Below are 72,089 nucleotides of genomic sequence, written 5' to 3'. Positions count from 1 at the left end.
GGACACTCTCTGCCTGACATCTGATACATGCTTACTTGAGAGTAAGCCTCACTGAACTGAATATTTAGGGTTCCAGTCTCATACATCTCAAGCATGTTTGAATCTAATTTGTGCATGAAGGTATTAAACCAGGCATAGGCAAACTCGGCCCTCCAGATGTTTTGGGTCTACAACTCCCATCATCCCTGACCACTGGTCCTGTTAGCTAGGGATGATGGGAGTTGTAGTCCCAAAACATCTGGAGGGCTGAGGTTCCTATGCCTGTATTATACCATAAATTGTCCTGCTGGGCTTAACCTATGTCAACATTTCCCACCTTGAGAGCTAATGGGTCACCAAGCCTTTGTCGCCATTCATTCTCCATGTGGGCTTCAGTATGTAAGGAATTGATTGCTCTAGCACATGGCTTTAACAAGCCTCTTTTGTTTCAGACCAGTCTGAAACTAGAATTTTTCTCTACCAATGATTAAAAACTTTTACCTTTTGTAACTAAGCAACATTTTAACTGCCAGCGCATCTTTCCTGACTGCTACATGGAAAAGCACATGAATCTGACCTTTGAAGAGTTTTGGAAGTAAATCATTTGATGACTTACCAAATGTGTGATCTGTCTCTGTCCTAAGGAAGCAGGACTGCTTGGAAAGTGCTTTTAAAAGAGGACATTTGGGGGGGCTCACTGGAAGGTCACATTTTAAGAGTTTTACAGTCTCTATTTCCACACTCTTCTTTGCCGTATGTTTCGCATTGCTAAATCTCAGCTGGAGTTCTCTCGCTGAAGAGCAATTGCACGAAACATGGGCCTTCGCTCCCAGGATTCAAACAGGATAGGCGTACGTAGTTTTACTCTGTTGCTTACTTATAATCCCCAGAATTCTTTCATGTGCCAAAGTAGTTAAGCTGGTACACAACCAATATAAATTGTAAGCATCTTTATTTTCACTCGCAGAGAACTGCAATATGATCCTTTTTATACCTCTGTTTTTTATAACCACTTTCTTTCCTTCTCTCTGTTTACAAGGGAAAGGTTTGTGTTCGTTCCCTCCTTCCCCATGCAGATGTTTGGAGGCTAACTGTGCTGCTTATTAATTTGTTGGTAGATATATTTCACGATTCCCTTTTGGTGACAATAAATGTTTCTGAGGGATGCATTTCTAACAATGTTTCTTTATCCTTCCTGTGTTAAATATAAACAGATCCTTGCCTAACTGGGAGCCCTTTGACTGAATATTAAGACTTTGTTTATATAGTTCAACTGTTCATTTATTTTCTGCTTAGCATGCAAAATAAACAAAATGGGGAAAATATTTAGTACTGAAATTTCATGGTGATGGCAAAGCGCCTTAGACCATTGGCAAAATAGCTGCAAGGCTCCTCCCTTTTGTTTACAGATTCCCGAGCCTAGACACATACAGCTGGCTTATATTTTATAGCAAGTTGTTCCTTCGCACTCACAGACTTTTTCATATATTTATATATATATTAGGAACTTGATAGTAGTTTGGTCACATCTGGAAAGAAATTTTCTCTTTCATACTACTCAACAAAACCTTTAGAGTAAAGAATTTCTTTTCTGTATTTTAAGAGTACTGTCAAATGTATGCTGGCTACTGAATATCTCTCAAAAATGGGTGGATTAAACTGCATTAAAGAATTCCCTAAAAATTTACCTGCAGATTTATTACCGCCATCTCCCCTCTATCAGATAAATTTTTAGCAAATTTGTTGTTTGTTTGTTTAATTTGGTAACTAGTATTAAGACATCATATCCTCCTCTCTCTCTCTCTCTAATATGTATCTTTGCTTATGGGCTTTGGGGAATTCTGTAACAAACCAATGAATACTCTAAATAAACTATTACTGATAGTTTGATATCTGTTTATTTAATCTCTGACTGGCCCGCTGCCTTTCATTATTTAGTCCTGTTAAGAATTGAGAATCCAGACTCCTTTAGGAATAGTGATAATGATGGCTTTATATTTTATCCTATGACTTACGGTTTCTGCTTAATGGTGTACAAAGGCCTGGGACCTCACGCCCAGCAGGGGGTAGCCAAGGACTGGCAACTCGACTCTAGTCAAATGTGTGTTTTTCTTTTTCTTGCTGTCTTGCTAGGCAGACAGGAGGGTCCAGAAGGAGGCTTAATTTTCAGATGCCTCGTGTTCGTAGTTCTATTCTCTCAATACCCCCTTTACCATACAAATCCATTCCATGAATTCTTGGAGGGAGATGCAATTTTTTTCAAGATGCTGGGAAAAGACTGGGGGGAGAAAAGAATTCATTTAAACAATTGCATCCACAGATCAGCTCATAAAAGAGGAAATGCACGATAGAAATTTTGTTTTTGCAATGGTTAAATATTGCAACTACAAACATAGAGATAGATATTTACCGCTATAGGCATAGAAGTTAAAATTCAGGAGGACTGGGAAATGATAAGAACAATATTATACATTTTTCATCAGAAATGATTCCAAAACTTTTCGGTGTAAGGTCAGTTTTGAAAAGACAGTCCAGCTAATTTTGAAACATAGACAATTGTCCTCGAATTCATAGCTTTGGGGAAATTGTGTCATTTGTTGCATAACCAAATACATAGTCACACTATTCTCTGCATTAAATAAATTATTGTTAATATGTATATGTACAGTTCTAATATTGGGATTGCAACATTGCTTCGGCAGTTAACATATAAGGCTGTTGTCACCTCTGAAACATAGTTTTAGAAGCTGTAGGTTTCGCTCTTCACACAGGCGAGGCACTTGCTAAGAGAGCGATCCTAAGGGCCAGTTCACACATACCTGTTTACAGTGGTGCCTCGCTAGGCGAAAAGAATTCGTTCCGCGATTCTCTTCATCTAGCAGTTTTTTCGTCTTGCGAAGCAAGCCCATTGACAGCTTAGCGGATTAGCGCTACAGCTGTCTAGCGGCTTCTAGCGATCAGCTGTTAAGCGGCTTATCAGCGGAACAGCTGATAAGCGGCTTAGCGGCTTAGGAAAAGGGCGGAAAAAGCGGAAAAAACCCGCGGGGGGACACAAGATTTTTTCTTCTTGCGAAGCAAGCCCATAGGGAAATTCGTTTTGCGAAGCGCCTCCAAAACGGAAAACCCTTTCGTCTAGCGGGTTTTCCGTCTTGCGAGGCATTCGTCTTGCGGGGCACCACTGTATCACCTGATCACTTAGCACTTGATTGGCAGCTGTGTGGAACTGAACCACAGGAAAAGTTTTGTGTATGTGTTGACATCAGATGTTAGGAAACTTCTGCCTGTTATGATTAATCTGTAATAATGTCTCATTCACACATGTACTCCCTTTGTACAGTAGTCAGAGTGGCTGAGGAAACTCAGCCAGATGGGCGGGGTATAAATAAATTATTATTATTACTATTATTACTATTATTATTATTATTATTATTATTATTATTATTGCATGGATATGTGAATTGGCCCTAAGGTAAGTGGGAAATCAAGTTCCTTGTGTCTTCCCAGGACTTATACCAACTTCTGTATCTTCTATATTTTTGAAATATTAGGACAATTACGTGTCCATTGCAGTAGACTGTTTCAAGCCCCAGGATGTTGTCCATAGGTATTAGTTGTGGTTTTTGTTTTCTCCTGTGCTGTCTGTGGGCTTCTGCTTTTCTGCCACCCACACAAGTTGTCCACATAAAAATCAACAACACTCCTCTATTTGGACACTGCTGTTCTGAAGCAATACAATTATGCAGGTTGATTCCAGATATTTCAAAAAGCAGCAGGAACAGCAAAAATCCCAACAACAAGTTCCAGGATGAAGCAGGATGAAGGGTCAAAGGAATAATGTTCCAACTCCAACTACTGCTTTAGAACCACTAGGATAGTGGCACAGGACTGAAGTCAGGGAGCACAACTCTGGGACTTTACTTCAGAGTAAGAAGCCTTTACTTCAGAGTAAGAAACCTAAATAGTATCTTAAAAAGCAGAGACATCAGCTTGCCAACAATGGCCTGTATAGTTAAAGCTATGGTTTTCCTAGTAGTGATGTATGAAAGTGAGAGCTGGACCATAAAGAAAGCAGATCACCGAAGAATTGATGCTTTTGAATTATAGTGCTGGAGGAGACTCTTGAGAGTCCCATGGACTGCAAGAAGATCAAACCTCTCCATTCTGAAGGAAATCAGCCCTGAGTGCTCACTGGAAGGACAGATCCTGAAGCTGAGGCTCCAATACTTTGGCCACCTCATGAGAAGAGATGACTCCCTGGAAAAGACCCTGATGTTGGGAAAGATGGAGGGCACAAGGAGAAGGGGACGACAGAGGACTAGATGGTTGGACAGTGTTCTCAAAGCTACCAGCATGAGTTTGACCAAACTGCGGGAGGCAGTGGAAGACAGGAGTGCCTGGCGTGCTCTGGTCTATGGGGTCACGAAGAGTTGGACACGACTAAACAACTAAACAACAAGAAGAAGCCATGACATCAGTAATTTATAGATTATCCTTGCTCTGGCAAGCGGATAAAGTGATAATAAGACTTTCAAGTTTTGTTCTAATTTGTAACAGTACAGCACAGTTTCTTTCCTTCGATGGGCTTCCAGCTTCAAGTTAGCAGTGTGAATTGCAACACTTCTTTGCATGGTTGTTTTGCATTTCTGATTGAAAACTGAAGGTGCCATTTTGGCTGGCTGAAGACCTTCTGTTAAACTTTCATGTGTTTTTCACAAGACGGGTCTGTGCTGTCAGAAGAACGCACCAATGAGCCCAGTGGCACTTTCGGGAATGGGAGATTGAGGTGCCCCCAGTCAAATCCCACTATGCTAACCGCTACATCACCATTTACAAACTAACTATTCTATGAGTACCAGCTGAAATTAAGAAATTGGGTCCTATGCTGAGTGTTGGGAGCGTGAATCAACACAGCTGACTACATTTTCGGCCTCTGTTCACAACCAGCTATTCTGCAAGTGCTGTTGAAGTGATCACACTGCTGCTTATGATTAAAAAAAATATTTTAAAAAATTAATTTTCCAATTTATAATAAACATAACAAGAAACAGGGGTGTGGGTAGTGCTGTGGGTTAAACCACAGAGCCTAGGACTTGCCGATCAGAAGGTTGATGGTTCAAATCCCTGCGACGGGGTGAGCTCCTGTTGCTCGGTCCCTGCTCCTGCCAACCTAGCAGTTCAAAAGCACGTTAAAGTGCAAGTAGATAAATAGGTACCACTCTGGCGTGAAGGTAAACGGCATTTCTGTGTGCTGCTCTGGTTCGCCAGAAGCGGCTTAGTCATGCTGGCCACATGACCTGGAAGCTGTACGCTGGCTCTCTCAGCCAATAAAGCAAGATGAGTGCCGCAACCCCAGAGTCAGTCACGATTGGACCTAACGGTCAGGGGTCCCTTTACCTTTACTTAACAACAAACATCAAAAGAAAACATCAAAAAACAAACATACAAACAAACATTTATCCTGACTGTAACAAACCCACTTTTGTTATCACTGCTGGGTGACTTCCTCGAGTCCCCCTGGCTGATTTTCCATATGAATCATTGTAGCAGTTTTCCAAAACTATTTCCCCATAATATTTACTTGGTCAATTAACATCTTTCTTTCTTTACATTTTGACTTTTATCCCTAGTATTCTACAACATCACATATTTAAATCCTAGGCCAATCTGTTACTCGCAAGTAATTCTATTTAATTATCTTAACATATTTAACTAAATAATCTTTAAATTACTTCCATTCCCACACTGCTGCTTATCATTTGAATCCACCCAAAGGAAAAGATGTATAGGTATAAATTTGGAGCTGTCAGACATCCCAGCTTTGCTTCCCTATAGCAGCTAGAAACATTGTCCACACAATTTGTCTACCTAGCCCTGATTGGATTGATATGCCTTTTAGACAGAAGTCTTTCCCATAAATGGATGCTTTTTAAGAGGGGGGGGGGCAGGTATTGAAACAGATCTTCTGCATTCAAAACTGGCACACTTCCACTGAGCCTTGTCCCCCACCCACCCACCCTGGCATCAGCTACGAATACAGTACTTAGATGATATACCAATCCAAATGCAATCAAATGCAGCCATGTATTGAGGTCTTCCAAGTAGACATGAGGGAGAAATTTCAATTCAGTTCACATTTAAAGCTGAATTTACCTAATTTGCACTTCCAGAAACAGCAACACAGCCGTTCTTAGAAATTCATGCTTTTCCAAATTTTGCAATGTGTTTCTCCATCCAAGTAAAGTGCAAAAATGCATATACTGGGGTAAAGTTTGCACGTAAACACATCTCTAGTAATAGTAATAAGATACAAACATCCAGTATATTGGCCCGGAAGAGGCTCAATATGGAGGCCAAATGGCCGAAATATTGGAAAAAGACGGGGATAACTGGAAATTGCAGAGTCAGGAGAAAATGAAAGACAAAGTCCGAGATTGGTTACATTACGCTCAGATTAAAGAAGTTTTTAAACTTGATAAAAAGTTAGGATTCCAGGTGGAAAAATCGAAGTTAGAAACGGAATTGTTAGAGCCTAAGACTAAGGTACTTTCAAGAATGTATAACTTGCTGTTAAAATGGAACACACAAGATGAAACGGTCAAATCGGCTATGATAAAGTGGGCACAAGACATTGGGTACAATATTATGTTTGAGGACTGGGAAAGGTTGTGGACTACTGGGCTGAATTTCACTGCATGTAATGCTCTGAAAGAAAATGTAATGAAAATGATATATAGATGGTACATGACCCCAGTCAAACTTGCAAAAATATACCACTTGTCTGATAACAAATGTTGGAAATGTAAGAAAGGGAAGGAACGTTCTTTCACCTTTGGTGGACTTGCCTTAGAGTGAAGGCTTTCTGGGAAATGATATATAATGAACTGAAAAAGGTATTTAAGTATACCTTCTCTAAGAAACCAGAGGCCTTCCTTTTGGGTATTGTCGGCCAAGGGGTGTCAAAGAAGGACCGAACATTTTTTATGTATGCAACAACAGCAGCAAGGATACTCGTCGCTAAGCATTGGAAAACCCAAGATCTACCCACACTGGAAGAATGGCAGACGCAACTGATAGACTACATGGAATTGGCTGAGATGACTGGCAGAATCCGAGACCTGGGAGAGGAGACGATAGAAGAAGACTGGAAAAAATTTAAGATTTATTTGCAAAAATATTATAAATTGTATGAATGCTAAATAGGATGCTTGATTATAATTAACCTGGCACCACTTAAACAGATGAAGTGAAGTATGAAGATAACTTAAATTTAAGAAAAAACAAACTTTTAGATAATGATTAGGCTAAAATTTAATTTTTCTTTTAAGGAGTGAAACAAATGTATCTAAAACTTGAGAGATAATATTGGAAAATCAGATAGAAAGAATGGAGACAAGGTGATAAATTGCTGGTTTAATGTTTATAACTTGGAACGCAGGAGCGGGAGATGCGAGGAAGTCCAAAGGAATTAAGAAAATATGTTATGATATGCAACACTTTTGTTTGTTTATTTATATTGTAATTGAAAAACCCTGAATAAATATTTATATTAAAAAAAAAAAACATCCAGTATATTAGATGTATATATTCACAATGAAAAATGCATCCAAAAGTGTATTTATGATGGAGAAATTCACACTATGATACAGATGGATTTTCATGAGACTTTAAAAAAAAGTTATTGCACACTAATGTGAAACGTAAAAAAACCTGAAGAGTGAAGGCATGAGACACGGAGAGAATCCAAGTTGTCAGATTTGCCTATTCCTTTGCGAAGTGATTGACAAGCCTCCTGTTATTTCAGTCCCAGGAAGGCAGCGAAACTTAGTAGTTTGCCATCCATTGGGTTTCAAGTTCTGCAGGCTTAGGGGCAAAGGCATTTTCTGAATACCAGGAACTGGTATCCGGTTTAGGCGAATGCTCCTTGCATCTGACAAAGTAGGCTCTGGCCCATTAAAGCTTCTACCACAATAAGTCTGTTACTCTTGAAGGTGCCATTCCTTGTGTCTGTTACAACAGATGGCTACTGTCCCAGTTTTGTTTTGTACTTTTTCGTCTCTGCAATGAGCCCCTGCAATTATGGCTTTCTGCTGTGGTTATATCCTCTAATATGCAACCACCACAGCTTATCTTGTCTCCCAAATTACTTCAAAATCTAATTATAAACACTCCCTCCTTCAGATGCAACCAACTTGCCACAGTACTAAAAAGCTGGGTAGCATTTCCCCCCCTTCTAAATTAATAAGTATAATCTGCCTGTTTTTAACCTGACAGACTCCTGTATTGCTGCATTGCTTTCACACAATAGATACTACTTGACCTTTCTTTCCCTTGACTCCCCCCACCCCACGTCTGTAACCTTGAAAACAGTAATAAGCCAGAACTCCCATGAAAATTATTTGGCTACCATTTAATAAATAAATAAATTGCATACCACCCTTCATCAGACGATCACAGAGTGGCTCACAACAAAAATTCTGACTCAGTTCAGACATCACATCAAAATGGTTTGTGCTAACTATGGTTTGGCATGATGTCAGAGAGGGCAAGCTGTAGGAAAAACCACTTCTCTGCCTCTGGAGGCTGGCACATGAGGGAGATAGGAGTGAAGATGGGAAGCTGAGTTCTGAACGTAGGCAAATAAAAGTAGACTAGCAACTATAAAGTAGCACGGCTGCAAGCTCAGCCATGATTTGAGTTCTTAATAATAATAATAATAATAATAATAATAATAATTATTTATTTATATTCCGCCCTCCCCAGACAAAGCCGGGCTCAGAGCGGCTAACAAAAGTAAAGTAATACAACATTCTAAAATCAGTTCATTATAAAATCAGTTCAAATCAAATTAATGGCAACCATTGGGCTAGAGTTCTGTGAGGATTGCCAAAGAAGGGGGTCAGGCTGTGCCCTGGCCAAAGGCCTGGTGGAACAGCTCCATCTTTCAGGCCCTGCGAAAAGATGTCAAGTCCCGCGGGGCCCTAGTCTCTTGTGACAGAGTGTTCCACCAGATTGGAGCCACAGCTGAAAAAGCTCTGGCTCTGGTTGAGGCCAGCTCAACCTCCCTGTGGCCCGGGACCTCCAAGATGTTTTTGTTTGAAGACCATAAGTTCCTCCGTGGGACATACCAGAAGAGGCGGTCCCATAGGTACTAGGGTCCTAGGGAGTATAGGGCTTTAAAGGTTAAAACCAGCACCTTAAACCTGATCCTGTACTCCACCGGGAGCCAGTGCAGCTGGAATAGTGATCCTGCAGTGAGGACCCAATAAGGAGTCTTGCCGCTGCATTCTGCACCCGCTGGAGTTTCTGGGTCAGTCTCAAGGGCAGCCCCACATAGAGCGAGTTACAATAATCCAGTCTGGAGGTGACCGTCGCGTGGATCACAGTGGCTAGGTCAGGGTGAGAGAGGTAAGGAGCCAACTGCTTAGCTGAATGGTTAGTGCAGACCATGGTGGGTATGATGTCTAAACCGAATCTCTGAATTCTTAATAGAAAGGATTGTCAATGTACGGTAGAATTGCATTTGCATGAAACCCTTTGTTTTGAGATTTTCTTCTTTACCTGACTCACACCTGATATCCTATGACATGAAGTGTGGAGCAGGTAGGTGTGGCTTTGGGAAAAACCAGCTCTTGGGCTCAATTAGGACCCCTGCCACCCTTAATTTGACCTGTGGGCCAGTGACCTGCTCTCACTGGACACATTAATAGCCAGGAGCCATGTCAATGAGGCAGCAACCAGAGCCAGAGTCAGTCCAATGTCAGATTCCAAACAAGCAGGCTGCAAAGCTGGTGCACAGGTAATGTTTCAGCAACACTTTCAGTCAAGCACTGTGGTTTTTGAACCACAGCTGACTCATATCAACTCGCTTCTCTCCAGAGGTGCCTTTGCAAGGAGGGATTACTCCTGAGGAGACCTTTTCTCCCGAGGTGTCTTTGCCTGGTTCGGCACTTTGCGTGGACAGGCGGAGTCCCCAGATCCCGCGCGGTCCCCCCCCCCCGTCATGTGGAATAACGACTCATGACAACGTGCTATGGGATTAATTTGGCCACAACTTTATTAAATTTCAAATGTGGGTAGACCTTGGCTCAGGCATTGGGTGTTCTCCCTCCCCAGTCCCCAGCCGGGGACCTAGGGGGCATCAGGGTAATCCAGAGTGGGGGGGGATGGGCCGGCTCTGGAGAACATATGTTCAAGCAGAGATAGCCGCCCCCGTTACGCCGCCCCCGCAGGGGAGAGCAATGACAACCTTTCGGCGCACGGTCAAAGCCTCCCTTCAGAAACCCCTTTAACGGGGAACCCTGGTATCACCGCCGCAAAGAGGAAGATGGACTAAAGTATTCCGCCCAAGGCGAACAAAGTTGTGACGCTTTGCTACGGGAAAGGCGAAACCTGCCAATGCAGGGAAATTCCTTTCCGGCCCTTTAACAGCGACCTTAACGTAGCAGCGCCCGCATACCTGTGAAGAAAAGTTAACCTGCAAAACCTGTGAAGAAAAGTTAACCTGCAAAATAAGACATTAACTGAGGGTGGGTAGGGTGGGAGAAGCTCTGGAGCCAAGTGAGGATTCCCAGGTAAGATCCTCCCTCTACTGTGTGGGCAGGTAATCCCTCCCCTACCTGGCCTGGTCTCCTTGGCAACGCTTCCCCCAGGTGGGATTGGACAACTGACTGAGGTAGGCGGAGACCTCCGGGTATCCCACCTGAGGGAAGGCAAACCAGGCCTATGCTGTTGGAGCCGCTCCAGATCTAGGGGCTCCACGCGTCCACGCAAAGGTCGCCCCCCATTTTAAGCGGGGAGCGGTCATTTCTGCATGGGCTGGGATTCCATGTAGAATTTAAGGCTCCATCTTTTCCTTGAGCTTGAAACCCATTAGGCCTTGATGGCAGAGGCTTGAACTCAACCGGGTGCCAACGTTCCAACCTCATTGTAGGATTCTGGCTCCTAGATGTAGCCTTGGTGTAAGGCTGCTCCTCTTCTGAGTCGCTCAGCTGAAAGTTTCCATGCATAACATAATCTAGGTGTATATGCAACTAAGGCTAGGTACCCAATAGAAGAGATGCTACTTTCTTGCTGTTTTATTTAGAAAATCTTCATTTGAATTTGTTAGATCTTAAAATATATATTTATAATTACCATTTACCGTATTTATTTGTGTATAAGATGTCCCCATGTATAAGACATTTTGGGGGTCTCCAAATTAAGAAAACACCCCTTAGCACTACCCGTGTATAAGACGAGCCCCAATTTTAAACCTTATTTTTTGGTTAAAAAAACCTAGTCTTATACACAAAAAAATACGGCATATACCTTACAACAATAGTTCAACAATAATTCTAACATTACAAACCTCGACTTCCTCCTCTTTCTGCAGTTCCTTACATTTATTATCATTTCCTGCATACTTCACTTATTCTTTTATTCATCTATTCTCATCTATTTCTCGTATATGTTTTTTGAAACTTCAGGTTTTTACAATAATCCTGCCAAAGTCTTAATCTGTTTACAGTTTATTTGTAAATATTCAACAAACCATTTCCATTCCTTTCTAAAAAGTTTGTTGTCTTGATTTCTTATTCTTCCGGTAAATTTCACCATTTCTGCATACTCCAATAATTTCTGTAGGCAGTCTTCTCTCATCGGGACTCCTTTCCATTTTGGGGCATATAACATTCTTGCAGCTGTAGTTGCATACATAAATAACATACATAAACATACATAAACGTCGCCTAGACACCCCAACTTTTACACGGGAAGACACCCGAGGACACCAAAACCTGCATACATAAATAAATATCTATATTGTCTAGGTAGTTCTAATCCAATAATTCCCAAAAAGAAAAGCTTCTGGGTTTGTTTGTTTTTACAAATATTATCTTAAACATCTTTTTCGGTTCATTATAGATTAATATATATATTGTATCTTCAGGCAGTTGCCAGGGCCCACTGTTGATGCTGAAGGCCCCTAGCGTTCTCCATCATGTTTTTGCAATGGCTGCTCCGTTTGTTTGCTTTTACTCACAAAGTTATAGAATGATAAAACTTGTGATGACGACACTTGCAGGGAACTGTATTCTGTGAAAACTAAAATCGCACTACAGACTTGGCCACTGGGGTCTCATCAACCAGCACTTCATATGATGTATGTCTTCCCAGCTGGGTCATTACCAAAATATTTTCTTTAAAACATAGACCCTTGAAATGTTACAAAAAAATTAATCCATGGATTAATTTTTAATCTTGAATAACTACTCCTAGTCCACAGCATGAATGAGGTTGAAATCTGTGCTCAGCACATTTCCGGACAGATGTTCTGCACAAAATGTAGTCAAACCTACACCACAAATTCCCACTGGAGTTAAAAACCAGTACTGGAACCACTCAACCTTCTTGGCTCTGATTCAGTGTAAATTGTTAGCATTTACGGAATTATACCAATTGACTAGACTCTCTTCTTCCTTAGAATAGAAGGGCTCCATTCCCCCCAAATAAGCATTCATGCTCCACATGATGTTTTTCTCCTGTCTGAGGCTGAAGCTGTTCAGTCTTGGGGTCCATTCTTCGTCACTTGTACTTCAGGATCCAGATGTGCAGAAAAGTACCTGGCTCCTTCTTCAGCTTTTAAAAAAAAGTTTAGACAAAGTTCAGATTCTCTAACACGCACCGAGATGTAAATATCTGAAGGAAACATTACAAAGAGTCTGGGGGGGGGGGGGTTGGGTTCAGATAGTACCCTGTGCAAAACTGCATGTCTACAATTAATCAAGTATTGCATTTCTTTATAAAGAATCCTCACATAACGAGTTGATGGAGAAAGGGAGGCCAAGGGGCAGTTAGGAATGGTTTGGCTCAGCTCACACAACTGGAGACTTTGACAGTTGAGTGTGGGAGCAAACTTGGGGAAATATGGAGAAGATCCACCCTTTGGGAGTTGGAGCTTGCAGCCACTATTGTATCTACAGCTTCCTGATACCCACACCCACAACTGCTACCCATTGCTACCATCAGAGGCATGGAGCAGTAAACAGCCTGGGCGTCTCTCCTGACAGCTGTGGCTGAGCAGTTGCTCAGATGACTCTCTCGTGGGTGGGGTCAGAGGGTGGCTCTGAATTCAGATAAATAGGATTGTGCAACGTTGCACTCTGAGGTCCAAACAGACTTCAGTGTGAATATTTGTTCATAAGTATTCCTTTTGCAGAGCAGGTTGCATAAGTTTAATAAAACACCCGGGCTGCAGAACGGGAGATAAAATAAACATGCCTTACATGCTCTCTCTGTGTGTGCAGTATATTATATATAATATTCCAAATGAAAGTTTGTGGTAACATTCAAATGAGCAATTATTTACTGTTTTGTTAAATGCTGACATGTATGACAGCAATCATATATTACTATAAATAGTTTTCTGCTAAGAATGGCTCATTAGTTATTGTATAGGGCTGTGCTCATTTTAAGGTTCAGATTTGCAATCTCTTTTTTCTCCTGCTTAATTTTTGGCAGCAGGCCAGCTGTAGATATGCATAATATTTCACTGTTAAACCTTGCAAACAGAATATCCTGCTGTGCTAAAGAAAACATTATGTTTCATACCACATGAAAACAATCCATCACTTTTTAATCAGCTCCCCCAAAAATGGGAAAGGGAAAGAGACAGAAGGAAGGAAATAAGGAACGAAGGAATGAAAGAAAGAAAGAAAGAAAGAAAGAAAGAAAGAAAGAAAGAAAGAAAGAACCTGTACCTGGTGGGTTGGTTTTTTCCACCGGCCTCTAGAAAAATTAATAGCTCTAATGTGAAATGTGGACTCTGCATATATGATCCATTAAAGTACAAGCTAATCCCAATGCAACTGACATCCGATTTGCTGAGCAACATGGAACCAGAAAAAGGACGCTGTGAAAGCAGACCGTACTAAGGCTCATAAAGCTTGTGGTCAGTTCGTGTTCATTTCTCTTTTTTAAATATTTCATGTAAATGGAGACCTTTAACAAAAGTCACATCTACTGTGTCCCTACCAGTGCCAGATTTACGTACAAGCTAAACAAGCTATAGCTTAGGGGCCCCCTCTCTTGAGGGCCCCCCCAAAAATTCACTATTAATATACTTCTTCTTAACTGTATTTCACTTCAACAATTACTTTGATAAAATATATATTTTGCTATGTGCAAATGGCTTTAGATACCTATTAGGTCCATAAATTACCATACAGCATATATTCAACACAAAAAACAGTGACAATCGGTTGTTGACAAAGGACAGCTGGACATATAAAGGGCCCCATTACCTTCAGTAGCTTAGGGCCTCATCAAACCTAAATCCGGCCTTGGTCCCTACCTGCCTATACTTCCCGAATTCTGTTAATTTGTTTTCAGTTCCTCCAAGTTGTCATATTTCAATAAATAAAGCTTTGATCTCAAAAGTCTGATCTCATGAGTGGATGTGGTGGCAAAGGGAAGTTTTCTATGCTGGCTGAGGTTGATGGAGTCCACCAACATTTGTGTATGTGGGGGATGTTACTTATCTCTGGTTTGAGCCTAATTTAGGCCACAATGCCACTTTTTTCTTTGCACTATGGTGCAGTGTGGAGGAATGGCATCCATAGTCAGACACACCTGTGAATGGAATGTGATGGAGCGTTGGGAGAAGAAGCTTGCTGGAGGGGGCAGAGTCGCTATACCTGCTTCCTGGCAGGTGGACGGCTGTTGCTTCCCAAGAGGGGAAGGAAAAGGTGACTGGGCAGTCAGTGCAGTGCAAATGAACTGGCTCAGCCAATCTGGCTTGCCCACTGGTGTGTTTGCACCATGGCCACCTCCTCACTGCCTCCCCCTCCCAGTAAACAACAGTGACTCAATGATGTAGCTCTGCCCCACCTATTGGCATTGTTTGTTTCAGCAATGGAGACATCCCCATATCACCAGGTAAATATAGTTTGTTTGTGTGTGTTTTCCCCCTGTTGTCATGTACTTCTAGTTCTAATGCCTCTTGCTTATCTAATCTCATCCAGTCCCTGATCCATACCAAACAAGCAGATTCATAATACAATTTAAAGTCTGGGGGGGCAAACCCGCATCTGTCTTTTACATCTGTAAGTATTTTATGTTTTATCCTTGGCCTTTTGCCCCCCCCCCCCCCGATAAATTTTGAAATCTCTTTCTGCCATTTTTTAAAACATTCATCTTTCAGGATGACTGGTATTGCTTGAAAAAGAAATAGTATTTTTGGCAACACATTGATTTTAATCGCCAATGTGTTTACAGCAGGACACGCCAGAGTAGCCATGACAAGTAAAATTGCTACCTAAAGTGTCAAGAAGTTCTGATGGTCAATGAACTTGCCAAGTGGCTGTAGAAGAATTGACTTGATACCCTTTTGGTCTCCAGAAATTCTAAGATTCTATGGAGCTTAGCTAATCCTCTGCAAAAAGAAGTCATGAGGATTCACCCATGACTTTAGTTGTGGCTATTTTTATCGAAAGATCAGGCATTTACTGCATGTAATGCAACACATTTATTCATTGTGCCTTATTTAGTTTTCTAATCTAAGCAAAACAGTTAAAAAGAAATATTTCAAAGCTAATGCAGATAGTAGCAGTCATAAGAGTTTTAGTGTGTGATGTGGTTTTGCCCTAGTAAAGAATTATGTTCCATAAACATTTACAGCCTGAAGAGTGTGTCTGATGGTGCAACTGGATAGGAATCTATGGAAGCATGTTAGAAGAACAGTGGCTACAGCATTGGGGGGGGGGCACCTTAAGACTACACCACCAAGCCTAGTAGCATAACTGGATCCATGGGCTGTTGGTAAAATTATACATGCCATTTGTTTTCTTTTTTCTTTTGGAGGGAATATGGTGGGGACGATGACAATTTTTGAATATTTGACCAACATTTTCTTCTTCACTTGGGACAGCAAGAGCTTGTGAACTGAAAAACAGTTTTCAGCAGAGCCTGAAGGGTGAACATGAGAGATCTGTTACGTATTCATGAGATTGTTGGCTACATCTGGACCATGAGTTAGCATTATCATTCGCTCATACTCCCCCTTAGCTTATATGCTCACCTGTTCTACCCCTCAATTCTTCCAGTGCAGCCTTGAGGAGGAGATAAGAAGTTTCCATTAATGTTCTAGAACAGATTAATTGTAATTTAGGGTGTCTTCCAAACCTGGACAAACTGTGCTTAATCATAACCAGTTAGCTTCTGGGAAATGAAAACCATAAATTTTAGTTACATTCCCCAAGTAATATGGACTGTTGCCACCAACGTTGCTTTGTCCATCTCAGTCACTTATTTTAATAGTTGGAACTAATATAGGAGATGCTTGCAGTATTTACCATAAAAACTGCTTGCTCACTTCTCTGGCTCAAACAGACTATAGGGACAGCAAACTTTCCGTTTGTTGTTTTGCCAAAGAAATGATTTCTTTTCCAGTTACTTATTTTGCTCCTGCAGAAAAAAGACACAAAATTAGTATAAACTAAGTTAATCCAGAAAGTTGGGTGAGCTATAGGCAAAGGGGGCCCAATGCATATGTATGCCAAAAACATCTATGGTATTCATGGGTAATTCATGGAATTAAAGAGCAACGTTTTTGCATCCCCCCCCCCCCATGGCAACATTGGGGAACGTATTAGACTTAGGTCTTCTACTATTCTCTTTTTTAAGACATTTTGATCTGGTATTCTAGGTGAAATAGCCACAATCATTTCTTTCACAGGGTGGAATGACTAATTTAGAGATCAATGTTGTCAACACTTGGTTAATGTTATATCTGATAATCTAGTTTCATCTAGTATTTTGTTACTTGCTTATCCAACTGTGTGAGCTCCTTCTGTCTATGAATTATTCTTGGTTGGGCTGGGTCCCCCCCTTAATTAATCAGTGAATTAATCATTTAAATTAGATTTGAATTGTTGGTTTCCAGCACATGTCTCTGGGTCACTCTCACCTTTCCATTCTATTATTTGGGAACCAGCTACTGTTCAACTGCTGGGTGACATTTAAATTTATACTTGGCTCTTGATTCAATATAAAATCTTCTTTTGTATTTGGGGGCTGGCTGGGACAATGGTGTTCATTGCTTGACTGCTGTAACATCAAGTGATAATTGAATGAACTAACAGACATTGAGCTTTCAGATAGCTTCACATCACTTCAGCATTTCCGTGCAAACAGGTGAAACATTCAACTGTCCATCATCTAGCATACAGTAATTTTAGAAAATCAACACCCAAGCATGCCAGCTCTAGGGGGCAGATATGTCCTCAACCCCCCCTCTATATTTGTATGGAGGGGATCCAGCCCCTTAGCCCATTTTGAGGGGGCCCGGCACAGTCTTGATTGTTCTCTGATGGTTGGTTGTCAGAAAATGTGTCCACAAAATTCTGCTGAATATTGGATACAACCCTACTTACTGCAAATCTTTCATGAACAGCCATGATACAGCATTGTCCCTATTGAGTGATTCTGTGGGACAGAAGAATGCCAACATCTTGTGTCACTGCAAGTAGCAACAAAACTTTTCTAAAAAAGTAAGGAAGAAAAACTATAGTCCTCTGCCACCTCCTTTCCTAATACTAACCTCCCCCAAAATTTGCAGACGCCCCCCAAAAAAGTAAAAAAAAATGCCTCCCCTTTTGTTTGAAACACAATTGAAGGAGGATGATATTCAGTGCAGCACTGTATGTGACTGGGAGAGACTCAAATATTCTTTCCTAGATAAGGAGATGTTTGAGAGTCTTTGGTCTGACGCAGGTGGGGGCAGAGAGGAGAAGCCAGCTAGGAGGGGACTCTGGAATTCCATCCAATGTAGAAAAAGAAACTGAAGCAATAGTGCAATCTGTAAAACAAACATTAAAAGAAAAATACTTTTACCAATAATGTAGAAGAGGCAAGCGCAGCCAGGAAGCTGTTCCAAACATCCAACCTTGCCAGTTGGCACCTTTTGAAGAAAGCAACTGTGATTGGCCACTTTGCTTTGCTTTTCCTTCTTCACTGACCATAGCAATATTTATCGAAGTCTTTTGCAAAGTCTGTTATGTGAATACTAGCCAAGAAATGGAAGCCACACGTGCTTCCAGCATTTGTTATACACTGACAGGTATCAAAAAACAATATAGTTTTTTTAAAAAAAAATGGGGTGGGAATATGCAACTTGAAAAGGCTGGCTAAGAAAACTCTGAGGAAAGTTTCAAATAACTATGAAGGGCTGTCTGCAGTATAGATTCACATTGTTCATATTTTGTATTATCGTAAGTTATTATAGGGACGCAGGTGGCACTGTGGGGTAAACCACAGAGCCTAAGACTTGCCGATCAGGCGGTTTGAATCCCCACAATGGGGTGAGCTCCCGTTGCTTGGTCCCTCCTCCTGCCAACCTAGCAGTTCGAAAGCACATCAAAGTGCAAGTAGATAAATAGGTACCACTCCGGCGGGAAGGTAAACAGCGTTTCCGTGCGCTGCTCTGGTTTGCCAGAAGTGGCTTAGTCATGCTGGCCACATGACCTGGAAGCTGTACGCCGGCTCCCTCAGCCAATAAAGCGGGATGAGCGCCGCAACCCCAGAGTTGGCCACAACTGGACCTAATGGTCAGGGGTCCCTTTACCTTTACTTTAAGTTATTATAATCAGTCTGCAGCATTCAAAAAGTGCCACCAACTCTTAAAAGTGAACAAAAAGTAACCTCCGAAGTCTTGAACCTGTAGCATGTGATCATAGCTTTCTGCAGACCCAAAAGTGTAGAGCAAAAAGGTGAAAACTCAGCATTTGCTGTAAAATAAATAAGTCTTGGTTTTTCAAACAAGTTTGCCATGGATATAGATCAGAATGCTAACAATTACTTCCACTCGCCTTGGTAGGGTTAAGTAACAGCCAAGTATGATTGGGATCCAACTGATGTATTTGTGCCTATGAGAGCGGTTTTGGATCCAGTGCTTACCTCAGCTACCAAAATAAGAAGGTTGGCAGTTTGGGCTGATTCTTCCTCCCCACTGCAGCATCCCTCCCACTCCCCCCAAAAAATCAGCTCCAGAGAGTATTAGATTCACCCTCCAGAACCGGGGGGCTGTAGCAAGGAGGGTGAGCAGACAAAAATTGCTTTCCCCCCTCCCCTTCCATTTGTGGAGGGGGCCACTGGGTCAAAACTCACTGTGCTCACAGAAAATACACCCGTTACATTACCCCCATTTTTAGTATCAAGATTAAGCTTTCTGTTCCAAAATTACCTTATTTTTCGCTCTATAAGACACACCTTTTCCCTCCTAAAAAGTAAGGGGAAATGTGTGTGCGTCTTATGGAGTGAATGCAGGCTGCGCAGCTATCCCAGGAGCCAGAACAGAGAGAGGGATCACTGTGCAGTGCTCCCTCTTGCTGTTCTGGCTTCTGGCTTCGCCCCTCAGTCCTTTTCCCCACCTCCTGGAAAAGCCCCCAAGAGCTGCGCTCCCTTTCACGAGCCGTGTGGAGCTTGTGTGCGGCTCTTGGGGGCTTTTCTCCAAGGAGGGAGAAGGGCAGCCCATCAGTGATGGACTGCCTTTCTCCCTCCTCGGGGAAAAGCCCGCAAGCGCTGCACACACACTCCTCGCGGCTCGCAAAAGGGAGCGCTGAGCAGAGCCTGCGATGCATATAGGCTCTGCTCAGTGCTCCCTTAAAAGAATTTTTTTCCCCTTGCATTCCTCCTCTAAAAACTAGGGGTGTCTTATGGTCGGGTGCGTCTTACGGAGCGAAAAATACGGTAGTATTAGTATTAGTTTAGGGGTACTCTCATTTTCCTACACATTCTGAAATACTGCCCCTCAATGTGGCCAAAATTAGATTCACAAAATATTTAGGGGTATGCGTACCCCTGCATCCCCCTAGAAAAAAAAGCACTGAGTATTACACATTTGAACCTTTGTGCAAACTGGTCTCCATTTGTGATGGCTAGTGATACGTTGTGCTGTAATAGGTATTTGCATTTTCACACAAGTGAGAAAAACTGGAAAGATAATTACTGAATTAAATCCTCTCTTAATTATCAAAATCCATCCAACAAAAACCATTCAGGTATCATATATTCATATATATATATATATATATATATATATATACGAAAGCAAATATATATATATATATATATATATATAATGGGAGGGCAGCAACACTAGTAGTTTTTGCCCTTTCATTTTAAAAATACCAATCTGCTCAGCAATGTAAGGGAAGCATGCTAGGAAGAGTGAAAGACTTCAGATGATGCAAGGCCAACTTTATATTCTGAGATCTCATCACCTACCTACTGTTTTTATGATCTAGAAACCAGAATATTTTGTTTACGATGGTAATAATGCACCGTGCTGCAATAACACAGCAGACGGTTTTCAAATTACTGAGCTAAAACATTGAAGATGGTGCTCAGGACTCAGATTAAGGGGTAATGGTGGCAATGCAATTCCCGTTGGTAAAGTAGTGCAATTAGTTTAATAAATAAAAGGAAAGCAATTAGTTTAATAAATAAAGGGAGTTGCTTTCTTAAACAGTTATTTTTTTCGTCAGTTCTTACTACCCTGCATATGCAGAGCTACAGCTATGGGCACAGTCTTGCTTGTGGAAAATTCTGTCCCTAATTGCTATGTTCTATTATATACATGCAAAGTTATTGCTTTAAATAAAACTGGTGGTTCAATTTGTGTCATCGTCATCATCCATCCATCCACCCATCTAAAGGAATGAGATATTATTAGGATGAATGCTATTTCTGTACTTGCCTTCCTCCCAATGGGAGCTCAGGGCAGTTGTACAACTCCATTAAAACACCATAACAAAACAAACAAACAAACAAACAAACAAACAAGTGCCATATATTTACAACTGTTGGGTCCCTGGGACACTTAATTTACAAAGGCCCAAATGAATATGTAGGTCTTTAACTGGTGCCTAAAGGCCAGTAATGAGGACGACAACCATATTTCCATAGGGAGAAAGTTTACGTTTGGGCACCAACACTGAGAAGGTATAATCATATAAGCTGCCTGTGGTGGCACTGTGAGCTGAGCCTCCATAGCTGATCAAAATACACGGGTCAGTAGATGCTGAGAGAAAGTTAAGGCTGAAGAAGAGAAAACCAGAATCAGAAGAGAGTGACGAAAGAAAAACTGTCACCAGTCTTAGAAAGAGCTCATTCCAGTCTTTTCCTGGGCCATTGGTAAGAGATAATTCTGCACAGTTGTTGAAAATAACTATAGGTGACATTCAAAGGTGTCCACAAAAAAGTTTTCCATACTTCAGCGAACTGGACCACCATTGATGGAATGCTGCTCTTTCCCTGCTACGTATTTTCCCCAAAGATGCTCCAGTAGGTTGGAGGATCCACTGGAGCAGATTGAATGGTGGGGGTTGTGGGCTGGGGGAAGGAGGAAGGAAGAAGGAGGAAGGAGGAAGGGGAGGTCCCCTCGTCTAAGGAGAAGTCTGCTTTCATAATGTCAGATGTCACCCTATAATAAAAAAGATGCATGTATGTGTTTAGCAATTTTAATAAATGTAAGAAATATAGACCAAAAGTAAAGACTTCAGTAGATGATTAAGATGACCTACAATGAAGGGCTATTAGGAAGAATTAAATTTTAGGGGGGGGTGTTTCCCCCTCTGATCATCATTCATCAATCACCCTTCTGTCATGAAGAACTGAAAGCTATTTCTGTGGTAGTGTCCCCATTTTCCTTTATATTCTCAGATCGTTGACCCCTTTTGTAAAACTGATCCTACTTGCACCTGCTTAACACATGAACTTTACACGGCATTGTCTGGAAGTAATCAGACTTCAAACGGCAAAGTGTGCACTCAAAGGAATGTTTTAAGCTTAAGACTGAGATTATAGGTCAGTTGATTTTGATGTTCTCAGGCCCTTCCATTTTATTGTTGGCTTTTTAAGACTTATAATTGTTTGAATTTATTGTTTATTTACATTGACTTTCATACCTTGGTAGAAATACAACTAAGGTAAAAGAAGATTGAAAGAAGTATTTGCACAATTAAGTAGTGCCAGGATGAATGCTTTTGTTTTAACCGCAAATTCTCACATATCCTTTGTGCAATGTTCTGTTTAGTACCCAAGCTATATGGAAAGACTCAAAGGAGACCCAGACTCCTTAAATTTACGTTTTGATAGTTCTCATAGCTCCTACTTTTAGAAGGATTTGGTTAAAACTGATTGAGAGTGAAGACAATCTTTCTTCAGTTGGACACATGGATGACCTCAGTCAAACCATCTCTGTGATTGCCTTCATTTTATACGAGTGAACAATTTCACCCACTTTTTATGTGAATGCCAAAATAGCATAGTAGTGCTGAAAATGTTCAAGAAAACCATCCCACTTTGGTCTCAGCCTAGAAACTGAGCATAGTCATGTCCTCATTTCCCACCAAGGCAAGATCTGTCATGAGTTGGAGTGAGGCAGATGCTACAGGTGCCAGTATTTGAGTGTTGCTTAAAGAAGACAAATAATCAGTCATTTAACCTAAATTTCTTTTTTACTTACATTATTGCAATTGTTGTTTAAATATATTGTTTCTGGTAAGACTGACGTATACCCAAGTACAAAATAATATTATAAAAGGCCCCGAAATGGATCTCTATCAGTACTGCAGCCAAGACACTGGAAAATGTCCAGGGTACAACTGGATGGTTTGCCTAGCTATTGGCATCATCCTACAAAGTATGAGGTTAAGATATCAGCAGATCAAGACTGAGGTTAATTCTCTGAAACCCTCTGAAACAATGTGCAGGTGAAAAACCTAGGGCCCCAAAGGCCGTGTTGTAAAGAAGCAATCCTTAGTTTATACCCCTGGGGTTACTGATAGCAAAAAGACTGCAGCCAGCGTCACTCTGACTTGCAGAAGACATTCCTCTGGGAACTGTGCCTTTGAAACAAAGAAATGTCCATGGTCCACTTCTCTACCCACATCCAGAGATCGCAGGGAACAATGGCAGATAAATCATCTGAAGCTCTTTTGTTTCCAGGTCAAAGGTTGACAAGTGGATTTTGAACAGAACCAGAATGATCAATCAGGGATGCATCCAACTGCCAAGCCTTATGCTTAATAGAAGCATGTATTTGCCTTCCTTAAATGTCTTTCCATAATTCATTATACATTTTTATGCATTCCTTAACTAATGATTCAATTAATATCAAGCACCAGATGATGGTGATTATGACGACGATGATTAAAGATCTTGCCTTTGTGGCAAATTGTAATAAAGGGATTTCTCCTAAGCAGGTGTCTTCCTTAGAAGGCTAAGGAGTCCACCTGCTTCCTTTGTCAGAGTTGCGTCTTAAGTGGCTGTAGCTGTAGCATATATTCTACTGGCATGAGAGAAATCACAGAAGGAGGTCATGACAGAGAAAACGCATAGAATCATAGAGTTGTAGAGGTGGAAGATATCCTGAGGGTCACCTAGACCAACTCCCTGCAATGCAGGAATCTCAATTTAAGCATGACCATCCAATGACAGATAGCCCTGTCCATAACTCCAAGGAAGAGTCCACAACCTCCTGAGGGAGACTGTTCCATGGTCGAACAACTCTTACTGTCAGAAAGTTCTTCCTGATATTTAGTCGGAATCTTCTTTCTTGTAACTTGAAGCCATTGGTTCCGGTCCTACCCTCTGGAACAGGAAAAAATAAGCTTTCTCCATCTTCCATGTGACAGCCCTTGAGATATTTGAAGATGCCCATTATGTCTCCTCTCAGTCTCCTCTTTTCCAGGCTAAATATAGCTAACTCCCTCAACCATTCCTCATAAGGCTTGGTTTCCAGGCCCTTGATCATCTTGGTTGCCCTCCTCTGCACACATTCCAACTTGTCAATATCCTTTTTAAATTGTGGACGGGCCAAGCAATGGGCCAAGGTTTAATACAGCTGCACCCCACTTGCAACTTTTTTCCAGAATGATGAGGAACCCTCAGCAAGCACTCTTTGGGTTCAGTCAGTCAACTAGTATACGTCTACCTACCAGTTACCTTGTCCTGCTCACATTTCACCAGCTTCTCTGCAAGAATATCATGTGGACTTTGTGAAAAGCTTTACAATTCTTTGGCTTTGCTAACTACAGCCAGAGAGAAAGAAGCTAGATAATAATTGGCCCGGATCTTGTTTTTGCTCTGTGAAGGAAAGAATCTACCACCCACAGAAGAAGGAGCTGGGCTCACATAAGGAACCTGAATCATAGAATCATAGAGTTGGAAGAGACCACAAGGGCCATCGAGTCCAACCCCCTGCCAAGCAGGAAACACCATCAGAGCACTCCTGACATATGGTTGTCAAGCCTCTGCATAAAGACCTCCAAAGAAGGAGACTCCACCACACTCCTTGGCAGCAAATTCCACTGTTGAACAGCTCTTACTGTCAGGAAGTTCTTCCTAATGTTTTGGTGGAATCTTCTTTCTTGTAGATTCTTCCACCTGTCTTCCATTCACACAGAAGCTCCCAGCACAAATCCTGCTGATTGCTAAATTCATCATATTGAGGTGTACCACCAAATGCTATACATACAAACACACCAAATTCTGAATGGACCACTAAGATAATTTAGGGTTACCAGACGTCCCTATTTCCAGGGGACAGTCCCCAGATTTGTGAATAAGTCCCCGGACAAATTCCATCCCCGGAATGTCCCTGGATTTCATCTAATGTCCCTGGGAAATGCAGCAGCGGCAGTCTCAGCAGCCCAGAGCAGTTGGCTCTGACTGGCTTCAGGAGCTGCTTGGAAGTCCCCATATGATGGTGGTGCAGGAGCTCTAAGATGCAGCTTCTGGGCTGCCTCCACCTTCCCTGACCCCAGCAACAAAGCTGTGAAGGGAGGCTTCATGCTGCCTATCGGAGCAGCCTCCCAACTTCTACTTGGATAAAAGCAGGATCAGGGCAGGGATTGAGGAGATTTCACCCCTCCCATATCCAAGAATCTCCTGATGAGTCTGCTGATTCTCCAGAGAGGAGGGGCAGTGTTCTGCTCTCTACTTATTCTGCTCCAGCACCACATCAAAGAGTCAGTCAGTCAGTGTGTTGGAGAGAAAGAGAGACTGAGTGTTAGAGATTGTGTGTATAGATAAGGTTGCTGCTAAGAGCAGTTGCAGACACTCAGTGCTGTGCAGCATTCATTTATGCTTAGACCTCATTTAGCTCTGTATATAGTTGTATTATAGTTGTAGATAGAATAAAGAAGATATTCTACAGAGCTGCTCTCCGAGTCGTTTATGCTCTGCTAGACTCTGCTAGACTCCGCTGTGCGACGACTGTCTTCTTGTTGGAGTGAATCCGGTGCTCACAACTCTAAGCTGTGAGTCCACAGCACTTTGACCTGTTCCTGTGCAGAAGGTAGTCTCTGGAAGTGCTACCCAGCTTGCCTAGCCCTGTCGGGGCCGAAGTTTGTGAGTCCAGTTGGTGGCACTGGCTCAAGGGCGATGTTGACAGGGATCTCTCAGCTGTGAAGGGAGGCTTCATGCTGTCTATCGGAGCTTGTGTGCAAGTGGGAGGGTGCAGGGATCTCTCAGTTAGGCAACGGGAAGCCTCTCTTCCCAGCTGAGGGATCCCCGCTCCCTCCTTACATGCAAGTAGGAATGGGATTGGGGCTGCTCCGATGGGAAGGGAGGCATCACGCTGCCTGAGCCTCGCTGCCGCTGCCACTCTCGGCCCTCCTTCTCCGCAACTCAGGGGCTGCCCAGGCTCATGGAGAAAGGAGATAGAAGCCTTGGAGGAAGGGGAAACATGGTGGTTGAGGTCAAGGCAGCGGCCGCTCCTCTGCCACCGCCATTGCTGCAGCATTAATGTCCCGAACCTGTAGTATTTAATTAATTAATTAAAGTGTCCCCGGATTTCATTGGAAAAAATCTGGTAACCTTAAGATACAGTGGTGCCTCGCAAGATGAAAATAATTCGTTCCACGAGTCTCTTCGTCTAGCGGTTTTTTCGTCTTGCGAAGCATCCCTATTAGCGGATTAGCGGATTAGCGCTATTAGCGGCATAGGGGCTTAGCGGCTTAGCAGCTATTAGCGGCTTAGCAGCTTAGAAAAAGGGGGGGAGGGAAAAAACAGGCAAGAACTCGCAAGACGTTTTCGTCTTGCGAAGCAAGTCCATAGGGAAATTCGTCTTGCGAAGCACCTCAAAAATGGAAAACTCTTTCGTCTAGCGAGTTTTTCGTCTTGTGAGGCATTCGTCTTGCGGGGTACCACTGTAATTAACTTTTGATGGATATATAATGAATAGGCTTCATTGGAATGATAGTTTCTTTGGATTTTGTAATACATAATTTTTATGCGGAAAGAATGCGACACCCAGAACCTGTCTAAGGTGTTTGTTGCTTAGTTCCACGGTTTCATATGGTTTTGATTTTAATCACGAGGAAGATGAAAATGTACATCTTGCTTTCAACTCCTTGGCTGCTTTGCCATCCATCTTAGTCTATGTGTGGTTGTCCAGGACACAGCATTAATGATAGCTGTCAAAATAATAGTCAGGGCAGCAGGGTTAGAGGTCAGGAGAAAAATGTAAAAGACTTCAGGGTTGAACCAGATGATAAAGTAACTCATTTAGGCCATTAATTTCTGGAAGAGTATGGACTCAATGGGTTCAGAGGTTACTAGAAGCAAGAAGAGTAAATGGAGACGTCTTCAAGTAGTTTACTCTTGTTAAAAAAGATGAAAAAAGATGATAATAGCAATACCAAACAAGCATGCTAAAGGCAATTTTCTTAATTACAGTGCTGACCCAGCAGTGCATTCAAAGTAATCTAGCTATTAGAACGAGAGCTTTTTTCCCCTTTCAAAAAGAATTAACCCTTCCAAGTACTGTATGGCTTAATTAAGAATATTTCTTGAGGTTCTGCAACTTTCAACACCCCATTGCCTCAGAGCTTGAGAAGAGGGGAAATGTGCAAATCTCTCTCAATCTCTTCCCAACCCCTCTTGGATGGAACTGAAACTTTTATTTCTCTGGCAGGTTTTTTTTTTCTACTTTCCCCTGAAATCATGATAAGATGCCATGCTGCATTAAACGAACAGAACATTTCTCTAAAGTGAAACGGATTGTGTAACAATATGTGGGGTAGGAAAGAATGTGACCTTTTTTTGTTTTTAACAAATTGCTGGGCACTTCACTTGGTAGGTGGGCTGAGTCCTGGTTGCCGTAATGACCAGCCTTCACTGCATAGAGCAGGCACGTCCAACAGGTAGATCATGATGTACCAGTAGATCACTGGAAGTCTGTGGTAGATCACTGGTAGACAACCAGCTCCCCACAAAGAAGCTCAATAACTTTGGCTCCCCTAAAGAAGCTCAACATTTTAGCCCTGCACCCCCCAAAAAACCAGTGTTTTCTTTCCTTCTCCCTAAAAAAAACTCAACAACAAGGGGGGGAGTTCGATCACTGCCAGCTTTTAACTCTGTGAGTAGATCACAGTCTCTTGGGAGTTGGCCACCCCTGGCATAGAGCATTGTTTTTAGTTATTGGCTTCATGTCTATTTTAGGAAATCAGCCCAATTGGTTGATTCAGTATTTACAGATTCTTTCATGAGTTTTGGGGGTGGTTGGGGGAATATTCTGCATGAAACACATCTTTGAGAATTTTTTGTGGACATTCACCCTGCCTTTCATTATGGGAAAACTAACCATGTATTAAACAAATAATTAAGGATATGGATTTATAAGATCTGGAGGTCTTTTCTCTGGGAACTTGTTCCCCAACGTATTTGAGTTTGGATAATGGGAAATGTTATCAGTGGGTTTCAGCTAAATTTCAAAGGGTCTTTATGCTGTAATGCTTTGCCAGGAGCATTGATGGAGAGTTGATTTAACTGGAATGCATGAGGTGGTGGTGGAAAGCCTTGTGATAAAGGTTATCAGGACTCTTTGTCATTGTGTGGGATGCATTTTGTTGATTTCGTATTTTTGCAAATGCTAGAATGGAGCTAGGAAGGATTTCATCCTCCCACTTTTAAAATATTTATGTGGAAGACTGAATGGCGTTATGTTGGGATTCTTAATGGCAGGATAGAACAAGTACATCACTAGAGAAGTAGCCCTTTTTAAAAGTTCTATAACCAAGAGAAGAGCTCAGGTGGTCTGGAAATGAGTTTGAGATGGGCGCCTCATTCTGTATGTCTTGCTTGTGCTGTGCTTAAAACTATATGTACCCCCTTATTGAGGGTACATACATACACTGGTCCCATCACATCCTGGCAAATAGAAGGGGAAGAAATGGAGGCAGTGAGAAATTTTACTTTCTTGGGCTCCATGATCACTGCAGATGGTGACAGCAGCCACGAAATTAAAAGATGTCTGCTTCTTGGGAGAAAAGCAATGACAAACCTAGACAGCATCTTAAAAAGCAGAGACATCACCTTGCCAACAAAGGTCCATATAGTAAAAGCTATGGTTTTCCCAGTAGTGATGTATGGAAGTGAGAACTGGACCATAAAGAAGGCTGATCGCCGAAGAATTGATGCTTTTGAATTATGGTGCTGGAGGAGACTCTTGAGAGTCCCATGGACTGCAAGAAGATCAAACTTCTCCATTCTGAAGGAAATCGGCCCTGAGTGCTCACTGGAAGGACAGATCCTGAAGCTGAGGCTCCAATGGCCACCTCATGAGAAGAGAAGACTCCCTGGAAAAGACCCTGATGTTGGGAAAGATGGAGGGCACAAGGAGAAGGGGACAACAGAGGATGAGATGGTTGGATAGTGTTCTCGAAGCTACCAGCATGAGTTTGACCAAACTGCGGGAGGCAGTGGAAGACAGAAGTGCCTGGCGTGCTCTGGTCCATGGGGTCATGAAGAGTCGGACACGACTAAACAACAACACCCCCTTATTGTTTGGGGGATGATTCTCCTGTTGAATTCTCCAGGGGTTCTATGACTATATAAAGCAGGCATAGGCAACCTTTGGCCCTCCAGATGTTTTGGACTACAGTTCCCATCATCCCTGACCACTGTTCCTGTTAGCTAGTGATCATGGGAGTTGTAGGCCAAAACATCTGGAGGGCTGAAGGTTGCCTATGCCTGATATAAAGAGATCTGCTCTGATCTACTACTTGTAATAATAACAATAAATAAACTAGCGATTACATGGGAGATAGCTAGCATATCACAACAAAGCAGCATATTCTAGCTTCTTGATGTGACTCTGGCTTTGCAATAAAAAATACTAGCTGAGCAGGCATAGAGCTTTTCAGTCACTAATGGAAACTTTTCCTTCCATCTAAATGGTGCAGTTGTCTAATTTGTTTAGCTAAACAGCATTAGCTATACTGAAAGTTTTATTAGCACAGCTGAGAGCAGGAAACTGAAGTGGACATACCATATATTTTTTAAAAAAATAAAATAAAGCATTTTTTGAAACAAACTCAGCTTGTTCATTGATTAGCTTATTTGTTAAACTAAAGTCTCATTGCTTTTAATAACGGGTTCCTTGTTGATACAGATGGGGGTGAGGGGGGAATCTTTGAATCCTGTTCCATTACAAAGCCTATGTGTATCAAATATTAAACAAGCACTATACAATAAATTTTCCCATTTCCTTTGCCGACTGCTGATACTTGATGCTATATGCTGTCTCTAAATCTACTTGGACAATCTACTTACTCAGGTAGGCTAATGCAACATTTGCAAGAACATGTCGCTCCTCAGATGGAGGAGCTGTTTCCGTAATGTGGGTGGCCTTTGTGTGATCGCGCGCGGGACTACAGTTCCCAGGGAACTTACTAGTAAAAGGGGGCTGGCTGGCTTCTCAGGTTATTATTCAGAGGCTCACACCCAACCTTAGTAATTAGTTCTTGCTGAGAGGTGTGGCCAGCCCCATTTATAAATGGGAGGCGGAGCCGACAACAGCCAGGCAGTCGGCTCTTGAGATTCACCTTCCCTACTTCCCTGTACAGTGGTACCTCGGGTTAAGAACTTAATTCGTTCCGGAGGTCTGTTCTTAACCTGAAACTGTTCTTAACTTGAAGCACCACTTTAGCTAATGGGGCCTCCTGCTGCCGCTGTGCCACCGGCGTGCAATTTCTGTTCTCATCCTGAAGCAAAGTTCTTAACCCGAGGTAATATTTCTGGGTTAGCAGAGTCTGTAACCTGAAGCACATGTAAGCTTTGTCCCCCGCCCCCAGAGGGGAGTGGGTGACCACGTGGTCCACCGCAACTCCTCCCCACTGTGAAGTGGAGCAGATTTACCATGCTTAATAGTTCAACATGAACCTCACAAGCTGCAGCAAATGAAATGTCATACAGAGCACTTCTTACCAACTTAGTTCGCACTTTTGTTTCAGTGACGTTTTCGCTGGGTTGGCCATGCCCACCAAAGGGAAGACGGGGAGCCTGACTTCAGCCACCAGGCCCAATGCTGCATTATAAAGATGTCTGCAAATGTGACACAAAGGCTGACAACATTAACCCCGCCATGTGGGAATCCCTTGCACATGACCACAGTTCCTGGAGATGTACAGTCAGGTCATGCATCCACAGCGTTGACCACAGGAGGAATGACCACTGGGAGGATAACACAGACAAGAAATGCCATGGAGCATCTGTAACAGCAAAAACAGTTGCCTTAATCTGCCCCGCCTCCAATAAAACATGTCTCTCCCATATTGGTCTTTACAGCCACACCAAGCACTGTAATTCTCCAGCTGTTTGACATTACCCATGATGGCACACTCTTCCGTTGTCTGCCGAGACAGGGTGCATACCAACAAGTGTTTATGCATCAGTTTTCACAAAGATGTGCACAGAAGGCCACATACAAGTGTGTTCCCAGTACACATCTTTTAAAAGTTTTGACTAATGTACACACTTTTGCAAGCAACTTCCTAATATAATGCATTTCTGTACGTTATTGTTCTCATATTGTTTCAGAAAGTGCTAGTTCGATGGATTTTCCTTTAAACTGGAACTAAGTGGAATTTCTCCACCATTTCTAGTCATGATTAACTTAAGTCCCGTCAATTTCAATGGGTCTGGTGCAAATAAAATCAAGCACCTAGATGCAACTCCTGCAGTTCACAACAACATTTATAAAAAGTTTACCCAAAATTTCCATCAAAGACCAAATGGAGACATGGCATGACAGATTCTAGAAAATAGGGACTATCCTTAATAAATGGGACAATTATGGTATATATAGAATGGATCTCAAGCTGAATCTCATTTTATTAATTTTTAGCGCAGTAAATTCAGTGGCTTCTGTTACTGCAATACAGCTGCTTTTCAACAAGAGGTAAGGAAAATGCAAGGGCTTTATAGTTGTAAGTCACAGTGCACTGCACATGCCCAGAAGACCCTGAGTCACTTCCAGATTCAAGGACTAATAAAAATTGGAAGCACTCCAGTAATTTTAAATTACTTTGCACATTGAAGAGTGATTTAAAACCAAGGAGGTGATTCCATTAAAAAAAACCACACACCCAAGAACAACAACTATGTGTAATTCAGTTTGTAAAGCGAATCTTATAGACAAGCATACACACCACAGAAGGTTCTGGATGTATTGAACTAAACCAAACGGTTTAAATTCAAGAAGTAAAGGCAAACCAAGAGCACATGCAATTTACACCAAGTCTGATGAACTCCCTTCTGCATCGCCACTGATCAAATAAATGTCTGTAGCCATTAGAAAAGGAAAACAGTAGACGTGTCCTCTCCTAAATTCGTGAGGATGTGGCTTCCTTAATTAAATTAAGAGCTGCTTAGAAGTGGTAGGAGCAGGCAACAGTGCTAAATGTTGCTCTATTGCACTTTCCCATTGGTATTTATGCAGCTACTTTTGTGCTTCTCTCAGTGTCCTGGGATAATTGGCTAAACTAGTTGCACAATGCATGGTGATAGCACTGTGCTGAACATATTCCACCTTGTATGTATGTGTGTTTGAACAACATTTGCCTGCCAGCATGTGGGCTTAATTTCAATATTGTAAGTATTCATTAATAAAAAGGATTCCAGCCCCCTGCACTTCCGTAAGGCAAATATTGTTCTTCCTCGTACTTCTCGCCATGGCAAAGTACACTGAGAGCCAGTGTGGTGTAGTAGTTAAGAGCGGTAGTCTCGTAATCTGGGGAACCGGGTTCGTTTCTCCGCTCCTCCACATGCAGCTGCTGGGTGACCTTGGGCCAGTCACACTTCTTTGAAGTCTCTCAGCCCCACTCACCTCACAGAATGTTTGTTATGGGGGAGGAAGGGAAAGGAGAATGTTAGCCGCTTTGAGACTCCCTAGGGTAGTGTCAAAGCGGGATATCAAATCCAAACTCTTCTTCTTCTTAGACAGGTGTTTGTGTTCTAAAGTACATACAGTGGTACCTCGGGCTAAGTACTTAATTCGTTCCAGAGGTCTGTACTTAACCTGAAACTGTTCTTAACCTGAAGCACCACTTTAGCTAATGGGGCCTCCTGCTGCTGCTGCGCTGCCGGAGCACGATTTCTGTTCTCATCCTGAAGCAAAGTTCTTAACCTGAAGAACTATTTCTGGGTTAGCGGAGTATGTAACCTGAAGTGTATGTAACCTGAAGCATCTGTAACCCAAGGTACCACTGTACGCACAAAATAAATGTTCTCATTGATGGTAGTATGCTAATCTATTTTGGGGTGTGTTATGTTAAATCCATCCTATAGGCTTCTCTGTTACATAGGTATTTTTCTCACTTGCAATCTCCCATGGTACAAAAATAAACTGAGTGTTGATATTGTACCAAATAGTAATATGGTACAAAAATAAGCCGAATTGTAGTGTTGATTATTCTGGAGCCATGAATCGCACTCCAGTAAATCAGGTAGAATGGATACCCTGTTGGGATGCTGCCGGGAAGACGGGGGCATCAGGCAGGCCCCCAGCTGGCTCCAGCCACCGGCCGGCAGCCGGGAGAACTCTGGTCTCCCTTGGAACAGCATCAATCAGCGATTCATAGCTCCAGAAGCCTTCAGAAACTTGAGCATTGTGATGGCCTGGGATTCGGACTCGGACGCTGAACCTGAGGGATCCCAGCCTGCATAGGATTCCCCGCCTCCAGAACCAGCTGAGCCAGGGCTGGGGCATGAACCTGAAGGGTCCTCACCTGTGCTGGATCCTCAGGTGCAGGCATCAGCTGAGTCTGCTCTGGCTCCTGAGGTGATGGAGGACCCATTGCCTGCAGGTGCTCCACTCTCAGCCCCGTCAGACGAAGCTGAGGTTGCCTCTGAGTCCGGTAACCCTCCAGCCTCTCCTGAGCTGCAGAGGCTCAGGGCAGAGAGGCAGAGAGAACTATGTTTCTGCAGGAGGAGTGCTTGCCTCCAGGCCAGGAGAGGCGAGTCACCAGAGGATCAGTGGCGCCTATGCCTCGGGGCAGATAAAAGCCGGCCAGCTCCAGTCCCAAGAGCAACATTGCTAGTTCTTGCCTGGCCCCTGTCCTGCTTACCTGCCTGAGCTCCTGACCTGCTGTGGCTCCTTGCTTGCATGCCTGTTCCTGACTTCACCCGACTCCCTGCCCTGCACGCAGCTTCAGCTACTATGGACTGCCTCCACATTGCACCTTTGACCACGGACCGGATTTGGACCTCACCTCTCGGGTAACCCACGGGACCAACACAAGCATGCTCTGTCAGCAGAGTGAATAAATCTTCACAACGGAAGTGGCAGACAAAGATGTGTGTAAGCATATTTACAGCATTTTATTCAGCAGCAGGACAAAAGGATAACATGTCTGCTTCCCTTTGTGTCCAAGCAAAGAGCAGTATCGGAAAAGCAATATACAACGGAAGTTCCCAGCAGACTTTGCTGGAAGTAAACAGACATGTGACATACAACAATCTACACATCTGGATTGTGGAATGGAATGGAACTATATCCTAACATACCCAAGGTACTGATCAGTTATCAGCTAACAAGGTGTCTCAGATTAAGCAAGGATGCAGAATTATCGTAGAATTGCAGAGTTGGGAGAAGAGAAGAAGAGTTTGGACTTGATATCCCAATATCCCGAAGGAGTCTCAAAGTGGCTCACATTCTCCTTTCCCTTCCTCCCCCACAACAAACACTCTGTGAGGTGAGTGGGGCTGAGAGACTTCAAAGAAGTGTGACTAGCCCAAGGTCACCCAGCAGCTGCATGTGGAGGAGTGGAGACGCGAACCCGGTTCACCAGATTGAGTCCACCGCTCTCAACCACAACACCACACTGGCTCCCAACAGTCATCTAGTTCAGTCCTCTGCAATACAAGAATCTCAGGAAGCTCTGCTGTGTCCTACCATGCCCAACTGATATTCAGGAAACCAGGTAAGTTGGTTCCCCCACAAAATGATGCAAATTTCAATTTCAGTACATATTCTGAGTATTCTCAAGCATTTCTAAACATATTTCCTCCTCAAAATAAGCCTTTTATAGTGTATTTCATCCCAAAATGCGTATTTTAAAATTCATGCTTTTGAGCTGAGAAGTATGTTGGAAGATTTGGAGAAACGAGATATCTGAAAGGATAAATAAATTCTAATCCGCACATTAGAGGGCAGGATCAGGCCATTTCGTATCAGAATCCACAAAAACAGACTTCCTCAACCACCACAGCTGTAGAGCTATGGATTATTATTTTATTTCCATATTTTTCTGAGAGCTTCTTACCTTTGTTTAATGAGGCTTTGGCTATCTCTAATGAGCTTCAAAAATGCATTCACATCCACCAAATGTGTGGATTTGTATCCCATGCCAAATTGCCATACTTCTGATTTCTGGGTGTCTGACGCATTTTGGAACTGTAAGGAGTTTGCTGCCCCCCCCCCCAATTTTATTTCACATTGTAATAGAGTAGCCTTTCAGAGAGAACCATAATTATTGACTTCTGTAATGGCCACTTTAGTTGAAGCTATTTGGTAATTCTGCAATCCAATAGTCCAATACAAGCAAAAATTATTACCCACCGTAAAGGCTTGAATTGTAAACATTTAATGCGAAGAATTTCCTTCTCGCCTCTGGTCTGCTCCAAAAGTATCCCATACACACTCCTGGTTGCTAGCTATCTTGGCTGCTTTCAGAAAGTCCGGGAAAATTGGTTCTTACAGGAGACATTGACTTCTCCCTGCCCTTACCTATATAAAAATACGGGCATTTATGAGTATTAGGGAGATGTTTTCATTATTTGGTTTAAATAATGTAGACACAATACTCATAGTCTTAAAGCACTTTGGAAACATCCGGGGTGTTTCAGCGCAGCTTTAAATTGGGCTGATTGCCAATTACAGTTTTAAGTGGAAGATGGAGGGAGTCATTTTTCTTGGAGTTCCTTTACAGTTCACTCTCTTGTCTCGGTGCTAATTCTCTTTCTTGCCATTGGGTAAAGAGGGGGGAGGATTGGAATACCCTGCCGGAGGCCCTCCAAAAACTGTACATCTGTCATAGATCATGTCACAGAACAGAAATGTTTGTTTTTTCACCCATTCATTTCTGCTGGCAGCCAGTTATTATTAGAATGAAAAATTAAGCTATTATGCAGTGGGAAGCCTTGCTGGCTCTACAAAATTTATGGCATTAATACAAGAAAATTATCCTTTATAGCTCGTATAAGCAGCTGTATGTATAATGCAGGCTCCTTCTGGATAACCCCACAACAAAATGGCCACCCCATCCATCCTTTTTCTTATTGAAAAGATCTCTCTGCATCAGGATTGCATTCCAAAGGGTACGATGAAGGCCGGGTGGAGCCATATTAAGAATGTAGGCCCTCCCCAGAAGTCTATGCTTCCAGAGCAGTGGCGTAGAGTGGGGGGTGCAGGGGGGGCCGGCCGCACCGGGCGCAACATCTGGGGGTTAGGGTTAGGGGGCGCAAATCCACGGGTTAGGGGGCACAAATTACTTGCCTTGCCCCAAATGCTGACAACCGACGCTACACCACTGTTCCAGAGATATTTTCAGCTCAGACTGGAACCTGGCTTAGATTGTAGCTCAACCCAAGCAAGAAACATATTAGCTAACTGACACTGAGGAAATCATCAGGTCTGGTTAATGTAGGAAGTAACAAGACCTTTTTAACAAACCAGTTCTCGGGCATGAAATCTTTTGACTCGCCTACTGGAAATGCCAAAAGGAGGAAGGGTCATTTTATCACATGTGAAAAGGCGAAAGGGCTTTGGGAAATGATATCTGAGGAATTGAAAAGGATGTTTAAACTGATAATTCCTAAACAAAAACAAAATGAAACAAAAAAAACCTGAAACCTTTTTGGTAGGAATAATGGGGACATAAGTCCTGAAAAAGCTGGCTAACTTATTTATACACTGACCAGATGTCTGGAAGCTGTGGCTGGATGGTTACGTGGGAGCCGGTTGAAGTTAAATCCTTCGAAGACAGAGGTCCTCTGGCTGGGATGGAGCGATATGGGATTGAGGGGGCAATTTCCATCTCTTGCGGGGGTGCAATTAGTGCCAGCATCGTCCGTTAAGAGTTTGGGTGTAATCTTCGATACCTCCCTCTCTATGGAGGCGCATTTTTTCATCTCCGCCAAGCTAAGCAGTTGGCTCCTTATCTCTCTCGCCCTGACCTAGCCACTGTGATCCACGCGACGGTCACCTCCAGACTGGATTATTGTAACTTGCTCTACGTGGGGCTGCCCTTGAGACTGACCCAGAAACTCCAGCGGGTGCAGAATGCCGCGGCGAGACTCCTTATGGGGTCTTCGCTGCAAGATCATATTCATCCGGTACTGTACCAGCTGCACTGGCTCCCGGTGGAGTACAGGATCAGGTTTAAGGTGCTGGTTTTAACCTTTAAAGCCCTATACGGCCTAGGACCCTCGTACCTACGGGACCGCCTCTCCTGGTATGTCCCACAGAGAAATTTACGGTCTGCAAATAAAAACATCCTGAAGATCCCAGGCCACAGAGAGGTTAGGCTGGCCTCAACTAGAGCCAGGGCTTTTTCGGCCGCGGCTCCAATCTGGTGGAACGCTCTGTCACAAGAGACTAGGGCCCTGCGGGACCTGACATCTTTCCGCAGGGCCTGCAAGACAGAGCTGTTCCACCAGGCCTTTGGTCAGGGCGCAGCCTGACCCCCTCCTCTGGCAATCTGCACAGAATTTTGCTTGATGGTTGCCATCAATTTGATTTTAATTTGATTTTAATTAATTTTATAATGAATGTTTTTAGAATGTTGGATTATTTTGATTGTTGTTAGCCGCCCTGAGCCCAGCTTCAGCTGGGGAGGGCGGGATATAAATAAAATTTATTATTATTATTATTATGTAGGTGACAACAGCAGCTAGAACTTTATATGCACAGAGGTGGAAGAAGGAAGGATTACCAAAGAAGGATGAATGGCTTATGAAACTATGCTGAAATGGCGAAATTAATTGCTAAATTAAGAGGACATAACAACAAAGTGTTCAAGGAGGAATGGAGACCATGGACGGATTATCTGTCAAAGTATCGCCCATACATGGAGTCATGGGCAGGATTTGAAATATAAGCAGTGGATTATTTAAAGAATTAATGATATTGAAGTTTACCAGTAGATAAGAAAAACAGCTAATATGTTGTAAAACAGCTAATAAAAAGAAGAAAAACATCAGGAAAGGAGAGATGGGAAGTCAAGAAGAAACTTTGCATTAAAAAATGTATATGACAATAAATGTTTTGGAATATTATTAAGATTTAATAAAAATGAAATATTTTGATTCCATAGGCTGGAACACCACACCAAGCATTCCTCAGAGCAGCCCCTTTGAAATTAACAACCATGAGGAAGTTAGGTCCATTAATTTCAGTGAGTTTAATTTGAGTAAAACTTAGTTGACTACAACTGCTTGGGTAGAAAGGGAAAGGCGTCAACCTGGCCTTTACTTTCCACTCTGAATCCAAAGAGCGGCACATCTGCTTAACAATTTCAGAAGCACAGAAGGCAGATGTTCAAGAAGATCATGAATGTGATTCATAGCAGGGCTGGCCCAAGGCATTTTGGCCTCTGAGGCAAACCACAAAATGGTGCCCACCTCCCGCCAGAGAAGAAGGGGTTGGGTGAAGCTCTACATCACAAACAAGGGGGTAAGAAAGATCTACGTTGGGAAGAAGGGTGGGCTGGTCCCGATTCAGAATGTGATTCGGACAGTGCCACGGACACAGTCCACATATTCCCTCCCTCTCCTGCTGCCTGTATCCAGTATGGTGAAAGTGGGTCATTGATAATGAAACAAAGGTAATTAGAAAAAAGACTAAAACTGCAACCCTGCTTGCTCTGCATGTAGAGAAGGGGGCATGGAATGGCTCTCTTGGAAAAGCAACATTGCTGCCATCCCTATGATGCTTCTTCCTGGACTACAATGGTGCAAGAGCATTACTAGCCAAAGTAGTCAAAGAAGTCTGAATTCTCTGTGACTGAAGGTGGCCCACTACAGTATGGCTTGGAAGTAGACTATTCAGCACCAGCTCCATGTTTCCTCTCCTCTTTCCCCAACCCCCCAACCCAATATCTAGGGCAGGGACATCCAACTGTCAATAGACTGCGATCTACTCATAGTATTAAAAAAAAACTGGCAGTGATCTACCCAAAGTCGTGGAGCTTTTTTTAGGAAGCCAAAGTTGGGGTGGGTTTTTGTTTTTTTGTTTTTTTGTTAGGAGATCACTGAGGGGCCAGAAGTCACGATCTACGTGTTGCTCATGCCTGATCTAGGGCAAAAACTTTCTGTTTTAGGGTTGAGTTACCTTAAAAAGGTAAAGGTAAAGGTACCCCTGCCCGTACGGGCCAGTCTTGACAGACTCTGGGGTTGTGCGCCCATCTCACTCAAGAGGCCAGGGGCCAGCGCTGTCCGGAGACACTTCCGGGTCACGTGGCCAGCATGACATCACTGCTCTGGCGAGCCAGAGCCGCACACGGAAACGCCGTTTACCTTCCCGCTGGTAAGCAGTCCCTATTTATCTACTTGCACCCGGAGGTGCTTTCGAACTGCTAGGTTGGCAGGCGCTGGGACCGAGCAGCGGGAGCGCACCCCGCCGCAGGGATTCGAACCGCCGACCTTTCGATCGGCAAGTCCTAGGCGCTGAGGCTTTAACCCACAGTGCCACCTGCGTCCCCTGCGCCACCTGCGTCCCCTGAGTAACCTTAGGGTTAATTCAATACCTTAGGGGACGCGGGTGGTGCTGTGGGTTAAACCACAGAGCCTAGGACTTGCCGATCAGAAGGTCGGCAGTTCGAATTCCCTGCCAACCTAGCAATTCGAAAGCACGCCAAAGTGCATGTAGATAAATAGGTACTGCTCCGGTGGGAAGGTAAACAGTGTTTCCGTGCAGAAGCGGCATAGTCATGCCGGCCACATGACCTGGAAGCTGTACGCCGGCTCCCTCGGCCAATAAAATGAGATGAGCGCCGCAACCCCAGAGTCGGCCATGACTGGACCTAATGGTCAGGGGTCCCTTGGGGGTACTGTAATTTGTTTGGAGCCTGAAGTAGGTGGCAGTGTTGCCTAGATCTTTCTCACTTTCGCTCAGGCTATATTCAGGCAGCACATCACTCCATCTTCCTGATATTTTCTTACCTGTTAATCTTTCACACAATGTAAAATCCACTAGTGGTAACCTAGGGCAATCTAGCAGTGGTTTAACACTCATTTCTGTGTTAATTGTTTCCTTGGGGATGGCAACCCCAAGGAAAATTGTGGGATTTTTGCGTTGCAATTTCACATGATTAAATCGGGGGCTGTTTCATCTCTTGCCATTTAGAAATTAGCACAACGTGGTGGGTGTCAACCAAAAAGCCACCATCCCATAATTCAGCAAATACTGCAATGTAAAAGAGCTGTTCAAAACCAGCACAGAAGCCAGTGTAACGAATGCAAGGAAAGCTAACGCAATAAACCCCATGTCTGAATGCAAGCCCACTCTCATACACACACAATTCCTGGAAGCAATTCCTGGAGGGGTTGTCCAGAGAGCAGGAGTGGAACCATTGCATCTGCTGAGCTGCTGATTCCCTGCCATTAATCTAAGAAGACCCAGCAGGCTTAGTTTAGAATTGTTTCTATAATATTTCCCTACTGTGAAGAACCATGACGGGGGGGAAAGAGGGAAATGTCTTTCGTGGATTTCCTGCCTTGATACAAAATTCATACAGATGAAGTGACCAAGTGACTTGGCTCCAAATCAGGAATAAAAAGGTAAAGGTAAAGGACCCCTGAGAGTTAAGTCCAGTTGCAAATGACTCTGGGGTTGCAACGTTCATCTTGCTTTACTGGCCAAGGGAGCTAGCATTTGTCTGCAGACAGTTTTTCTGGGTCATGTGGCCAGCATGACTAAGCCGCTTCTGGCGAACTAGAGCAGCACACAGAAACACCGTTTACTTTCCCGCCAGAGTGGTACCTATTTATCTACTTGCACTTTGATGTGCTTTCAAACTGCTAGGTGGGCAGGAGCAGGGACCGAGCAACGGGAGCTCACCCCGGTGCGGGGATTCAAACCACTGACCTTCTGATCGGCAAGCCCTAGGCTCTGTGGTTTAACCCACAGTGCCACCCGCGTCCGTAAATCAGGAATAGTCCCCAGTTTAAATATTTTCTCTGCCTACAACTCACTAGGGAGTACTAAGGAAGCCACTCTGCATCTGCCCCCTCTCTGCAATTTGCAGATACAGTGGTACCTTGGTTCTCAAATACCTTGGTTCTCAAATGCTTTGGTTCCCAAACACTCAAAACCCGGAAGGAAGTGTTCTGGTTTCCAAACATTTTTCAGAAGCCGAACATCCGATGCGGTTGTCGGCTATTGTTTCCAGGGCACCTGCACCAATCAGAAGGCGCGCCTTGTTTTCCGAACATTTCAGAAGTCAAACGGACTTTCAGAACACATTAAGTTCAAGAACCCAGGTACCACTATATTTGGCGCTTTTGTTTTTGCTATTTTGTGTTTTTGTTTTTGAGGCTTTTTCGGTTAATTTGTTTTTGTCACTGTGTGGAACCCAGTTCAGCTACTGATTGATTGATTGTGTGACTGCAGAAATGGATAAAAGACCCCCATCCAAACAATGACTATCATAAGTGCAGGTAAGAAAGAAAAATAATTTTAATTTTCATCATCTACATCATGTACAATACTGTAGATAAATACTGTCTTATTTATTTTATAGTACAGTACATTGTTTATTGCTTTCATTTTATGGATCAATGGTCTTGTTAGATAGTAAAATTCATGTTAAATTGCTGTTTTAGGGGTTTAAGTCTGTTTTAGGGGTTTAAGTCTGGAACGGATTAATCAGTTTTGCATTACTTTCTATAGAAAAGAGCGCCTTGGTTTTGGAATGCTTTGGTTTTGGAACGGTCTTCCGGAACAGATTAAGTTTGAGAACCAAGGTACCACTGTAATAATACTGACCCACCTTCCAGGAAAGTTATAATCCTGTAAGGACTGCATCAATGTCTTATTAGTTATTTATTGTTATGAATCAGAAATAGGACTTTGGACCCAGCTTTAGGCCCAAACCATACTTTAAATCACTGTTTTCCCAGAACTGATGGTCATGTCATAAGGGTTTGGTTTTCTTAAAAAAGTAAAACCAGCTTAAAATACTGCAGTGAGAGTGTTGTCAGTGATGCTGAATAAATAGGGATGGACTGAAGAAGTACAGTGAACAGCAGATGCCGTGGCTTTTGTTCTGAAGCGACTTCTGCCTGCCAGATTTTGCCCTCCAGGCACAATGGCAAAGCAAGGCTTCCACCTGTTATCTCTCACCATTATGGGCTGTTCTTTCCCCCCCCCGGTTGAAGTTTGGGTTTAAAATCGTACGTCTTCCCAGGATTTAGAGCTCATCATCCCAGCTGTGTTGCGCACTGTCCTTACATGAAACATCTGGAGACATAGTGTAAACAAAGTTCACCTCTTCTTGCTCATATCTAAAAGCTGTTATGTGACTTACTTGGTCATTGCTTTACGGAGGAGTATTTTTCTTTTATCATTTTTTCTCAGAATTTTTTTAAAAAAATATATTTTGCACTATACCTGCATATATGTTATATACAGTGGTACCTCCGGTTACGAACTTAATTCGTTCCGGAGGTCTGTTCTTAACCTGAAACCGTTCTTAACCTGAGGTACCACTTTAGCTAATGGGGCCTCCCACTGCTGCCGCACGATTTCTGTTCTCATCCCGAGGTAAAGTTCTTAACCTGAGGTACTACTTCTGGGTTAGTGGAGTCCGTAACCTGAGGTGTCTGTAACCCGAGGTACCACTGTACATATCTATGCAAAGGGGAGGAGCAACTTCCCTAAGAGGAAAGGCTACAAAAATTGGGGCTTTTCAATTTAAAGAAAAAGAGAGTAAGAAGAGAAATCATGGAGGTGTATAAATGGTCACACTGTGGTGAAAGTGGACTGGGGGAATTTCTTCTCCCTCTTCAATACTACCACCTGGGGACTGAACATTGGAACATTGGACATACGAAAGAAAATTCTTCTTCACACAGTGTGTAGTTAAATTACAGAATTTTCTTCCACAAGAAGTAGTAATGACCACCAACTTGGATGACTTTAAAAAAGGCATACCAGGTCACCTGTAAGTAGCCTATGCCTTCATCTTAACGAGAAAACTCAGTAAGTGTGTATACACAAAGTGTGTTCTCCTTCAGGGAGAGCACGTGTTGCGGTGGGGTCTACTGAGCCACCCCTTTGTTGCTGGGTAAGTTCTCCAAGATGGCCAGGGGGCATTGATTGGATTGCCGAGTTGCTGGGGCAAAGGTTATGTTGCAATTTTGGTGGGAGGGGTAAAAGGTTTAAATACTCTGCACGCAGCCTTGTACTTTCTCTTTTGCTGCGTGCAACGGATCACCCGCCCACCCGCCCTAGAATAAGGGTTTGTTGCGTTGACCTTGCTATGCCTGTCATGGGGTCGTCTGCCTTTGAGCAGGGGCCTGGTAGGAATTTTTCCACCTGGCAAATTGGCGGGCTGGGTGGTTTTTGCCTACTGCGTAGCAAATCGTCACAACTTGTAAGGTTGTGGTTAGGCATTGGTTATAAATCTGGTGGAGGAGAGGTTAGGATAGGCTGGGCCTGCCCCTCCATGGTTGCTGCGGAAAGGGAATTCCGTTAAAGGAATCCTGGGGCTTGCCATCTTTTCGTCCAATCCCTGGAATGGGACTAGGGCTGGCAAGCCTTCGGGGAGCAGGCGGGTGAGAGTTGAGGGTCTGTGTCTCAGCTCCAAATCTTCCCCGACTGTCTTTCGGTGGTGCCCGGAAGTCAGTTCTGTCCCCAGGCGGGGGGACAGATAGTCTTAACCAATGCCTAAACAACCACTCACAGTTTGTATTTTAATAAAGTTGTGGCCAAAATCATGCCAAAAATCTTAAACAAAAATTACGTGTCCGTTGTGAGTTATTTTGGGGGGTGGATTGGGGACCTCAACACGCAATAGCAAGTAACACACCAAGCCCTGATCTATATCCAATTAGGCATAAGTGGAACAAAGTATTCAAAAGCCACCTAACACAATGTGGAAAGGTCCTCCATAGTATTAAGCTAGGCATTGTACTGAGGTTAATCCCACAGAAAATATTCCTCTGGGCCAACTGAACTCCAGCTTGTCTTAAACACATAGGCATTGCACCCATGGGGAGCTGCTAGAGATGCATACAGCCACAAAGAGACCTCGTTCACCTCCTTTGGAACAGCCTGAACAGAACCTTCCTGAACACAAGGGCAGGCTAAAATTAACTTGGTCCTAGACAAATCCACATTAATAAGAGGCACCAGCATAATACTTGACTTCAGAAAAAGACCATTGTGAGGTCAGGAAGGATGTTTCCAGCAAGCCAAGCTGGCAGCAAAACCAATAATGCTCTAGCAATTGCAAGTCTGGGCCACACAAGCATGGAAAACTGGATTTGAGACCTCCTACAGGTAGTTGTGGATGCGGGTGGTGCTGTGGGTTAAACCACAGAGCCTGGGGCTTGCCGATCAGAAGGTTGGTGGTTTGAATCCCCACGACGGGGTGAGCTCCCGTTGCTCGGTCCCTGCTCCTGCCAACCTAGCAGTTCGAAAGCATGTCAAAGTGCAAATAGATAAATAGGTACCACTCTGGCGGGAAGGTAAACGGCGTTTCCGTGCGCTGCTCTGGTTCGCCAGAAGCGGCTTAGTCATGCTGGCCACTTGACCCGGAAGCTGTACGCCAGCTCCCTCGGCCAGTAAAGCAAGATGAGCGCCACAACCCCACAGTCGTCCGTGACTGGACCTAACGGTCAGGGGTCCCTTTCCCTTTTACAGGTAGCTATCAGAGAAAAAACTGCTCTGTAAATGACATGAAGGCTCGAAACAGTACTTTTGAATATTTTCACATACATTATCCTCTCCTCCTCAAAATGCTTACACTGCAGGCTGAGACTCAAAAGAGGTTGCCTAATGTCACCTCGTGAGTTCATCGCAGAAGCAATATTCAAAACTGGCACTTTTTGATTCATAGCTCAGTCTCTCAACCGCCACCAAGTCATGGCAATCTGTCACAGTAACTGCTGTTCTTCCTAGGCAGACAGTTCTCACCCTGGGAACCCATACACTCCTGTGATCTGTGTTTGGACCCTTTCCATTTCAAACCCAACTCTCTCCAGATGAACCACACCCAGCCCTAGATTGCAGTACTTACAGGCCGTTCGAAGGATGATCTCATAGTAAAACATTTTGGCGGATGCTTTTTGAAAGAGTGGTTGCTTGTTTAAAAGAGATAGCAATCATCTTTGCTGTGTGTTGACTCAGTTCACAGCCAGGCTCCTGAAATAATCAACAGGTCTCTTCCATCTGGTTGTCTTACCAACTATCTGCTGAAAACTGTGTGCCAAGCATAGCTTTGGATGACATTGAGATGGATCTACTCTTCCATCACGAAGGCTTTTGGTTGTCATTCTTAGGAGGGTTTTTCTGGGGGAGGTTTATGGTGGGCATTCTTTCTTAAGCTGAATAGGTAGTTTACATGACTAAACTCCATTGCATTCCAACCATTTGATTCCATGAGGATGAAGCAGATTCTGCTCTTTCCTTTCCTTCTTGCTTTAGCGGCACAAAACTGTGACTCATCATTTTATAATTCAGTTCTATAATTTGTCTGGCATTATATTGCAGTAGACACCAGTCAGCAGATTTCTAAAAGATCAGCACCAGTGGGGTTAATAAATTATTCCCTTTCCTGGAAGAAAAGGAAAAAGAAAATGGCCCTCAGAACCCTTGTGCTGCCTTCCCCTAGCGTGGTGAGTAAAATATAATATGCTATTAGAAACATATTTTATTTTAAAAAATGGTGCTTCCACAAAATTATGTGCCAGGAAATACCATTTTAAAAGGTTATTTAAAAATAATTTCCCATTTTTTGTTTAAATGTGCCTTCATAGAGAGGAGTAGTTTGACTTCCATGCTCTTTTTCTTAGGGCAGCATTTAAAAGAAATACTTTTGACTTTTTTCCTCTCTCCCAGAGATAATCTTATGAATTAACTTATTCAATTTCACAGGACCAGAAAAATCAATATCCCACCCCGGCATTTAAAACTCCCCATGCTCCTACTTGAAGGCTAAGGAATATCAAATGATATTGCAAGCATATTTGGCTTGCAAAGATCCCAATATCTGAAAAATGTATCTTTCCCAAATAAGGGTTTCATGCAGGACTCACCATGCATTGCCAAAACTGTTTTTTATTTTTTTAAAAAGGGCAAGACATGCACAAATTATTATTTTTGTTTCTTTCAGAAAGTGTTAACAGAGCTACCCTCTCTTTTACTTTGAGGTGCTGCATTTGGTGAAGAAAACTAGGAGAGGTGGTATTGAAAATTGTTAGTAGCTTGGTGCAGGGCCATCTTTAGCATATGCACCACCGGAGTGCAAAGATCTGCCCAGTGCCCCCAAATTTAGCTTAGCCACCCTCAGATTTTTTTTGGGGGGGCAACTCAAAGTTGTTGACTTTTGGGGTGGGGAGGAAAATTGCTCATCTGTAACAACACAGTGGAAATCACTGCTTTTGTTTCCTGACTCGTTGGGAATATTTGACGCTACGGAGTAACAGAGCGACGGAAGAGGGGGGCGGGGACTTTCGCTCCATTGCTTTTCACTGCCACTGATCGAAAGCGACTGGTATACAGTAGGTATACATTCGGCACCCCTCAGAATACATTTGGTGCCCCCCAGAATTCAGTGACCAGGTGCACCGCACCTCTTGCACCCCCGGGTAAAGACGGCCCTGGCTTGGTGGGAAATTACACTGGATTCAGGGTGTTCTCCTGAATTCTCTTCCAGCTTATTAAAATTGTTCATTAGATCTTTTATCTTTTTGAGGTGTTGAAATAGCTTCTTCCTTTAAAAGTCTTTAGCTATGCAGTCACTCTCCTCTGCAATGCATAGGATGAAGGCAAGCAGGCCAAAGAGGCTGGTCTGATGCCAAGAGGAATGACAAGGTGGCCTCAGCCGAGCTGTGAAAATCAGCAGCATGGGAGTTTTTTATAGAGAGTCCCATGGACTGCAAGAAGATCAAATCTCTCCATTCTTAAGGAAATCAGCCCTGAGTGATCAGGACAGATCCTGAAGCTGAGGCTCCAATACTTTGGCCACCTCATGAGAAGAGAAGACTCCCTGGAAAAGACCCTGATGTTGGGAAAGATGGAGGGCACAAGGAGAAGGGGACGGCAGAGGACGAGATGGTTGGACAGTGTTCTCGAAGCTACCAGCATGAGTTTGACCAAACTGCGGGAGGCAGTGGAAGACAAGAGTGCCTGGCGTGCTCTGGTCCATGGGGTCACGAAGAGTCAGACACGACTAAATGACTAAACAACAACAACAACACATTCAAAACCAGCAAGTCAGGAAGAAGGCTCTCAGTGTGATCCTATACATATCTACTCCGAAATAAATCCCACTGTGGAGAAAGGGGTGTGTGGAAAAATAAGTGTGTAAGGGGCTGCAACCATAGCTAGGATAGAACATCACCCATCAAATGCTAGTTCAGGAGTGCCTGGTGTGCTCTGGTCCATGGGGTCACGAAGAGTCGGACACGACTAAACAACAACAACAACAACAACAAATAGCACCTGATTTGCCCTCCATATCACCCAAATTCCCAGGCCAGGGAAGTTTGTGATGGTATTATGAGGCTCTGAGTTGGAATTTTCTCTACCAGCTATTGCCAACCTGAAGTCATCCAAGTATTTTGGACCACATAGGATAACTGCCTTATACTAAGTCAGACCATCTAGCCTGGTATTGCCTACACCAGCCTTTGCCAGGCTGGTGACTTCCAGATGTTTTGAACTGCAACTCCCTTCAGCCCCAAACAATGTGAGCACTGGCTGGGGGTGAAAAGAGTTGAAATCCAAAACATCTGAAGGGTAACAAATTGGTGAAGCTCCATCCACAATAGCCAGCAGCTCTTGCGAGGCAAGCGTAAGTGACCCAGGCTCCATCCTTCAGCCCTGTGGCACCTGACACTCTGGTGCGTACACAGAGCTTCCAGGTGTGCAAAGGCTTTCGCATTGGCTGCTATGAGAGCTCCTACACATAAATCATTGTGAACACTGGTGCTTCCATGGAGCTTTTGACTAGGTTACATGTCTCAAAAATGTATCAGCCTATAATTTCTGATCATGAAAGCTTTAGGATTTAAGCAAGGTAGTACTGGTGTGTGACATAAATGGGTTTAGATGTACTCTATATATGCAATAGGGCTTTGTTCTGATGAGCACACAGAGGAAATAGAATGGGTTAGATTTGTATTGTATCCATGTCTTCATTGTATACAGTCAAACTGAACATAACTTAATGCTGTATGGGAAGCAGAGATCCCTATGTACAACAGATAACTTGCCCTAAAGCTGAAGAACACTGGTTTAAGGGAAGAGTTGGGGTACTCAAAAGCATGAGAATTGCAACCTAAGACATTCACACTTAACCTCTGTGGTATCTAAGCAGTAAGCTTACATGAGGCTCAGATGAGGATGGCCAGCATTCCTTCTTCTGTCTGCTTTGTTGTTGTTTAGTCGTTTAGTCGTGTCCAACTCCTCGTGACCCCATGGACCAGAGCACACCAGGCACCCCTGCCCTCCACCGCCTCCCGCATTTTGGCCAAACTCATGCTGGTAGCTTCGAGAACACTATCCAACCATCTCGTCCTCTGTCGCCCCCTTCTCCTTGTGCCCTCCATCTTTCCCAACATCAGGGTCTTTTCCAGGGAGTCTTCTCTTCTCATGAGGTGGCCAAAGTATTGGAGCCTCAGCTTCACGATCTGTCCTTCCAGTGAGCACTCAGGGCTGATTTCCTTAAGAATGGATAGGTTTGATCTTCTTGCAGTCCATGGGACTCTCAAGAGTCTCCTCCAGCACCATAATTCATTCACCATAATTCTGTCTGCTTAGCGGCCGTGATTAATTGCCCGTTACAATGTTGCTGCCTGATAAAGTCTTAGATAACTGCCTCTACATTTTCTTTTCTAACTTTCTTTGTATATGTCCAATTGACTTACATCTTTAAAACATGAAAGTGAAGAATCAGAAGGCCCTGCTGGTTCAGGACCTGGTACCTGTGGACCCCCTGAACCCCCCTGTCAGTAGCCCTTGTGTCCGGTGGAGCTTATTAAGACTGCTAGACCATAAAGTTGAGTTTGAATGAAATGACTTCTATAGTTGAAGCATAAAACATGCTGTCTCCAGGCACATGTGTAATCTACCAGGGATGCCCTTCTTTGCATGTCCATCTATTGTCTAAAGTGGCTCTCTTGTTGTCTTAAGCATCACAGGTAAATTACCAGATTAACGGTAGTGTGCACTCAGCCTTTATCCAGATAGCTAAGATCTTCCTCTTTTGAAAGTTCTTTTCTAGGGAGAAGCTACTGGTTGGGTTTTTGAGTAGATTTTATGGGTTTTGCTGGTGGTTTAAAGTATGTGTTTCATTGCTGTGACATTTGATTCATAGCTGATGCACTTTTATGGATATAGTGTAGTGTTTCTTTTCATAATGTTTTCAGAAGCTATGGTTGGGAAGCAGAGTATAGGTTGGTAAATAAATACGTGCAAGGGAAGAGTTCAAGTTATAGGCTGTCATCTTAAATAAGTTTATATGAATAAGTTATTTTCACCATATTTTTTTATTGGGGCTACACAGGCCAGCCTTAGTTACATAAACATACAGCACAGACAATATTCCCCCAATCAATATCAAAAATAAATGAAGAATATATTATCGCAAGTGATGTGGTTACATGGATTATATTTTCACACTCTCTAAAAGCTGTCAGTCGATATTAGATATCAGATTTTGTATTAAACTATCAGAATTAAGATGATTGGGAGGAGCAGGGTTGTAGAAAAATCACACTTTTGACGAAGTGACAGTTGCACCTAATTGCCAAATAAGACTGTTGTGGAGGGGAGGCAAAGAATACTGTAAGTCAGGAAAGAAATGAAATCATTACTGGCTTAGAGTACTTCCAGGTGGGAACCTTAGATCACAAATGGATCATTCAGATCTGATCTTTATGTGTGTGCGTTTGGCGCATTAGCTTTGGCGCACTGCCATTTTTTCAGTCTTGGAAAAGGGATGTAGGAGAGGGGGCTATTGGTTTGTGGGGGGTTTGCCTTGTTTTTCTTGTGTGTTTTGTGTTTATATCTTGTATTTTTATGTTGTGAACCACCCCAAGATCTATGGATGAGGGTGGTGTACAAATTTAACAAATAAATATTTTGCCACTTGCCGTTTAGCCCAGTGGGTGAAGCTTGATGGAATGCATCTGGAATGTATTTTTGTTCCTCCCCTCAGTTACTTTATCCCAACCCTTTACCACCTGCTTTCTATTCTAGAAATTTTTCACTTCTGTGTGCATATATTTTAAAAATAAAACAGGTAGTACCCACCATGTCATCGCATCTGTTCTTGGTTCCTATTGGCTCCATTGCTCCCACTGTGCTCAATGAGATCAGAGCATAGCACACACAAGGGATGATGTGTACCTCCTCTTCATTCAGAAAATGTTAGGACTTGCCATTTGTATTTCTCTAGCAGAGAGAGAGAGAGAGAGAGAGAGAGAGAGAGAGAGAGAGAGAGAGAGACTGGCTATATTTTGCAAATACCCAACTTGCTCTATCTGATCCATTAAATATTTATTAGCCAGTGTCTGCCCATTGAGGACTTGGAGGGAGGGGGGAGGTTAGTGTTATTGTCTGTCTGGTCACAGACTAATCTCATTGGCCAAAGATAAAAGTTGATTAGGATCATAAATGTAGCCTCCCTGCAAATGTCATTTAATGGTGTAAGATGGGGGTGAGGTGGGGGGGGGTTACTCTTTCTGATCAGTCCAAGCAGCAGTTTCTCAAATGAACAAAATGTTTGGGGAGGGTTGAAGCTTAATGACTCTTTATTCAACTGAATGGACAAGCAGCAAGCTCTTGGCATATACTCCCCCAGATCACTGGAGGCAGAACACTCTCTGGAGCTGGCACAGGCATCAGGCAAATGATAACACTAATGTACTTTCCTTTCTCTGAAAACAATTAAACCATGAGAGACTGAGACTCTTTGTGACACGTAGCGATTTGTTGAAAATCAGTTATCTGCTAAAAGGGGGTGGGGGAGGTCCGTTATATTAATCAGACCAACAAAGTCATAAATTTATTTTCATAAAAGAAAGGCGCTTCGACCTGGGCAGTGCTGATTGCGATGGTGATTCTCATGCACACCATCAAAGCGATTTACTATCTATGGTATACTTAATAAACACTATAGTGTGGCTTTCTGTGGCTAATAAAGCTTGCTTTACATTATGCCCCTTGTCTGCTAAGATTTGCCTCCTAGGGCTCACTTAGAGTGCATTAAGAAGTTGAACACCAAGATCAGGGTGATTTGCTGCAAAACCTAAATAATTCATGCTGCTTTCAGCTGGTGTTTTTGCAAATGCTGTAACGAGACAAGCTGCAAAATGTTTTACATGGAGGAAAAACACAGATTACCACTAAAGGAAAACCCTTTTGCACAGAACTGCCTCTTGGGGCCCTGTCTCATGTTGCCTTTGCGGTGTGGGAACCCTACAGCGGTACAGCACGGCTTCTTCCCACACCACGAAGGTGATGCCAGAAGAACCTGGCCATGTTGGAGGAGCTCATTTTCGCAGTTCCTCTCCATGCCAGAATTGCCCCTTCTTGAAAAGATGGAGGGGGTTTCGCTGTGTGGGCTTTCCCCTTGCTGTGGGGCTTCTGGTGTTACCTTTGCCATGCAAAAGGGAATGGTGCTGTACATAGGAAGAGCCCTGTGGGATCAGACCAAAGGATGTAATCGAGCATTTTATTCCCACAGTGGCCAAACAGATTTGCATGCAAAGCCCAGAAGCAGGACATGAACCCAATAGCCTTCTCTTGCTCAAGATCCCTAACAACTGGTACTTAGAAATATTCTTCTTCTTTGGCCATCACTCGTAGCCGAGTAAGATTGTCTTCCATAAACACGGTTTTAACAGTGAGTCCATAAGTGACTGTGGAGGCCAATTCTGGATCCACATGTCCTACCACAGTGGGGAGATAGGTTTCTGGGTGGGAGTTGAACACAGTGAGGGTTTGCCAAGCGTGCCTTCCTCTTAGCTTCTAAAAAAAATGTAGTATAAATACCGACAACTGGGAAACACTGCCCTGCGAGTGCTCCAGTTGGAGAACAGCCTTTACCAAAGGTGTCAAAGGCTTTGAAAACTTGGAGATATATTTCCTCTGACACTGGACATAATATATCCAACCTTCATTACTAGTAGCCATTGATATACTTATCTTCTGAAACATTGTCCAATCTACTCCTAAAGCCATCTAGGCCGGTGTCCTTCATCAAATCTAGGAAAACCTGACCTCAGTCTAGCAATGGCCTGTGTGAAGGAGTGCTTCCTTTTTTGTGTGTCCCAATTGTGATCGGGACCCCAGGTTTGAATGTTATGAAAGAAGATCTCATGCTAAAAAGATAACGTAAGAAGAAGCTTTTAAACATCTGCTGCAGCACATTCAATGAAGATTATTGCAGATGTCCAAGCAGTGGCGGGGCTTCATGCTCCAGCACCGGGGGCCGGAGAGCAGGTGGAGGTGTGGCTGGTGCGCGTCGTGGAGGCATGCAGCACCGCCCGCAGGGGTGTGGCACGCGTCCTGGGGACATGGCATGCTGTTTGTGGCGGCGGGGCACCCACGGGCGAGGGGGCAGCTTCGATGGCACCCCACCGGGATCGCGCTGCCGGGGGCGGTGCGCTCCCCCCCACACTCCTCTTCCTCCACCAGTGTGTCCGAGGCATATTCTGGAACTGTGAGACGGACGTCTATTTCCTTGTTCTCAAGGACCAAATATTCTGAAAGTGGAATTGATGGGGACATTTGTAAGAAACTGAAGAAGTCAGGACAGAACTCTGGCCCTGCAAAGCAAGTGAGGGAAGGAGAGGTATCCTGGCTCGATTGTGAGTAGGACATCCAATGGTTACTGAGGGAAAGGAAGAAAATACATGTATGTAGCAATGAGAGACATGGTGGAACTGGCAGGGTGAGAGGGGGCATTCATTAATTTTACTTGTGTTAAGCAAAAATTAGCACAAAGGCTGCATAGCAGGAGACCACGGTCTATAATACAGAAATATTCCCCTCTTCCCTAAACAGTGAGAAGTCTAGGATGGGAATGAAGGATTTCGTTTCCGTTGGATGATTTATAGTGTCTTTGTAATATATGTTTATATGCTAATATACAAGCAGAGTCTATTGAAAACAAACAGACTTAGATACAAAATATAACAGGCAGCACAACCACTAATCCTGCACTAGGTTCCCAAAATAGCAACTGCATCCAGATTTTGGCTAACTGCTGCCAAAAACTTTTGTACTTCTCACCGTTTCTTAAAATTTTGATAAAATTTCATTACAGAACATTACCCAGATAGAACACATCAATCTTCTTTTCTTCCCTGCAAATTTGGAGGGGGGAAAAACACTTAGAAGTTTTCTTCGTGAAGCAGTACATAGGTTTTGCTAAATAAATAAATAAATAAATAAATAAATAAATAAGATACAGCACATCCCATTCATATTTACGATTGTAGGCCAATCCATATTTTGTGGTTCAGCTGGTTCAGCTGAACAGTATTGCTAAGTCTCTCCTTCTTTAATATACATGTATATACAACCTGCATTTCCTAAACAGATTAATCAGTATTTCCACCATCTGTTTTATAGTTTGTTTTAAAAATCCATGCAGCATGCCAAATGGTGAAGCCAGCTGAGCTCTTGTTTTGGGAGAACGGCTGTAGGACAACACAGTAGTGAAAACTGCTAAAAAAGAAGAAGCGTTGAACAGCTCAAGATGTTATGCTGTTGTATCAACAAGCAGCGACCCAAAACCTACACAAGACGCTGAAACCTAGTGGCATAAGAGCACTTCTTCTGAAAGGGTCAGATCTGCACCTTATATTTAGAGCAGTATCACACCATTTGGGGGAAGTCATGGCTTCCCCCCAAAGAAACCTGAGAACTGTAGTTTGTTAAGGGTGATTAGGGTTGTTGTGGTATAGTGGTTAAGAGCGGTGGACTCGTAATCTGGTGAACCAGGTTTGCGTCTCCGCTCCTCCACATGCAGCTGCTGGGTGACCTTGGGCTAGTCACACTTCTCTGAAATCTCTCAGCTTCACTCACCACACAGAGTGTTTGTTAGCCGCTTTGAGACTCCTTAGGGTAGTGATAAAGCAGGGTATTAAATCCAAACTCCTCCTCCTCCTCCTCCTCCTCTTCTTCTTCTTCTTCTTCTTCTTCCAGAGCTGCAATTCCCAGAGTGCCCCGGGAAGAGGTATTCGCTGTCCACGCACTCTGGGAATTGTAATAGCACACAAAAATGTATTATACTGGGGAAAAGTGCTTGCAGAAGATGTATACATTAGTCAAAACTGTGTAGGAAAATTAATAGAAACTCACACTGTAATGCCAAATTATTTTGGTTTCTTTTTGTTTTGGAAAGGAGACACTGAGGGTAAGAGATAATGGCCAGCCTAAAGCAGCTTAGAAACTTTAGCAAAAAACGTTGGGCTGGATCTGGAGATGTTGTTGTTTAGTCATTTAGTCATGTCCGACTCTTCGTGACCCCATGGACCAGAGCACGCCAGGCACTCCTGTCTTCTACTGCCTCCCGCAGTTTGGTCAAACTCATGCTTCAAGAACACTGTCCAACCATCTCATCCTCTGTTGTTCCCTTCTCCTTGTGCCCTCCATCTTTCCCAACATCAGGGTCTTTTTCAGGGAGCCTTCTCTTCTCATGAGGTGGCAAAAGTACTGGAGCCTCAACTTCAGGATCTGTCCTTCCAGTGAGCACTCAGGGCTGATTTCCTTAAGAATGGAGGATCTGGAGATACCCCAATTCAAATCTTCCCTTAGCCATGAAAAAACACAGGTTGACCTTCAGCCAGTTACCATTTCACAGACTAACCTGCCTCATAGCGTTGTTTTTGGGGAGGTGCTTATTTTCTCGAGCTCCTTGGGTATACGTGTAATCAGATTAAGTAAATCAAACAAAATGTCTTGTAACAGAGGCAAGGGTCTTTCTGGTCCATCACTGAGGCTCTTAGTCTCTAAGCTATATCACCCAAGACTCCAGTGCCGCTTCCTCGAGTGGTGAGGCTGTTTTGAATTTTCTCACAACCAAAGGAAGACAGAACAAAGGCCTCTTCCCCACTTAAAAGGGAAGAGGGCTATTCACACGAGAGTGTTTTAAAAGAGCCTGACCTCCTGCTCTGCACACTTTTAGTGGCTGAGCGGCTGTTTTCTCCCCGTAGACCTTTTAGTCCTGTTGAATAAGTATCTAGTTCCTTTCAATAAATTCTGCGCATTTTGATGGCAAAGTGACTCCACGTAGCTGAAGTGACAGCTGCTAGCGACAGGCGAGAGCTTGTTAAGCCCAAAAAGATGTCACATCATTTTCATAGCGCTGCTTGTCTTCTTCTTTTTTCAGCAGCTCTCTGCAATGAGCATAGAGTAATGTCTATATATATATATATATATATATATATATATATATATATATATATATATATTGCAGCCAGAAACAGGTAGTCAATGAGGGTGTTTATTCATTGAAGGTCAGGCTTTTGTATTATGAAACTTCCAGCAGATGCGATAAGCAGTAAATTGCAGATCTATCACTGCCCCCCTCCCTTCCCAGCCAGCATGCGCGGGAAATCAGCAGAATCCTGCCTCTGTTTGATTTATAGCCCACTTTTGACCAACCCTTATCTAGTTCCCACAAGCCCTTTTCTGATGCAGCTCATGTCTGAATGACAATAGACAACCACTGCCATTATGCTCCAAAATCCCTCTCTGCATTCTAGACACCTAAGATTACATCTGGGCTATTGATTTATTACTGCCTCCCCCACCCCACTACCCCTCCCGGGACCAGTTTGTTCACCCTGAACAAGATAGACTATTATTAAACTGAGCAAACAACTCCATGTGAACTTGCTAAGGGAAATAATCATTTGCAGCCACCTTTCTAAGAACCTGGATGCACAAAGCAACAGAGGCGCTGAAATATTAAGGCTATTTTTATGTCTGTAGCCACCAGTTGTGCTTTGCTCAGATTATATTTAATTGATGCACAATGTGCGATAGTATAAACATGCTCTCTCCCCCCCTATCTTGTAGTGCCTCTCTCAGAACCTTCAGATGCTGCAGTCCTCCTGCGGAGACTTTCCAGTTTGAATTAAAACCCAAATAATTGCAGGACTCTGCTTTCTTGCCTGTTACGGTAACACCTTCCCCATCAGAGGCAAAGAGGTTTTACAGCACCTCTTGGAGCCTCAGCAAAACACACACACATCTTCTTTCAATTTGTGAGAGATTTCTGGGAGATATAAATATCCTACAGCTATCATCATCTCTGTAGTCCCACTTGCACATTGAAATGTGATGTGATGGCAATAACCGTTGTGTTGTTATTTGTGTGTGTGTTTGTTTTTTATTTAATATCTTCCATCTCAGCTTCAACAGTAGCATATGATGTGGTTTCTCTTGGGTGCTAACCATGTGGGTGTTGCAGAAATGCTTCTCCCTGGATAGAACAAAGACAGTCCTGTTTCACCTCCAGAGGGGTTGCTAGGCTTATAAAATTTCCCTCTGTCACCGACTGGTCACCTGGAGTGCGATATTTCTGCCAACCACTGTTACCCCACCATTGTGGGACTGTAATGTTGTTGTTTCCTGGCATCCACCTCTCTCGGGAGACCATGGAAGAGGCACCCTTTGGGGGCAACGTCAAATTACTGGACAGTTACAGTGCTTGCTGCAGATCATGTCCTCCCTCAAAGGGGGCACGTGTTGCGGTGCAACCTGACAACCAAACCCTGTGTTGTGGGTGGGTACAACCTTACAAGTTGTGATGATTTGCTACACGGCAAGTGAAACCCAATGGCAACAGCCAATCAGCTAAGTGGGGGAAATTCCTGCCGTGCCCCTGTCCCAACGACAGATGACACATGACGGCATAGCAAGGTCAATCGCAAAATGCCCTAAAATTAGGGAGAGGTGGGTGGGTGTTCCAATGCACAAGCGAAAGAGGAAGCTCTGGGACACGTGCATGGGTTTATATACGTCCCTCGATCCGTTTTGACTGCACCCCACTGGTCAGATTAAACCCAGCATCAAGGGATCTACCAATCAGGTGTTGTGGGTGTGGCTATCCAATAGACCCACCCACAACCGGGAGGTCAGTCTCCAGGTCTCACCACAACACGTACCCTCTTTTAGGGAGGGCACGATTTGTATGCAGGAAGAGAAAGGGACAAGGAGGCTGGACATGGGACCTCTTGATGGGCCCATGGAAGCCCAGCAGACCCTCCCATTGAAATTATGAGATCTAGCCATGAATTTCTTTGGTCCTTCAGCAGGTTAAAGTTGGTGAACCAAAAAGGGGGTCAGATAGAACCAATTTCAACCTCTTGCCCGTGAGTAAAGAAAGTGCTGTTTACAGCCCAGCCACATGAAAACTGTTGTCTGCAAAAGATTCTCGTGATGCTGTTGCTGCATCTGCAAGATGCAAACATCTGGGCAAGGCTGATTATTACACGGGCCTTTTCCTGGAAATCAACACCCCACCCAGAGGGAGGAAGCCAATTCCCAAAGAAAAACTGGCCCCACCCAGGTTGGTGGGTTATTCTGAGGCAGCTTTCAGGCCCTCCGGATCTCCTCATGGAGAAACAGCTTTCACATGCTTAAAGTAGGGGTGGGGAATCTGTGCCCCCCCCCTTGAAGTTGCAGGATTTCAGCTCCCATCAGCCCCAAGCTGCATGGTCAATGGTCAGGGATGGTGGGAGTTTTAATCCAGCAACATCTGGAAGGCCACAGTTTCTCCCAAGTATCTCACAGGATCTAGAATTCCACACTGCTGTGCTACTTTAAATAATATATTCAATAAAACCCACTGGGTTTCTTTTCTCCTGTTATGGAAGGTGGGGAGGTTGTATTTCGTTTTGCTTCACTTTGCTTACTGTATGTTTTACGTGTGTTCCCCTCAATCAACTTCCTTGGTAAATACTAATGCATCTGAGAAGTAGTGCCAAAATTCATCCTATTCCTTCTTCCTATCCATCACTTTTCCGTAGATTGTAAGTCTGAGGTGATTTACTGGCTTATTAGTTATCTTTGTAAGCTGTTCAGGGATCCTTTTCATCTGAAGAGGATGATTAAAATCCAGTACATACATACATACATACATACATACATGTAAAGGTAGCCCTGACCGTTAAGTCCAGTCGCAGACGACTCTGGGGTTCCATGCTCATCTCGCTTTATTGGCCAAGGGAGCCGGCGTTTGTCCGCAGACAGCTTCCGGGTCATGTGGCCAGCATGACTAAGCTGCTTCTGGCAAACCAGAGCAGCACATGGAAACGCTGTTTACCTTCCCTCTGGAGTGGTACCTATTTATCTACTTGCACTTTGACATGCTTTCAAACTGCTAGGTGGGCAGCAGCTGGGACTGAGCAATGGGAGCTCACCCTTTCGTGTGGATTCGAACTGCCAACCTTCCAATCAGCAAGCCCTAGGCTCTGTGGTTTAGACCACAGCACCACCTGCATTCCACATACATACATACATACATATTGGACAAACACTGTGGTTGAACCACAAAACACTGTGGTTGAACTGCTGCTGCTTCTTGTTGTTGCTGTTGTTGTTGCTGTTGTTGGCTTTCTAAAGGTAGCCAAAGTGCTTCATTATTCTTATTATATTTACCCTTCCATCAGTCATGTGGAGCAGCGCAAGCCAGTACAGTCATACCTCGGGTTCAATGTGCTTCGGGGTGAGCGCGTTCGAATTGCGCTCCACGGCAACCCGGAAGTAACGGAGCACGGGTTTCACCGCATGCGCATGCGCAGATGCTCAAAATGACACCCTGCGCATGCGCAGAAGTGCCGAAACGTGACCGCGCATGTGCGGACATGGGTTACGTTTGCTTCTAGATGCGAACGGGGCTCCGGAACGGATCCCGTTCCCATCTAAAGGTACCACTGTATACCTGATGAGCTTCATAGGCAAGAATCCTGTATCCATGCCCATCAAACTCCACTGCAGAATTTTCACCATCATCCTCATCACACTTAGTTCCCTGCCCACATGTTCATAACTCAAGTTGGCAGCCCCTGGCACATTCAAATTCCATGCTGCTTGAATTCATTCGTGCTAGCCAAGAGTACTTTTCATTGTCCAGTGCAATGACACATCTCAAACTTTTTAAAGTAGAGTTTTTATTTTCATTTCTCTTTTTAAAAAGGGAATGGTGTTTTGTTTTAATAAGCTCTCCCCCCTCCTTCCCCCTCATCTTTTCTCTTTGGTTTTTCTCCTTCCTTGGGGAAGGGGTGTGGGGAGAGAGACACCAGTTAAGGCTCTTTTTGAAGATATATTATGGTATTTTTCTTACCAGCTGAGCTGTCTCTTAATCCAGCCCAACATGTTGTTTGCTTTTTTGACTGCTGCTGGGCCTTCAGCAGGTGCTTTCATCAGGCTGTCTACACCAATGCCTAGCTCCTTTTTCCTGAGTGGCTACATTTAATTTAGAACCCATCAAGGCGTATGAGCAGTTCAAGCAGATTCTGTCCATGGTGTATTCCCAGGGAATGTCTGCTGTGGATTTCATCTGCTGCTCTTGTCCAATTTCTACATATATTATTAAGTCTACTTCCAGCAAAGCATTTTGCTGCATGAATACAGATGTGCATTATTAAACTAATATTATTGCAGAATAAATTATTGATTACAAAGAATAATAGACGATTAAAAAATAGCTTTTCCTGTTTATAAAGGGAAAGGCTAACTTTGTCTTCATCTTATTATTACCATTACTATTATTTGTATTAAATTTCTTATACATGTGCGCTTATCTTATACATGTGTGCTTATCTGACATCTGAAGGCAGCTCTGTTTAGGGAAGCTTTTAATGTTTGATGGACTACTGTATTTTAATATTTTGTAGGAAGCTACCCAGAGTGGCTGGGTATGAATAAATTATTATTATTATTATTATTATTATTATTATTATTATTATTATTATTATTATTATTATTAATCTTCAATGGTTGGGCACTTTTCCTTTTTTAAAAAAAATAATATTTATTAAAGTTTTAAAGGTTACAGAAAGAAAAAAAGAAAACTCCAAAATTACACAAAAACAATACAACACATCACAATAATAAAAAATAAAAGAAAAAACAGAAAAAAACAGAAAAATAGAAACAATTAAAAACAACAACAACAAACCTTCCCATAACTTATCTTTATTAATCTTCAATGGTTGGGCACTTTTCCTTTTTTAAAAAAAAATAATATTTATTAAAGTTTTAAAGGTTACAGAAAGAAAAAAAGAAAACACCAAAATTACACAAAAACAATACAACACATCACAATAATAAAAAATAAAAGAAAAAACAGAAAAAAACAGAAAAATAGAAACAATTAAAAACAACAACAACAAACCTTCCCATAACTTATCTTTCATTTGCTTGTCTCCTTGACCTCCTCACACCTCCCTTTTTTGTATTCTAGTTCGGTTAGCTATTTCAGCAAATCCTTTCCATCTTTCCCAGTTTTTGTCCTATAATTTATCTTAATATAATGTGACTTTACTTTCCCTCCTTTCACCAATTAACAGTCTATTTTTTCATAATCCTTTATAACATTTCTGCTAAAACCACATGACTTCATTCCAACATCCTTCTAACATTCCTTAATTTTACAATGTTTCTGTAAATAAACTTTAAATTTCTTCCAATCTTCTTCCACTGACTCTTCTCCCTGGTCTCGGATTCTGCCAGTCATTTCCGCCAGTTCCATGTAGTCCATAACCTTCATCTGCCATTCTTCCCTGGTGGGTAGATCTTGTGTCGGTTGGGCACTTTTCCAGTACGACGCCTCAGGTCCCCCATGGTCCAGCCAGGAAGCAGCTACAGTGGTGCCTCGCAAGACGAAAAGAATCCGTTCCGCGATTCTCTTCATCTAGCGGTCTTTTCGTCTTGCGAAGCAAGCCCATTGACAGCTTAGCGGATTAGCGCTATTAGCGGTCTAGCGGCTTTTAGCGATCAGCTGTTAAGTGGCTTATCAGCGGATCAGCTGTTAAGCGGCTTAGCGGCTTAGGAAAAGGGGGGGAAAGCGAAAAAACCCGCGGGAACTCGCAAGACGTTTTCGTCTTGCGAAGCAACCCCATAGAGAAATTCGTTTAGCGAAGCGCCTCCAAAACGGAAAACCCTTTCGTCTAGCGGGTTTTCCGTCTTGCGAGGCGTTCGTCTTGCGGGGCAGCACTGTATTGGAGGGTTTCCCCAGGCTAGCGCAACTGCCCAATGGGTCTTATGTGGGCCAGGGAAGTGGCCTGTGGCCTGCCTGATATTTGACCTGTCATGGGCAGACTACTCAGCTGACTCCACCTCAGGGGTCTCCTCTGCGGTCAGGGCCTTTTCAGTGGTGGTGCCCCACTTATGAAGTCCAAGGGAAGCTGAGCTCCCACCTCCTGTTTTCCACTGAGCATCAGGGTAAGACTTTGTTTCCCCAGGTCTTTAAAGGTCTATCTCTTCTTAATGTGTTCAAACTCCTGCTTTCTTGCTGGTTTTATTATGATTGGCATGTTTTCCTGCAGCGCATTGATTGCTGGCTGCATTTATCATCATTTTTCATTTGTATGCCGCCTTTCCATAGTTAAAACAATGCTCAAAGCAGCTTACAGCATGAAAGGATTTACGTAATTACCAACATGACAAAAGTCATAGGTAAAGGGGACCCCTGACCATTAGGTCCAGTCATGACCGACTCTGGGGTTGCGGTGCTCATCTCGCTTTATTGGCCGAGGGAGCCGGCGTACATCTTCCGGGTCATGTGGCCAGCATGATTAAGCCGCTTCTGGTGAACCAGAGCAGCGTATGGAAACGCCGTTTACCTTCCCGCCGGAGCAGTACCTATTTATCTACTTGCACTTTGACATGCTTTCGAACTGCTAGGTTGTCAGGAGCAGGGACCAAGCAACGGGAGCTCACCCCATCGCAGGGATTCAAACCGCCAACCTTCTGATTGGCAAGTCCTAGGCTCTGTGGTTTAACCCACAGCGCCACCTGCGTCCCCAACAAAAGTCATAAACAATGAATAAATGAAGCACATCGAAAGGAACACAACCAAATGGAAAACAATTTCCACATGAATCTAAAACCAAAAAAATACAACATTAATATCAGTCACAATTTAAAATGACATAGATAAAAAATAAAAACGGTTTTTGAAAAGATCCATCTGTGTCAAGCAGCAGCAGCAGTCCTTTATGGAGCCCGTCAGGCCCCACATCAAGTCAGGGGGAGAGAGGCAGGGCAGTGCCCTCGGACTCCCAGGAGGTCAGTCATGAACTGTCCAAGGACCCATGTTGTCACTGGTTGGTATACAAATATAACAATTCCAAGTCAAAACTGTTAATAAACCAAGGCGGCAAGGGAGTAAGAAGGAGTTAGGGCAGCAAATACACTTAAGTTGAAGATCAGTTATCAAACTATTGAAAAAGAAGCCCTCTCGGTAAATAATAGCCACGTGGCAGCTTTGCTATACTAATTCTAAATTTCAGCCACTGAGAAGCTACCTACCTTCCAAACTATTAAAAAGTAGTAGCCTTTATGAACACTGATCTAGTTACATCATTTTATAGCAGTAGTAATCATAATAGTTTATTGATTTATGAATTGTCTCATGTAAATTTACAATCGTGCCATCACAGAATATATACATATGATATAATACATATTATTGACTGAAGCAATCTCTTTTTCCTGCCCCTTTCCAACAGAAATGTAGCAATCATATTGAATTTCTGTACAGATAGAATAATACACACAAAGAAGGGGGGGAGAGAGATCTTTTAAAAACAATAATCTTACGACGTTTTTAATGCATTTCATGACCTGAAATATTTGACTCCAGACTTTAAAGGTTTGAGGTTGGCAACAGCTGTCTCTTTCTCCCATTAGGAAAGGCACCATGGAAGTATTAAAGAAACTGTAGGACAAAAAGATGTCTGCCATCAGCACTGTCAGTCCTAGCAATCATGGCCGGTTTGACGGCTTTTATATGAGTTCCTGCATATGTTTCTGGAAATCGGTGGGCTCTTGGAGAATGCTTGCCTCTCGCTGACTGTATCTTCTCAGTCCGAATTGTGTGTGAATAGGAATTAAGGAAACATACACAAGGAGAGGGGTGTCTAATTCTCTAAGAAACACATTTCCATTCATGTGGGAGTTGCAAGACATGCCAGTGGTCTTTCATAATCTTTCAGTCTACTCTTTGTTTGTCATTTCATTTCCTTTGTGGTGCCAACATTACTAGACGGCTCAGTGACACAGATGCTCAAGGAGTGAATACTCAACTCCTTTTTCCCCTCTCTCTATCCCCCCCTCCACCTACATCTTTTTTTTTTCTTTTTGGCTTAGGGAAGGCTTTTCCCTTAGCCATGGAAACACCCTGTTCCCTTATTGGAGTTGACCGGAAAAAAATCTTGATTTATCTGTCTAGAAGCATTTCCTGCTTTAAGTTTTGTTTTAGAGCAGAAACCTGTTCTCTTCCATTTGCCTCTGCCTATGTCCTTAGCAACCCAGAATATAGAGAATGTCCCGAACAACCATTGCATTGCCACAATGTGGTTGCAATAAAGGTCATAAATGGAGCCTGCCTGGGAATTAATTCAAATAAGAAATTGACGTGCCAAGTTCAGTCCTCTGCTGGGCATGTTAATAATGTCACTTGTGTGATTGCTGCCAGAGGACATCCTAAAGCCAGGACTTGCAGCTCCCTGGCCCTACCCTTGGGGCTCCCTTACTAGGACAAAAGCAGAGCCCAGAGGTCAGGAAGAGACTGCGGCGGCATCACTGCCGGGAGATAACTATTCATCTCCTTAAAGTATGGGCTAGCTTCTTGCAAGATTAATGTTGCTGGTGTTCAGGCATTTAAAAAATAGCACTGATTTCATCCCTGGACGGACTCCAGTGAAGTGACAACAGGGGTGAACTGGGAAGCGGCAAAGTCCTTGAGTTGCCATATGGCAAGCATTTATAACTTCAGCAAGGCTGTTGCAATATCCTAACAAGTCATTCAAAGGGTCTTTTCTGGGGGGGTGGGGGGAGATTCAGCAATCCAGAATATGGGGTGGTGGGACAGTGGGGTGGGTGGGGGACCCTTGCATCAGCATTTCTTGCACAAATAGGGAAGAGAAAAAACTAAGGGGACAAACGCGGAAAATGTGACTAAAGAAATGATGTGCATGTTTTTAGTAATGATAAAGGAGATTACTTACTTGGCCGTGTGTTTGTGGAAATGTTTAGAATGAGAACAGGGGCTTCTTGTTTTAAAAGGAGGGGAGACTGAGGAAAGAGTGGACAGTCCACAGGCTTCATTTGTACCAGGCCTTACTAGGGTTGATCCTTGTAGGAACCTATTTTCATTATCAGAGCCCAGTGACAGATGTGCTGCAACAGAGGAAATAATGATTCTCCGAGTCCACCCACCCAGAGCTGGGGCTTGGAGGAAGGCAGGTAAAGATTTTGGATTACGATGTGTGACTTCTGGGCAGGCTTCAGTGCCAGCACCTCCTTTTTTTGAGAATCATGAAATCATAGAATTGTATAACCAGGGCCGTCTTACCCATAGGCCCTAGGGGTGTGGGGCACCTGGGCGCTGGGCTCTCAGGGGGGCCAGGCCGAGAGTCCAGGGCCCGAGAGTTGAGTCCAGGGAAGAGCCCATCTGTTGGTCGGAGTGCTACAGTGGGATCTTCTACTGCGGCTCTGCACCGCAAGTTCGGAGACAACTAAGCCAGCGAGATGCTGAGGCGGCCGGCCGGCCAGCTCCGCCCTCCTGCATGCCTGGGACTGGGCAACCTGGGGAGGGGCACCAGGCAGATCTTTGCACCCTGGCACCACATATGCTTAAGACAGCCCTGTGTATAACTGTAGCGTTGGGAGGGACCACGAGGGTCATCTAGTCCAATCCCCTACAACGCAGGAATATTTTGCCCATTGCGGGGCTTGAACCCGCAACCCACAATCCTGAGATCAAGAGTCTCCTGATATACTGAGAAACTAAACCACAGCTGCCTTGTCAGTTGGCATAACTAAGTATCCAGTGCTTTCTGAATGTACTTCAAGTACAAAAGTAGTAATTCCCTAGTAGCTCCACAAGTGCTGGTTCAGATGTACATTCTCAGCAATTCATGACTACACCATCAAATGATGGCCTGGGGATGGACCATGACAGACATATCTGTGACAAAATGCCCACGTTTCTGCATGTCACCTCAAGCACAATGCTTTACTATTGGAGTCTGATATCTTCACTTGCGGTCACCAGGTACAGCAGCTTTCCCCAGCCCAGGGCCTTTCAGAAGTTATTTGACTACAGTTCCCATCATCCTTGACCATTGATCATGCTGACTGGGGGTATCGGGAGTTGAAGTCCAAAAATATCTGGAGGGCCACAGGTCAGGGAAGACTGAAGTGCACAATAATCCAATGGTGCAGATGTGAACCAGCTGTAGGTCTCAGCATGGTAACAATGGTCTGTGCCAGAGCTGGGGAAACTCAGGTCCTCCAGATGTTGTTGGACTCCAACTCCCATCACCCCTGATCAATAGCCATACTGGATTGGATTGGACTGGATTGATCTTTATTACAGCCATTGGCCCGTTACACGACAGTTTCCCATACCAACATATTATACTTAAACCTCCAAATTTAAAATCGCCAAAACTTACAAAAGACAAACAGTAACCGAAGCAAAACAAAAACAAAAGCCACCATCATACATTACAATAAATTTGTAACCTATACATCGCCCTCTGCTCATAAATTAATCAAGGATATCAATGGTGATATCGCCTAAAACATAGATCATGGTTTAAAACAATGGTGATATCACCTAAAACATAGGTCATGGTTTAAAGGGGTTATCCGAATCACACAGGAGACCGTTTCTCTTCTTTAGGGATAGGACGCTGATCAGGAATCTGGCAACCATGAGTGATTTTAGGGGGTCTGGCCATACTGGAAGCTGCCGTATTTTTCGCTCTATAAGACACACCAGACCACAAGACACGCCTAGTTTTTGGAGGAGGAAAACAAGAAAAAAAATATTCTGAATCTCAGAAGCCAGAACAAAAAGAGGGATTGCTGTGCAGTGAAAGCAGCAATCCCTCTTGCTGTTCTGGCTTCTGGGATAGCTGCGCAGCCTGCATTCGCTCCATAAGATGCACACACATTTCCCCTTACTTTTTAGGAGGGGAAAAGTGAGTCTTATAGAGCAAAAAATATGGTACATTCCAAAAATGTCTGGAGGGCCAGAAGATTCTAATCCATGGCCTACACTATCTTTGTGCATAATGTCCCATTTGGGGCCATCCAGCCATGCTTGTTTGTTTATTCACATACCTGCCCTGCTCACATCTGAAACAGGGGACAGCATATGCAACATACCACAAAAACCACACCATCTGCTACTGTTGGCTCTACCAGTTTGGATTGCAACTGTAGAATTTCTTTCAAGCTTTCCTGTTGCATGTGGGATAGGGTGGGAGGTTTCACAAAAGGGCATCTGGGAGGTGTAACGTAGGCCAGAATGTTTGGGCAGGTGGCTTCTTCAAGCTCTGTCCAACCACAAATCAGATAGATAGATAGATAGATAGATAGATAGATAGATAGATGATAGATAGATAGATAGATAGATAGATGATAGATGATAGATGATGATGATGATAGATAGATAGATGATAGATAGATAGATGATAGATAGAGAGAGAGAGAGAGAGAGAGAGAGAGAGAGAGAGAGAGATAGATAGATGATAGATAGATAGATAGATAGATAGATAGATAGATGATAGATAGATAGATAGATAGATGATAGATAGATAGATAGATAGATAGATAGATAGATAGATAGATAGATAGATGATAGATAGATAGATATAGATAGATAGATAGATAGATAGATAGATAGATAGATAGATGATAGATAGATAGATGATAGATAGATGATAGATAGATGATAGATAATAGATGATAGATAGATATAGATAGATGAAAGATAGATAGATGATAGATGATAGATAGATAGATAGATAGATAGATAGATAGATAGATAGATAGATGATAGATAGATGATAGATAGATAGATAGATAGATAGATAGATAGATGATAGATAGATAGATAGATAGATAGATAGATAGATGATAGATAGATAGATGATAGATAGATAGATAGATAGATAGATAGATAGATAGATGATAGATAGATAGATAGATAGATAGATAGATAGATGATAGATAGATATAGATAGAGATAGATAGATAGATAGATGATAGATAGATGATAGATAGATGATAGATAGACATTATTGGCATCATTGTAGTTGTAGGTTTTTAAAATATATATAGCACTATTATTTTGATCACTTCCTAGGTTAATCGAAATTTGGCCGAATCATCCAGCCACCCTCCTTTGGTCCATGTGAGGCCTGCAGTGACAGCAAAAGAGCTACCCCCAGCTGGTCTTGCTCCCTTGCCAAGCTCTGGAAGTCTGTCACTGCCTTTCATGCTCCGCTTAGAAGCATTCCATATTGTGTTAATCCTTGTGGTTAGCAAGATCTTTCTGGCAAGTCTGCCAAATTCTTTCTAGTGCTTAACAAGACAATTCTCTCCCACTGTACTGTAGGTTACGGGGAGAGCCAGGGTCTTAATTCATCCCATGCCTACAGTAACGTGTGTGGAGATTACCCTCAGAATCCCACTGGCTGCATCAAAAGTGCCTGGATCGGGTACCTGCTGTGCTCAGGACTCAGCGAGGGTACGTGTTCATCTAAACACATATATTTTATGCTTTGCCAAAGCAAACGCTGCTGTTTTTGGCTGAGTTCCTAGTTGTGTTTCAAATGCCGATTTCATGGCTCACCTCATCGCCCCCATACATGGCTGAACACTAGACCCACTGCACCAATTCCACTTTCCTTACTGCCCTGTCTCTTCCGAAATGAAAGGACCAGGGAAGAGGGTCCCCCTCCTTTCTTTCTTTCTTTATTTCTTTCTTGTCCTCTCCTTCTCTGTTTCTTTCTCCCCCTGTTTCTGGGCTGGAACATGCTGTGTCCCAGCTGATTGAATGCCTTCCTCTTGACACACAGTGTGTGGGTGATGTGGCTGCCTTTGTGCAAAAAAAGAAAAGGGAAAAAGAATGAGAGCTTCAATATCCTGTTCTGAACCCCCAAAAGAGAGGCAGACTCATACAGATTCCTCCCCTGCTAGCAGCAGCAGCAGATCTTGTTTTCATTAAAGGAAAAAGTGTGGCCACATATATTCTCGATGAGATTTAAAGACACATTTGCATGCTCATGATTGTGAAGCAGCGACTCAAAATCAGTAGAGCAATGATAAAGCTTGTGTACTTTTAACAAAGTACTGAAACCAACATCATGATCCTTCAGGTGCATTTTGGAAAAGGAATTGTCTCCCAGGCTCCTTCAGAAAGAAAGAAAAACCAGATGGACCTTCCTGTGGAGAGAAGAATGTGATGTTTTCTCTAATTGAAGATGGAGGTTGGTGTGTCTAACTGCTCTCCTGCAAACACACACACAAACCCCAGAACCTTCTATGCAGAAAGCTAACATGTCAGGAGGAAGGATTTGGCCTAGTCTTCCCACCGAGTTGATATTTTTCATGGAACATCACCAAAAAGACAAACTCCTACTTAACACCCTGCAATGACATAGTCCAATGTCTGATTCTGCTGTGCCACTTTTAGGAACTGGGCTTTTAGACTACAGCTACCATAGAAGGTAAAGGTAAAGGGACCCCTGACCATTAGGTCCAGTCGTGACCGACTCTGGGGTTGCGGTGCTCATCTCACTTTATTGGCTGAGGGAGCCGGCGTACAGCTTCCGGGTCATGTGGCCAGCATGACTAAGCCACTTCTGGAGAACCAGAGCAGTGCACGGAAACGCCGTTTACCTTCCTGCTGGAGCGGTACCTATTTATCTACTTGCACTTGCTTTCGAACTGCTAGGTTGGCAAGAGCAGGGACCGAGCAACGGGAGCTCACCTCATCATGGGGATTCGAACCACCGACCTTCTGATCGGCAAGTCCTAGGCTCCGTGGTTTAACCCATAGTGCCACCCACATCCCTACCATAGAAACACAGACTTAAATCATTTGGGCAAGTTGCACTTATTTTTGTTTTCATGAATATTGTTTTCAAACCCCTCAATAGAAGCCTACAAACTGTTGGATCTGAAAACTGTACAGCAGTTAGCGAAACATTTTGCTTGATTCAGTTTCATAGCATTTAGATAAGTGCATTGCATACAAAAAAGAGAGGGAGTCAGCTGTTTGTCTGGTCATTGCAATCGCAGTGCATCCTCCCAGTGAACACAAGTCGTTAACCAAATTCCTTTACAACACACTGTGCAAGAGAGAATTTTTGTCCGCGGGAAGCATCAGCAATGTGCATAAAAGGAGTGAAGCTTCTCTTGCCTGCACTTGACAGCCCTTCTCTAATCAGCAGTTTTCTCATCCTGGAGATCCTCCTTGAGGTTTGCAGATGACCACACATAACGATGTGGTTTCTTGTCAACTAGCAGTAATTTCGCCGGACAGCAAAATGTACTGCAAGAGACGACTACTTTGCAAGTGAAATGGGGATGACCTACTTTTCCAAGTCTGCATTTGCACAGCGCCCCTCTAATCTCTTTCAATAATATTTAGCTAGTGGTAACAGGATGCTGAGCACCACAGAAAACATTACAAGTCATAATTCAGTGGAATTACAGGGGTGGGAGGAAACAGAAAACTAACAAATAGCACTTTAAACAAAGCATTTACTTACTTTCATTTGTTATTTACACTGCTTCTTGTTTTTCTTTCAAAGAGTGCAAAGTGGTATATAATATTCCCTCCACGCCCATGCTTACCACAACCCTTTCAGGTATTTGTATTAAGCTTGCCCAAGTAGGCTTCATAGCTGTGTGAGAATTTGAACATCAAACTCCTGCAATCCTAACAAAAAAATTTCCTTCCAGTAGCACCTTAAAGACCAACTAAGTTAGTTCTTGGTATGAGCTTTCGTGTGCATGCACACTTCTTCAGATACCTGCAATCCTAGACAGACACATTAGCCATGGCACCAGTCCATTCCCCCTCCCCAACACGTACACACACCAAAAAAATAGTCATTGTGCCCCACATTGGAGGATTTATAGTGCTCATCACAATCTGGGATTTGCATGTAGACGGGGTCAGAGATGACCCAAAGTCAGGGCAGATTTCACACCAGCAGTGGCCAAGGCATGGGGGTGAGAAGCGAGGGGTGCTGAGAGGGAGAAAGTGGTGGTTTAAAACAATGGGAGAAGTTTAAGTAAAGCAGGAATGAAGGGACCTAAGAGGAAAACAGTGATTTAAATCAACAGCAGAGGTTTTAGTGAAGTACTATGGAATATTTTAGGTCTTCACATCCTTCATCTCTCTCACATGGGGCAGCTGAGGACTGAACAAGGGAGAAGTGTAAGAGGAAAAATAAAAGGGAAATAGTGGCTTTGAACACAGTGGCTTCAAAAATGGGGCTGGAGAGGTGGAAAGCAGGCTTCATTGTCACATGCTGTGGTAAAGGGAAGCTCATGGGAGGTCATGGTTCTGATGGGGCTTCTGGGTTACAGAGCTGTGCCAGAAATATGGGCTTCTGGCCTGGAGCTTCTGGGACAACTGGGGTTGGTTCTGAGGACAATTCCCTTTCTTGCTCTGATTTTCTTTCTAGATTCCAGGCCTCATCCCCAGAGGATGGGGAGTCAGATCACAAGCTTTTATATCCCATTCAAGTATGATATGCTACAATATTATTAGTTTAACATTTTGTATACAATAAGAACTTATACCCATGTTATGTAGGATCAAAAAGGTGTTTCAAAATAAGAGACCTTGCATACCTTTGTTCTCTCCAGTTTTGTATGCTGCCCTTATTATAACATGATGCAGTTGCAAAATGCATAGTTTATGTCTCACACACCCAGATAAATATTCATAAATTTCTCCAAAGCCTCTAGGTGGGAATGTGCAATTGCTGTTAGACTACTCACTATTCCTGTTTGTCACCATAGGTTTTTAATGTCACTCTTCCCACCCACCCTTTTATCCTGCTCACTGCCCCCTACTCCAGTAGTATATTCTCAAGTGTTTTGTCCACTCTAGTTTTAAATAGATTAAATATGGTACTTTCTCACCGACTTGTCAGAATCTGTCAGTGAGTCTCCAAGGCAATTGACACAGGCAATTATGAAGGTGCATTGTGGACCTTAGCCTACTTGTCATTTGGCTCTAAATACAATGCTTTCCTCTGGCTGTCATGAGCATGGCACAATGGCATTTTGAAGCCTTAACTCTCCCTCTCCTTCCAAATGCAATCGTACAAATTGCCTGCAACAAATGACCTTTGCAGTTGGGTCCGGTGCTGAGCCAAAGAAATGAAAATATATATTTGGCAGGCAGGTGTACAGAAGATCGATTTGCAGCGTGGGGCAAAAGTTTCAATTCCGAAGCCTGGGCACTTTGGATATTAAGTGATAAAAGGCTTTGGGTGCTAATAACACACCCACCACTTTTGTTTTTTGTTAATAGCATTGGATATGGACCAACTTTAGTTAAGCACTTTTTAGTTTCATTACAGCTTTCCCATTGGAATTTTAAAGTACATACCTCTAGCTAGACCATGACCACTGGATCTTAAGAATTGGCATAACAGTAAGTAGAGCTACTGTTGGAGCTCTCTCTATCAGTGCATTGGTTCACACACTTTGAGTGGTGAGGTAGCAGCCCACCATGTACCTAAAGTAACATGGTTTTTTGTGATTTTTCCAACTGCAGAAAAGGTCCACCCTCATGTTGCTACCCTCCAGACTTCTTGCAGAGGAGGCACATGAAGAAGAGCTATCAGAGCCTCCACACGACTGAGCTGTAATGGCTACTCCTCCGACGTATCTTCAGAACCCATCCAGGCTCTCCTCCGATGGTGATGAATGACCTAATTCTTTGAATGACGCTTCAGGCACGCTCTCCAGAAGGAGCCAGAAATATGTGCTACGTTGCTACTTTATTTCTAACTATGTAAGACAGAAAAGAATATGCACCTGCTCGCTGTGAGAGACAGAAAAACAACAGAACAAAGAAACAGGAAACCAGTAACATCAACATCCATCTCCCGTGAGATTTCCAACAGTCTGGATTGTCAACAGAGTCTTGTGACTCTAAGAACTGCACAGTGGCATAACAGAAACCTAACAAGAGCCTCAGATGGTGATTGCAGGGTCTGGGTCATTTCATACAGGGAGAGGAGGTCCTCTCTGTTTCATCTTCTGAATGACTGGCCCAAGGTTACACATTGAACTTTACTTCATTTCTTATCAGATCTAAACATAAGAACCTGAAATGCCCTGTGGATGTTAACATAGAACAGTTTTATACCCTGGTTAAAACTAAGAGGAGAAATTCAACATTGCCCTATGTTAATTATTCCATCACGACAAGCTGAAACATCCCCCCTTTTCCTTCTCCCACTTGGTGTTCTGAAGGTTCTCCTGACCCCCTCCCCCAAGCCAGTTGTAGGTGACATGCAAGGGGAGGAGGGGCAGGAAGCCC

The 72,089-nt window shown here is 43.3% G+C and overlaps 1 long non-coding RNA gene across 1 annotated transcript; it reads right to left on the bottom strand.

Annotated features, from left to right (window-relative positions):
* Positions 1 to 34,912: 34,912 nt before the first annotated feature.
* LOC310840860 lies at positions 34,913 to 63,790 on the bottom strand. The gene is made up of 3 exons (XR_014562216.1): positions 63,727 to 63,790; positions 49,784 to 49,924; positions 34,913 to 35,029 (listed from the first exon to the last, which is right to left on the bottom strand). It is a non-coding gene; the product is annotated as an uncharacterized lncRNA (long non-coding RNA).
* Positions 63,791 to 72,089: the final 8,299 nt, after the last annotated feature.

The sequence above is a fragment of the Podarcis gaigeae genome (assembly GCF_964106915.1).
Source record: "Podarcis gaigeae genome assembly, chromosome: 3".
Taxonomy (NCBI): Eukaryota; Metazoa; Chordata; class Lepidosauria; order Squamata; family Lacertidae; genus Podarcis; species Podarcis gaigeae.
The sequence above is the reverse complement of the archived record's forward strand: the minus strand, read 5'-3'. Positions and strand labels throughout refer to the sequence as shown.